Source organism: Lampris incognitus, chromosome 1 (assembly GCF_029633865.1).
Source record: "Lampris incognitus isolate fLamInc1 chromosome 1, fLamInc1.hap2, whole genome shotgun sequence".
NCBI lineage: Eukaryota > Metazoa > Chordata > Actinopteri > Lampriformes > Lampridae > Lampris > Lampris incognitus.
In genome coordinates, this window is record NC_079211.1 from 147012155 (window position 1) to 147084243 (window position 72089).

Genomic DNA, 72089 nt, shown 5'->3' on the forward strand with positions numbered 1-72089 from the left:
TAAAACGATTTAAAATGGCCGCTGTCCAACGTCTGTAAATCCTGCAGCGCCTCGGTGGTGGTCATGGTGCGTCTGAAACCAGACGTGTTGGAAATAACCACAAATCAAGTTTAGACCATTTCTCTGCACTGGGGGGCGCTAGTGTGCTTCTAGGGCAGAGCAACGAACTCCGCGAAGGAAATGACGTCACCAACACGCGTCATAAATAGTGACAGGACGCTCATGACGACGCGCAAATTACGAGCGGTCATTTTGACCGGTCATGGTCGTTTTAGGTAGATCTTATCGTAACTTTTTTTCGTTGCAATTGATCTAAAACTCACTTTAATGCAAATATGTGCAATTTTGTGAGCATTCAGGGGGCGGCAGGTCTGTATCTTTTTTCCCACAAAGTTATTAAACTTTGAAAGTCCAAACGGTCAAAATGACCGCCTTGGTCGTTCTAGTGAGGAAAGGAAAATACAAAACTGTGGGTAAATGTCGAGTTTTAACCAACATGCCAGGCCTTCACCAGACATCAGCAGCTCCATGGTAAGGGGTGTGTGTGTGTGTGTGTGTGTGTGAGAGAGAGAGGGAGAGAGAGAGGAGGGGGGGAGAGAGGGAGAGAGGGGGGGGAGGGAGAGAGGAGGGGGGAGAGAGGAGGGGGGGAGAGAGGGAGAAAGAGAGAGAGGGGGAGAGGGAGAGAGAGAGAGAGGAGGGGGGGAGAGAGAGAGAGAGAGAGAGAGAGAGAGAGAGGAGGAGGGGAGAGAGAGAGAGAGGAGGGGGGAGAGAGAGAGAGGAGGAGGGGAGAGAGAGAGAGAGGAGGGGGGGGGGAGAGAGAGAGGAGGGGGGGGGAGAGAGAGAGGAGGGGGGGAGAGAGAGAGAGGAGGGGGGAGAGAGAGAGAGGAGGAGGGGAGAGAGAGAGAGAGGAGGGGGGAGAGAGAGAGAGGAGGAGGGGAGAGAGAGAGAGAGGAGGGGGGGGGGAGAGAGAGAGGAGGGGGGGGAGAGAGAGAGAGGAGGGGGGAGAGCGAGAGAGAGGGGGGGGAGAGAGGGGGGGGGGAGGGAGAGAGAGCTGGTCCTCCTCTGCCCTGATGCTCATGTGCTGTGAACGAGCGGCCGGCCGTCTTTTCAGGGCCGCAGGAGGAGCCAGGCTGCAGATTATGGCCGTGAATGGAGGAAGGACGCGTTATTAATGCTTCGCTCATCAGGAAAGGGAAGGAGAAAAGGATTCCCAACCGGCCGGCCGGCGTTCTCCGAGAGGTCTGGCTTGGCTTACCCCATGCCAAACATGATGGCATCCTTTCTTTTTTAGTGTGTGTGTGTAACAAGAACAACACCCAGAAGAGTTGAGAATGTAACCCAACTAGATTTGTGGTGATTGATTTCTTTGACAAAAGCTGAGTTTGAATTAATCACGGACACACTGTGTGAGGGTGAGACGGTCTTCCCGGGCCTCACCTCGTCTCTCCTCTGATCGGACGGCAAACCAGACGGTGCGGCAGGTTTACAGGCCTGCTGTCCTGTAAACCAGATGCAGGAAGGCTCTCCACACACAGGCTCTCTTGACCGGTTTGTCATCCAACACAAGTTGGACAAAACGTGTTTCTGTTTGTCTTGACCAGTTCTCCCAGCTCATGGAGCCACATGCCAGTCCGGCGGGGTTGCCGGGAGCAGCACTGGGGCCTTAATCAGGTTTGCTGGTAACAGGGGGGTCTGTGGCTGACTGTGCACCAGTAAAACCAGACAGACTGGCCACAGCTAGCCAGCGTAGATGTGAGAGAATAAATCAATGGATCAGTTCTGCAGAAACTGGGAGGGTGTTAGTTTGAAGCCTCAGCGTCAAATAAGGAAAATAGAAGTAATGGAAAGTTGAAAGAATGTCTCAGATGTGATTTAGTTATGACAATGTTTTCCTATCTTTTAACCTCTCTCTCTCTCGTAGTCTACGCTTCTGGCAACAAGTGTTGTCAGCTTCATAATGTGTGTTGTTGTGAAGCTGTTATATATTGTAACAATGCAGTGTTGTTACAATATAACAGCTTCACAACAGCACACGTAATGAAGCTGTTATATTGTAACAACACTTGTCAGAAACGTAGAGGTTAACACACATGAAGCTGTTATATTGTATCAACACAGTGCTGTTACAATATAACAGCTTCGTTACACGTGTTGTTATGAAGCTGTTATATTGCAACAATGCAGTGTTGTTACAATATAACAGCTTCATAACAACACACGTAATGAAGCTGTTACATTGTAACAACACTTGTTGTCAGAAACGTAGAGGTTAACACACATGAAGCTGTTATATTGTATCAACACAGTGCTGTTACAATATAACAGCTTCGTTACACGTGTGGTTATGAAGCTGTTATATTGTAACAATGCAGTGTTGTTACAATATAACAGCTTCACAACAGCACACGTAATGAAGCTGTTATATTGTGACAACACTTCTCAGAAACGTAGAGGTTAACACACATGAAGCTGTTATATTGTATCAACACAGTGCTGTTACAATATAACAGCTTCGTTACACGTGTGGTTATGAAGCTGTTATATTGTAACAATGCAGTGTTGTTACAATATAACAGCTTCATAACAACACACGTAATGAAGCTGTTATATTGTAACAACGCCGTGTTGTTACAATATAACAGCTTCAGCAGTGTTACAATATAACAGCTTCATAACACACGTAATGAAGCTGTTATATTGTAACAACGTTATGAAGCTGTTATATTGTAACCTCTCTCTCGTAGTATATGTTACTGATAAGTGTTGTTACAATATAACAGCTTCTTCATTACTTGTGTTGTTATGAAGCTGTTATATTGTAACATGTTACAGTATAACAGCTTCATATGTTACAATATAACAGCGTCATAACAACGCAAGTAATGAAGAAGCTGTTATATTGTAACACTTGTCAGTAACATATACTACGAGAGAGAGGTTACAATATAACAGCTTCATAAGAACACACGTAATGAAGCTGTTATATTGTAACAACATGAAGCTGTTATATTGTAACACTGCTGAAGCTGTTATATTGTAACACTGCTGAAGCTGTTATATTGCAACATGTTACAATATAACAGCTTCATAACGTGTGTTCTTATGAAGCTGTTATATTGTAACACTGCTGAAGCTGTTATATTGTAACAACGCAGTGTCGTTACAATATAACAGTGTAATAACATTTGTGTTGACAAATTCTGCAGTGAAACTGCTCAGTGTGTTTGAAAAGTACCCGAATTATGTGCCGGCCAACACAAAGTGGAGCACAGACCAGTTGAAAAACGCCACATTCTCTGCAAACAGTGTTTCCACCAATCTCGGTATTGTAATTAGCCTGCCCAGTGGCAGCAGAGTCAGTGGGGTCTTTTTGTTCCTCTGCTGGAGTTAGCACATCTGTGGGCTTAGGGGGAAGACCCCCCACCGGCCTGTGTTAGCCATGCTACGCCGGCCATTGACACAGAGAGGGGGGTGGGGGGGGTGGGGCTACCCATTCCTGAATAATAATTTAGGGCCTCCTCTAAAAGGGATGGGGTGTCCAGCCCCGCTGCTGACCTTTGACCTCTCGCAGAGAAACGTTATTGAAGCCTCTGGTGAAGGCTGCTAAAGCTGACCAGCTGGGGTGGCTGGGAAAATGCCCCCGACGACGGAGAGAGTGGATGGAGGGGGTCAGAGCAGAGAAAGACAGAGGTTGTCTGGGGGGGTGTGTGTGTGTGTGTGTGCATTGAAGGGTGTGGAAGAGGTTGTCATAGTGGAGAACTTTCCTTTGAGTCTAAGTTACACCCATCTCACACACACACACACTCTCACTCTCACTCTGCCGGGTCTTCATGTCCACCAGTGTGTCCCTGACACTATTGTGGCTGTGAGCTACAGCGGCCAGAAGGCCTTCAGACAAACGCGGCCTTAACAATATTCGGCCCCTTTTGTTTGCCCTGTGCCATTCTTCAACCCCTCCACCGCCTCTCCCATCCTTTGTATTGGTCCCCTCTTCCTCTTTCCACAGATCCCTTTTTTCCCTCTTTTTTTCCCTGAGGCTTGGCGGGACGCGACTTCCCCAGGACACCTGATCCGATCAGCACAGGAAGCGGCAGACGGTCGGAGGGAGAGACGGATGTGGTTTTGGTGAAAAGATGACAGAAACAAAAAGGTAAACTGCACCTTGACTAAAAGTAGCTGTGGGTTTAAATGTGTCCAGCTGACCTTTGACCTCTGACACCTCAGGAGAGCTGCAGTGATTGGGAGTCATCTTTACTATGGTGATGACTTTCAATCAGGGACGCACCAGTACTGGTATGTGACATCGGGGGCAATAACCAGACTAAAATGGGGTATCGGGGTGGGAGATTTGACCAGGCAGTAAACTCTGATCAGGAACCACCACAGCATTTTCTGTTCTGTGGGGAACTGTAATCTACTACTACTACACTTCCAGCTGCTCCCGTTAGGGGGCGCCACAGCAGCTCATCTGTTTCCATCTCTGCCTGTCCTCTGCATCTTCCTCATGTCCTCCCTCAGCACATCCATACACCTCCTCTTTGGCCTTCGTCTTCTCCTCTTCCCTGGCAGCTCCATCTTCAGCATCCTCCTCCCAGTGTTTCTGTGGGGACCTGTGATGGTCTGTGACGACATGCACCGGTCTGTCTCATGGAAACCACCAGGATCAGGTTAACGTTTTCTGATGGAAACCATTTAAACCATTAAATCGGTGTCCAGAAACACTAAAACAGGCCCGTTTTGATGGTTTCCTCTAGTGGAAACCACCGGGATTCTTCTGCTAGTTTCAGATGAATTTTTATTGTTTTTTTTTTAGCAGGAATGTCATAAACAAAAGCAACGCGGTTTGATTTGCTGCCTTTTTGGCACGTGGAAGTCTGTATTTCTTTAACAGGGGGAAAAAAATAAAACTTGACTGTCTCTATTATTTTACCCGTTGACCCCAAACTAAACGAATGGTCTCGGATCTGCACTGTTCAGTGAAAGTAATGGATCGGATCGTTATCGGCCCAGGCTTCAAGGTCAATACTCGGGATCAGTAAACACACAAAAGAAACGCACACAGACAAAGTGTCCCATCACTGTTGTTTTATGACATTTTACTTCAGTATCAGCGGTCACGTGAGGGATGTGTGTTGAGATCGTAGGGAAAAACTGCGTCGTGACTGAGCCGTCGCCTGCAGTGCAGGACACATCACCTGGGGACACTCAGCATCACTCTGGAGCCGTCACCTGCAGCGCAGGAAACATCACCTGGAGACACTCAGCATCAATCTGGAGCCGTCGCCTGCAGCGCAGGAAACATCACCTGGAGACACCCAGCATCCCTCTGGAGCCGTCGCCTGCAGCACAGGACACATCACCTGGGGACACTCAGCATCACTCTGGAGCCGTCGCCTGCAGCACAGGACACATCACCTGGGGACACTCAGCATCCCTCTTGAGCCGTCGCCTGCAGCACAGGACACATCACCTGGGGACACTCAGCATCCCTCTGGAGCCGTCGCCTGCAGCACAGGACACATCACCTGGAGACACCCAGCATCCCTCTTGAGCCGTCGCTGCAGCACAGGACACATCACCTGGAGACACTCAGCATCACTCTGGAGCCGTCGCCTGCAGCACATGACACATCACCTGGAGACACCCGGCATCACTCTGGAGCCGTCGCCTGCAGCGCAGGACACATCACCTGGGGACACCCAGTATCACTCTGGAGCCGTCGCCTGCAGCGCAGGACACCTCACCTGGGGACACCCAGTATCACTCTGGAGCCGTCGCCTGCAGCACAGGACACATCACCTGGAGACACCCGGCATCACTCTGGAGCCGTCGCTGCAGCACAGGACACATCACCTGGGGACACTCAGCATCACTCTGGAGCCGTCGCCTGCAGCACAGGACACATCACCTGGGGACACTCAGCATCCCTCTTGAGCCGTCGCTGCAGCACAGGACACATCACCTGGGGACACTCAGCATCACTCTGGAGCCGTCGCCTGCAGCACAGGACACATCACCTGGGGACACTCAGCATCCCTCTTGAGCCGTCGCTGCAGCACAGGACACATCACCTGGGGACACTCAGCATCACTCTGGAGCCGTCGCCTGCAGCACAGGACACATCACCTGGAGACACCCAGCATCACTCTGGAGCCGTCGCCTGCAGCACAGGACACATCACCTGGGGACACTCAGCATCCCTCTGGAGCCGTCGCCTGCAGCACAGGACACATCACCTGGAGACACCCAGCATCCCTCTTGAGCCGTCGCTGCAGCACAGGACACATCACCTGGGGACACTCAGCATCACTCTGGAGCCGTCGCCTGCAGCACAGGACACATCACCTGGAGACACCCGGCATCACTCTGGAGCCGTCGCCTGCAGCGCAGGACACATCACCTGGAGACACCCGGCATCACTCTGGAGCCGTCGCCTGCAGCGCAGGACACATCACCTGGAGACACCCGGCATCACTCTGGAGCCGTCGCCTGCAGCGCAGGACACATCACCTGGGGACACCCGGCATCACTCTGGAGCCGTCGCCTGCAGCGCAGGACACATCACCTGGAGACACCCGGCATCACTCCGGAGCCGTCGCCTGCAGCGCAGGACACATCACCTGGGGACACTCAGCATCCCTCTGGAGCCGTCGCTGCAGCGCAGGACACATCAACTGGAGACACCCAGCATCCCTCTGGAGCCGTCGCTGCAGCGCAGGACACATCACCTGGGGACACTCAGCATCACTCTGGAGCCGTCACCTGCAGTGCAGGACACATCACCTGGAGACACCCAGCATCCCTCTGGAGCCGTCACCTGCAGCGCAGGACACATCACCTGGGGACACCCAGCATCACTCTGGAGCCGTCGCCTGCAGCACAGGACACATCACCTGGAGACACCCAGCATCCCTCTGGAGCCGTCACCTGCAGCACAGGACACATCACCTGGGGACACCCAGCATCACTCTGGAGCCGTCGCCTGCAGCACAGGACACATCACCTGGAGACACCCGGCATCACTCTGGAGCCGTCGCCTGCAGCGCAGGACACATCACCTGGAGACACCCAGCATCACTCTGGAGCCGTCACCTGCAGCACAGGACACATCACCTGGAGACACCCAGCATCACTCTGGAGCCGTCGCCTGCAGCACAGGACACATCACCTGGAGACACCCGGCATCACTCCGGAGCCGTCGCCTGCAGCGCAGGACACATCACCTGGGGACACTCAGCATCCCTCTGGAGCCGTCGCCTGCAGCACAGGACACATCACCTGGAGACACCCAGCATCCCTCTTGAGCCGTCGCTGCAGCACAGGACACATCCCCTGGGGACACCCGGCATCCCTCTTGAGCCGTCGCTGCAGCACAGGACACATCACCTGGGGACACTCGGCATCACTCTGGAGCCGTCGCCTGCAGCACAGGACACATCACCTGGAGACACCCGGCATCACTCTGGAGCCGTCGCCTGCAGCACAGGACACATCACCTGGAGACACCCAGCATCACTCTGGAGCCGTCACCTGCAGCGCAGGACACATCACCTGGGGACACCCAGTATCACTCTGGAGCCGTCGCCTGCAGCGCAGGACACCTCACCTGGGGACACCCAGCATCACTGGAGCCGTCGCCTGCAGCACAGGACACATCATCTGGGGACACTCAGCATCACTCTGGAGCCGTCGCCTGCAGCGCAGGACACATCACCTGGGGACACCCAGTATCACTCTGGAGCCGTCACCTGCAGCACAGGACACATCACCTGGAGACACCCAGCATCACTCTGGAGCCGTCGCCTGCAGCGCAGGAAACATCACTTGGGGACACCCAGCATCACTCTGGAGCCGTCGCCTGCAGCACAGGACACATCACCTGGGGACACTCAGCATCACTCTGGAGCCGTCGCCTGCAGCACAGGACACATCAACTGGGGACACCCAGCATCACTGGAGCCGTCGCCTGCAGCACAGGACACATCACCTGGGGACACCCTGCAGTGCAGGACACATCAACTGGAGACACTCAGCATCACTCTGGAGCCGTCGCCTGCAGCACAGGACACATCAACTGGGGACACCCGGCATCACTCTGGAGCCGTCGCCTGCAGCACAGGACACATCAACTGGGGACACTCAGCATCACTGGAGCCGTCGCCTGCAGCACAGGACACATCATCTGGGGACACTCAGCATCACTCTGGAGCCGTCGCCTGCAGCGCAGGACACATCACCTGGAGACACTCAGCATCCCTCTGGAGCCGTCGCCTGCAGCGCAGGACACATCACCTGGGGACACCCAGCATCACTCTGGAGCCGTCGCCTGCAGCACAGGACACATCACCTGGGGACACTCAGCATCACGTCTCCGCTGTTGAAACCACCTCCGGTTTCCTGTACCGCTGGCGACGAAGGCTTTTAACACGTCTCCGACCAGCATGGCTCCCTCGCTGGCGTTGAAGGCGTCCCGGCTCCACGGGGTAAACACCCCACGAGTTGCCCCTGCAGGCATCACACAGGATCTGAGCAGGCTGAAGACTCGGTGTCGCCACGCGGCTGATAGGAGGACGCCGAATCACGCGGTAAATCCCACCGACAACATGGAGCCGTCATCAGGTGTAAATGGAGAGCAGTCCAGTCCTCCCGGTGCATGATGGGAAATACTCCAACTCCCCCACAACCCTAAACAGGATGTAATCAAAGCAGTATAGAAACAAGATTTAAAACATTTGAATGGAGCTGAGCCAACTTAGTGACGTCCACCACCACCTTAGGACACACACCCGGTGAGACTCTAAAGGGTTCTGGTTCTGTCAAAGTTCTCCTGATTTCGGAACCCAGGACTGGAACCACATAAACTATCATGTGCAGAACAACCCACTGTCATTTCAGCAGAGATTAGCATGCCAGAAGGACTCAAACATCTCATTTCATCTCAGAAGCAACCTGTCATTCGAGAATTCTGCAGTGGAAAAGAAAGCTGCTCAAATCGTTTACTGATAACACTGGTCTACAAAAATATAGTTTTTTTTCTTGCATGGACTTTGGAAACGGTTTTTGGCTAATTTTGGGCTGCTGAATCCAAATCTGGGCTCAGATTGCTCTATCACATCAAGTTTTTGTGCTATCTGTATGCTCCTTCCTTATTCAGGATTTTACAAAAGTTGACCATCTAGTCTGGCAATCTTGGTGGGGATAAAAATGACCCCTATTCGTTTCCTGAGTAATTTCATGCTAGGCTGAGTGTTTATTTATTCATTGTAATCATTTTTGCATCTATCGATCTTCTAATGCAACAGTGTTTTTTTTAACTTCGAGTGTAAAATTGCTGTTTTCTCAAAAATAATGATTTTTCATAGTTCAAAAACTTGATGTGATCGGCAGAAACTAATGCCAGATTTGGATTCAGCACCCAAAAGTTAGCTGGAATCCGTTGAAAAACCCCTTGCAAGAAAAATTATGTTGACCAGTGTAATCATTATTCAGGATCTGGATTCGAATATCTTGCATGTCTGTGTCACAGTTTGTCATCTATAATATCCTGTATACACTTTACTATCAGCAACTCTTAACCTCCTCCCTTGCTCTCGTGAGGAGCAGACTGACTGCATCGGCAACAGATGAACTTTGACGAATATGAACCACGTGTTTCATACTGAGCTCTTTCAGATAATAATAATATCTATTACAGTGATGGTAATAATAATATAATATCACAGTGATAATAATATAATATCTATTACAGTGATAGTAATAAATAATATAACATCTATTCCAGTGATTATAATATATCTATTACAGTGATAATAATAACATAACATCTAATTCAGTGATAGTAATATATATATTACAGTGATAATAATAATAATAATAATATAACATTTAATTCAGTGATAGTAATATATATATTACAATGATAATAATAATAATATAACATCTATTACAGTGATAATATATCTATTACAGGGATAATAATAATATAATATAACATCTATTACAGTGATAATATAACATCTATTACAGTGATAATAATATAACATCTAATTCAGTGATAGTAATATATATATATTACAGTGATAATAATAATAATATAACATCTAATTCAGTGATAGTAATATATATATTTCAGTGATAATAATAATAATAACATAACATCTATTACAGTGATAATAATAATATATCTATCACGGTAGTAGGGATGACTGTGTCAGTCATATCATGAAGACCCTTTAGGGCCCGTGTGGACATGGTTCTAAGTGTATTCTCGGGTATAAAATGAAGATTTCAGACACACACCTCTGGAGACGTGACGCACCCCGGGCCAGCAGTCACACGCTGCCGCACGCGTTGCTGGTCTGTGCCGCCGGGCTGCCCCTCTCTTTCCTCTGCCGTGTTGCCGGCCTGCCCCCCGCTGGCGGGGGAGGGGACTGCGAGTGTTGCTGGGCGAGCTGGGAGAGGAGGAGGTCCACGCTGCGGTCCAGGACCGAGCTCAGGACCTCCCGCTCCTCCTCGGAGAAGCGACCGAGAACGTGTCGATCCACCGGCGTTTTCCCCGCTGGCCGGCCGATCCCAACTCGCAGTCTGGTCATCACCTGGCAAGAGAGAGAGAGAGAGAGAAAGACAGAAAGACAGAAAGAGAGAGAGAGAGACAGAAAGACAGAAAGAGAGAGAGAGACAGACAGAGAGAGAGACACACACACACACGTCGTGTCTCCTGTTGCGGTGAATTCTGAGTTGAAAGTAAAAGGGACGCGACTGTTTTTCTCTCGCCCTCCAGTTCTGGAATGGCTTTATTCTTATGAATTAGAAATCACATCACATGACCACAGAATAATTAATAAATAAAACTACAAAACATGAGTCATCACTCTACAGAGCCTGACGCTGCCCGCCAAAGGAAACGACAAGAAAAACAAACACATAAACACAACTTACGTCCGTCTGAAGACAGTCGATGCAGGAGCGCACGCCGTTATGACCCCTGTGTGGATGGATCATTGAGGGGGTCAGAGGTCATTTGGAGAATATCATGAAAAGGTTCCTGCACATCACATTCACCTGTCACATACAGCGCCGCTTATGTGGCCGCCGGGTAACGGCCTGGATGATTCATTTGAATGGCCGGCTACCACCATCACCTGAGACGACCGCAACGGCAAATATATAAGCCGGGGCGTCCAGGTGGCGTGGCGGTCTATTCCGTTGCCTACCAACACAGGCATCACCGGTTCAAACCCCCGTGTTACCTCCGACTTGGCCGGGCGGCCCTACAGACACAATTGGCCATGTCTGCGGGTGGGAAGCCAGATGTGGCTATGTGTCCTGGTCGCTGCACTAGCGCCTCCTCTGGTTGGTCGGGGCGCCTGGTCGGGAGGAGGGGGGGATCCTCCCACGCGCTACGTCCCCCTGGTGAAACTCCTCACTGTCAGGCGAAGAGAAGCGGCTGGCGACTCCACCTGTATGGGAGGAGGCATGTGGTAGTCTGCAGTCCTCCCCTGGATCGGCAGAGAGGGTGGAGCAGCGACCGGGACGGCTCGGAAGAGTGGGGTAATTGGCCAAATACAATTGGGGAGAAAAAGGGAGGGAGGGAGGGGGGATGTAATCGTATTTAAACTGCAGCACTCCTCCAGTCTCAGTAGATGCAATTCACAAATTACACAACTTTTCATTTTTTTCAGACTACCTTGCCATCATCATCATCATCATCATAACTTTTCCCAGGAATGTTCTACTACATTAAAATGAACGACAAAAAAAATCACTGATGATTTGCATATTTATGGGTTAGCTGTTGTCCAAAATGTTAAAGGTACAATCCGCAACTGATGCACACAGCGACAGTAAACATGAGACTAGAAAGACGGGGAGAGACAGAGGGGGTGACAGGCAACAAAGGTGGCCAGCTGGATTCCAGCCAGCGACCATGTGGCCGTGTGTTATGTGCTGTAACATTTCGGCTACCGAGGCAGCCCTGCCCGCCCCACTTCTGCTGTTTTGGTCAGACGCCGTACATTCATTCATCATCAGCCACTTCTCTGGGATCGGGTCGCGGTGGCAGCAAGCTAAGTAGGGCACTCCAGACGTCCCTCTCCCCAGCAACGCCCTCCAGCGCCCCCTGGGGGATCCCAAGGTGCTCCCAGGCCAGATTGGACATGTAGTCCCTCCAGCGAGTTCTGGGTCTACCCCGGGGTCTCCTCCAAGTTGGCTGTGCCCGGTAAACCTCCAAAGGAAGGCGCCCAGGAGGCATCCTAATCAGATGCCCGAACCACCTCAACTGGCTCCTTTCGACATGAAGGAGCAGCGGCTCTACTCCGAGCTCCTTCCGGATGTCCGAGCTCCTCACCCTATCTCTAAGGCTGAGCCCAGACACCCTACGGAGGAAACTCATCTCAGCCGCTTGTGTCCACGATCTCACCGTTTTGGTCACTCCCCAAAGCTCATGGCCATAGGTGAGGGTTGGAATGAAGATTGATTGGTAAACTGAGAGCTCTGCCTTCCTCTTCACCACAACGGTCCGGTACAACGTCCACATTACTGCTGATGCTGCACCAATCCACCTGTCTGTCTCCCGCTCCATCCTACCCTCACTCGTGAACAAGACCCCAAGATACTTGAACTCCTTCACTTGAGGCAACAACTCATCCCCAACCCGGAGGGAGCAATCCACCATTTTCCGGTAGAGAACTGTGGCCTCAGACTTGGAGGTGCTGACTCTGACATCGTACATGTTTGCTTTATTTCTTGTGAATAAGAAAACAGGCCAATGCCACAATGCTTTCAGTTCCTCCTGATGCTCTCAGTCATCCCCATTTCCATTCCACCCATCATCCAAACCGATTATCCTGCTCCCAGGGTCATGGGGATGCTGGAGCCTATCCCAGCAGTCATTGGATGGCAGGCGGGGAGACACCCTGGTCAGGCTGCCAGGCCACCAAACAGGGCCCACACACACACATTCATACCTAGGGACAATTCAGTATGGCCGATTCACCTGACCTACATGTCTTTGGACTGCGGGAGGAAACCCAAGCAGACATGGGGAAAACATGCAAACTCCACACAGAGGACGACCCGGGATGACCCCCACAGTTGGACTACCCCGGGGCTCGAATCCAGAACCTTCTTGCTGGGAGGTGACCGCGCTAACCACAGTGCCGCCTTGGATCGTCAAACAATGAAATATAATTCCAAAAATGATCCCAGATTAGTCCCCTAATATGGTTTCTATCAGTCATCCTGATCAACATGGATTCAGGCCAAATCATATTCATATTCAGTGGATATGTTTTTAATTCACCTTATTATAACACCAAACATTATAATCAGGTGAATTAAAACATATCCACTGAATATGAATAGGATTTCTCACACAAACTCACAACGTTGACCTCATGGAGATGCACGTTATGCTTCTTGTTGTCAGTCGAGTGCCAGTGTTGTCGCAGTGCTCATTTACATCCACGATGCCACTCTGGATTGCCCCTTCACACATGCAGTAAATATGCATGTACATCAACAGGAAGGTAGCTTTAAACACCGCGGGGCTAAATCCTATCCCAAAACCATTCCCTGTACTTCTGTTTCCGCGTCTGTAAAGAAACGGAAGAAAGTGTGTGAAACAAACTGACCGGGCGCTTCCTCCATGCTTGATGGCGATCTTCCCCAGCGGTTTGTCCAGTTCATCGTGAACCAGCAGGATGTCCTCAGGCTTGATATTGTACTTAGTCACTGCCATATTTAAAAAAACAAAAACAAACAAAGAAAGTATAAGGTTTAGAGGACAAATAATACAAATAATTTCACAGTCACTTTTCTTTTCCCGGACATACCAGTAGTTGTTAAGTGAAAACTCGATGGGCCTCACGTGTGAAATGTTAACACAAATTTGTTCTAAGACACTCATTAGCAGGGGTGTAAGAAAATATCGATACACTCGAGTATCGCGATGTTACCTTTTGTGATACTGTATCGACTCTCTGAACCACTGTATCGATGTTTAATTGTTTACATGTAAAGGTTCGTGATAAACACTTTATGTTGTGTGTAACCCCCACGACCGCTAGATAACAGTGTTGTCATCTATCTTCAGCCATCTGACTCTTCCACTCCAACCCAACAACGTAAACCGAGACAGGAAGTAGCATAAGCACAAAGAACACAGGCCTATGACATCACAATATATCACCTTTCTTACAGTATCGTGATATATCGAATCGTACTCCTGTATCGTGATACGTATCGTATCGGCAGATTCTTGCCAGCACACAGCCCTACCTTACAGAAAAGACGGATAGCCTGGGTAACCCCTGAATTTAGACACCAACTGGCCGATATCGATGTCTTCGCACGGCTGGTTGAATGCTTGTAGCAAGACGTAGACAACATATGTCAGGAGGAGGGAATTACAAATACCCATCAGCAGTGCTTGATTTGTAAAGCAGAAGGTGCCAGAATTTGAAGTGCATGAGAGCGGAGGGGTGATGAGGCGGGTGCAAGTCCTGGACCACGTACAGAACACGGTGCTGAAAACAACATGCTATGTATACAAATACCCAAGTGAGGAGAGTGTGTTGATAATGTGGAAGGAGTACTTTGAGGGGCTAATGAACAAAGAAGGCGGCATGGTGGCGCAGTGGTTAGCGCAGTCGCCTCACAGCGAGAAGGTCCTGGGTTCGAACCCCGGGGTTGTCTCACTTTGGGGGTCATCCCAGGTCATCTTCTGTGTGGAGTTTGCATGTTCTCCCCATATCTGCGTGGGTTTCCTCCGGGTGCTCCGGTTTCCTCCCACAGTCCAAAGACATGTAGGTCAGGTGACTCGGCCGTACTAAATTGTCCCTAGGCGTGAATGTGTGTGTGTACGTATGTCGGCCCTGTGATGGCCTGGCAGCCTGTCCAGGGTGTCTCCCCACCTGCCACCCAGTGACTGCTGGGATAGACTCCAGCATCCCCGTGACCCTGAGAGCAGGATAAGCGGTTTGGATAATGGGTGGATGGATGGATGGATGGATGGATGGACGGTCTGCACAACACATGCAAACGCCCACATCACCACATACTTGACTATGGGGCTTACAACACCTGCAGTCAGCAGTTAATTTCTCAACTGGTCTAAAATACACAGTAAGACAACAACACTTTGCAGTTCACAATAAAGAATCACACAAAGCCCTTATAAGACTTTTGCGTCCAAGTCGATGTAACGGGAAATATGACCCAAAAAAAAAAAAGTTAATATGCAGCGCTCTGGCTAAAAAGTTTACCTAATAAAAACTTTTTACCTGTCAGTCTGTGGATGTGCGGCCTCCTAGGCGGCCCCTCACATGAAAGCGACCAAGTATGACATGAAATGACAGTGATCAGGCTATCATAATTTGAAAGCCCTTATTAAAAGACTTCAAATGTGTTTAACCATCGTGGTTTTCAACATAAATGAATGAAGGCTGCTCTGCTGACTGACTTTCATTTATAAAACTGTAAGAAAACATAGCTCAGCCATGGGAAATGTGTTACTGTGGCTACCGGTGATTTCCAGCTGTGCCTGTCATTAATCCTACATTTGAAATTGTACTTTTATAGCAGCGTTTTAACACCGGAGACTATGGCACTTCGGCGTGGCGGTGAGGTGAATTGTTTTTGGTTCGTCTGGTGTTCCTCCAGTTCTCCTGTGCTGAGATCAGCAGGGAATGACTTGCTGGCTTGCGAAATACGGTCAACTTCTCGTTTTTTGGGGGAATTTTCCCTTTTTCTCCCCAGTTTAATTTTTGGCCAATTACCCCACTCTTCCGAGCCGTCCCGGTTGCTGCTCCGCCCCCTCTGTTGAGCCAGCAAGGGCTGCAGACTACCACATGCCTCCTCCGATACATGTGGAGTCGCCAGCCGCTGCTTTTCACCTGACAGTGAGGCATTTCGCCAGGGGGACGTGGCACGTGGGAGGTTCATGCTATTCCCCCCTCCCCCCCCTGAACAAGCGACCGAACGACCAGAGGAGGCGCTAGTGCAGCGACCAGGACACTTACCCACATCTGGCTTCCCACCCGCAGACACGGCCAATTGTGTCTGTCGGAATGCCCGACCAAGTCGGAGGCAACGCAGGGATTCGAACTGGCGATCCCCATGGTGATAGGCAACACAAGAGACTGCCACCCACCTGTTTTGGGTTTGACACCGTCGCTGCCTGATCTGACTCAACCACAGATGTGAGACGTGCATGTGCACGGTTGACTCAGAGCGGGAGCGACAGAAAGCAGCGCTGGTCAAGCGAGCAAGAGAGTGGATGGAGAGAGGGAGCGGCGACGGCCAAAACAAACGTTTCTCGAGGGGTTTGAATCACCGCAACCACGAGGTTCTTCATCGTACACTCATAACTGCACAACATTTATTTTAGGGGCTGACAGGTCCAGTAGTTTGCGAGATTAGATGCGGACAGTCAACCCCCCCCCCACACACACACACACACACACAGCCTGACGGAGTTAATGAGACGATACCAAGACACACCGATCACTCTGACACAGTACAGCACGACATACACCCAACTCTGTACACTCGCTGTGCTTGGCAAAAACAGAGCTTCTGTTTTCAGCTTGGACTCAAAATGATTCTCCACTGATTTAAAGGCAAACAACGTGTTTTAAAGGCATAAAACATACAGAGAGAGAGAGAGAGAGAGAGAGAGAGAGACTCAGTTCTATTCTGCAATAGATCCATACAAAGACCCTGAGTCCATGAGGCTTGCTGATTTAACAGTGCATTACTTTGTCTACCCCACACACACACACACACACCTGCTTTGGCTACTGACACGCCATTGATGTTCATCAGCAGCTTGGGACGTAGCAGCACCACGTGCACGTCGTGTATCTCGGAGACGACGACCTCACCAGACACGTGCTTGTCACCGCGCCAACGGTCGGTCGCGCCGAGGCGATGAGCGAGGGCACCGAGCACCGCCATGCCGACGCTGTGTCTGGAACCTTCCATCCCAGGGTTCCCCAAACCCACGACCTGCAGAAAGGAAAACCACACGGACAGCTGCAGTTTGCCAAGTGAACATGCGCACGTTTTCTATCACGAGCCCGGCTATTCACTGCGTCACTCTGCCACGCCGGAGCCACGTGCCGTGGGTGCAACAGGGGGTTATCAAATCGGTCTCGTGAACGAGTCTCATAAAATTATTAACCATTGATTTTGGTGTTCAGTATCTATAATTGAACCATTCAAGTTAATGGAATAATCAATGCTGCACCAACTGCAGTACTGTAGCTGGCAGAGGATGGTGCCGCTGAGTACTGTCACGAAACGGGCAGGACGACCACTAACTTATTACAACAATCAATCAAACATCGACTAATACTAATCGGTCATAATCAATAATCCAGCAGCAACGTGATGATCAACGCACAAAAGGTGATGTGAGGTAGCGAAGCTGTGCAAATATTCTGTGTATGTGTGTGGGTGTGAGTGTGTGGGTGTGAGTGTGTGGGTGTGTGTGTGTGTGTATGTGTGGGTGCGTGGGTGTGTGTATGTGTGTGTGGATGTGTGTATGTGTGTGTGTGTGTGGATGTGTGGGTGTGCGTGCTGCCACGCACTGGAGAGAGATGTGTGTGAGAAAGGCTGCGCGACGTCACACAGGCGAGATGGCACACACGATAGGCGTGTGATAAGGTTCAGACAAAGAGGGGGGCTAGAGAGAGAGAGAGAGAGAGACTACTACCAGCACTGGGCCCTGGCAATAAATCCAAAAAAGACAAAAGTAATGATCTTCCAGAAGAAGCCCAGATGTCAGGAAAATAGATACCAGTTGACTCTAGGTAGCATCACCTTAGAGCATACGATGCAGTATACTTACCTGGGTCTAATTATTACAGCATCAGGCAGTTTCAGTAGGGCAGTGAATAACCTAAAACAAAAAGCTCGCAGAAAAACAATTGGGCCATGCAACCCATCCTACATGAATCACAGTGTGTATCTGGATCACGGATGATTTCAACTCAACACTTTTCTCACGTGAGATCATTAGACCAACTTCCAGGTCACAACGCCAGTGAAGGTGGATGAAGGCTGCAACAGAGGGTGGTGCCCAATCGTCTTGGTTCTCCATGCCACTGGACTCTGGCCACCCCCTGCCGAGGACCGTGTGGTGGCTGCAGGCGCATCAGCCACTCCATGTAAAAATCTGTCACGTGCAGGCGTCCTCCCATTAAAAGGCTCCAGGACCGACCTCTACACCCAGCTGAGGACCCAGAGGGAGGACAGTCATACTCGACCCTGAGTGACCGCCGATGATAATGATGATGAATTAGACCAACTACTAAACTAACTCAGATACAAAGCCTTATTTGGGATTGCTCCTCCACGGCGAGCAGAGTCCTTGTTGTCCGATGAACAGCGGAGGGCGCAGGTTTGGGAAAACAACTTCCTAGTTGTCCAGTGTTGAAATGGGGCTTCACGGAAAAATAGAGTCTCTTCTCTTTTCTTTTACACAGCTCGTCAGCTGAAAGATCTTTGATGCTCCGTCGGTCGTCGGATGGTCTCAAAGGAGTCTACGTTGCAATTGCGTTGATGTTTAATAAATGAAAAGGGAGCCGGTCCTCTTCTCTTTCTGTGGAAACTGCGTGTCTTGTGGGAAAGGTTAACTGGTAATCACAGCCAGCAAGCGAGTGAATAAGACTAGGTTGTCTTCTAATAAAATCGTGGCCAGTGGTAATGCGAAGACCGTGGTCCTTTCTTCTTCTGCAGGAGAGGGTATCTCTAAATACTTGTGGGTGCACGGTCCGCAGCGAGAGAGAACCCATTCTTCTCCTTCTTGTTGGTTTTTATTGGCGGTTCAAAACCAAAATGTTGCATCACCGCCACCTATTGAAATGTAAGAACTTCATAGCACCGGTTATTTACATTGTACACCCAAAGTGATCCCATTCACGACGCTGTCCATTCTATAACCCAGACCCAGTCTGAGTTGATGCAAATCCTTCCCCCAGTGTAACATCTAGATCAGGGGTGTCAAACTCCAGGCCTCGAGGGCCGCAGTGTCTGCAGGTATTTGTTGCAACCGTGCACTACACCGCCCGATTTAACTAATTAGCTCACCTCCTGGATCAAGGAGGGAAAGGAACTAGTTTAATCAGGTGGTGTAGTGCATGGTTGCAACAAATACCTGCAGACGCCGCGGCCCTCGAGGCCTGGAGTTTGACACCCCTGATCTAGATCTTCTCCAGATATGTCAAAAACACTGAAATAGCTCCTGGCAGCGTCCAGCGCCATCTCGATTCTTTCCGACTTCCCCTTTATTTCAGCAGCGCAATTCATGACCACGGCAATGAATGCCAAAAACCTTTTCTTGTCCCTGCAGATATTCTGGTCAGCTCCACTCCTTTTCTGCTTCTTTTCTTTTTGCACTTCCACTATCTCGTCATTTCTCTCCTTGCAGTGCAGGCACTTTGTAGTTGTCCTCCCCACATCTCCCACATCTTCTGACTCCATTACATACTGCTGCAACATGCCCATATTCTTGCCAGCAAAAACATCTGAGGAGCCTCACCCTTTAGCACACAATCAAGGTAAACTCTTTCTGGCAAGTCCCCTTCAAAAATCCAACACACAGAATTACTGTCCTCCTTCTCCCCTTCACGGAGTCTAGTCATTCTTCTTGCCTCACACACACACCTGTGACCCCCCGAAATGACTCAGTCTCTACTGACAGTGGCACGCCACTTATCACTCCCTTCTTCTTTGCTTCTAATCCGAGGGAAGCGAGTTACACAGAGATACCTTCTAAATACCTTGGTTTTAAGGGCTCTATCGCTCTTGGAGACACAATCGATGATAACCATCCCACCGCTAGCTATCCTGGTCGATCGTACATCTCCAAGTCTTGCCGCTACAAACTTTCCGACATCATGTGGGTGCTTGAAAATCCCGTCTCTTGTCACGGCTTTCTTCCCAAAGAGCTACGTCTCATCTGTTCTCGATGACTGACTAGAATCGCTTGAGTGATCTGATGGATTATTTTTTTCCTTTTCTTACTTTCAAACCCTCTTGTGTCCTCACTTTTAACAAGAACAAACTTCAATTCCGCCGGTTTAACGGCAAAATTGCATCACCGGATACAGTAATCCAATAATTTCGCAGGAAAAGCTGAAGTGGTAGGTGGAAATCGCCTGTGAGATTGAGCAGGGGAGTTATGGGTATTGTAGTCCATGGACAGCGCCGAGCCCTACAATGGTATGGTACAGTATAGTAACGGAGCTAATGGGGAAAAAATGGAGATGCAGGATCTGCTTCCATATAAACGAAAGTTAGTGTACAGATGTCAGAGTGTTGAAGAAATCAAGCAGCCCTCACTTAGGGACCATTTTAATTGACTGCAAACAATTTCATTCACCGCAGCAGTTTTTATCATTTATTCTGGCCCCTGTTAGCGAGACGTTACAACAGTTGGCTGACCAGATTATAAACATGGGCCACAAATATCCAGCCTCCCTACTCATTATCCTTGGGGATTTTAACAGAGCAAACCTCAGCCACGAACCGCCAAAATACAGACAGCATGCTAAGTGTCCCACCAGGGACAAAAACACACTGGGCCACTGCTACACAATATTAAAAGGACGCCTATCGCTCTGTCCCCCATGCAGCCTTGGGACCCTCTGATCAATTTCTGGTTCATCTTCTCCCAACCTACAGGCACAAATTAAAATCTGCAAAGCCTGTGGTTAAAACAGTGAGATGGACCAAAGAGTCAAAACTGGGGCTTCAGGCCTGCCTTGACTGCACTGATGGAGTGTTTTTGAGGTTGCATCTACGGACCCGGACAAACTTACCGATACTGTGACATCTTACATCAGCTTTTGTGAAGATGTGTGTGCCCATCGAAACTTTTGGCACCATCAATAACAATAAGCCCTGGTTCACAGCAAAACTCAGGCAGCTTCGTCAGGCCAAGGAGGAGGCCTACAGGCGTGGAGATAGGATCCTGTACAATCAAGCCAGAAACTCACTAACATAGGAGATCAGAGTAGCCAAAAGGAGCTACTATGAAAAGCTGAAAAACAGGTTTTTCAGCTAACGATCCTGTGTCTGTGTGGAGAGGCCTGCAGGACATCACCAACTAAAGGAGACTATCCCCCCCACACAGAGAACCATTAACTAGTTGATGACCTGAAATGTGTTTTACTGCAGGTTTGATAAGCCCACTCTCACAACCCTCACCTTCTCCAGCCACATCACACAACCAACTGCACCCCCTGCTAGCGCCTCACCCCTCCCCACAACCCCCCCCCCACTTGCACCTGTTTGTGGACTTCAGCTCAGCATTCAAGACAATCGTACCAGACATCCTCCACTCCAAACTCACCCAGCTCACTGTACCAGCCCCCACTTGTCAGTGGATCAATAACTTCCTGACAGACAGGAGACAGCAGGTGAGGCTGGGGAACAGCACATCCAGTACCTGGACAATCAACACTGCCCCCCCCCCCAGGGATGTGTGCTCTCCCCCTTTGCTCTTCTACCTCTACACAAATTACTGCATCTCAGGAGACCCGTCTGTTAAAGTCCTGAAGATGGCAGATGACACAACGATCATCGGCCTCACACGGGATGGTGACGAGTCTGCATACAGACAGGAGGTTGAATAGTTGGCCCTCTGGTGCAGTCATAACAACCTGGAGGTAAACACCATTAAAACTGTGGCGATGACAGTGGACTTCAGGAGGATCCCCACAATCATCAAAAAAGCCCAACAGAGGATGTACTTTCACAGTCAGCTCAGGAAGCTCAACCTGCCTCAGGAACTGCTGATTCAGTTGTACTCTGCAATAATCCAGTCTGTTCTATGCACATCCATCACTGTCTGGTTTGGATCGGCCACCAAACAGGACAGAAACAGACTACAATGGACAGTCAGGACTGCAGAGAAAATCATTGGTGCCAACCTGCCCTCCATGCAGGACTTAAACAATTCCAGAGTCAGAAAACGGGTCAGGCAACATCACTGCAGACCCATCACACCCTGGTCACAACCTGTTGCAACTCCTCCCCTCTGGCAGGCGCTACAGAGCACTGTACGCCCAAACAACCAGAGACAAGAACAGTTTCTTTCAGCAGGCCATCACTGTGATTAACGCTCAAAACAGTCATACAACGTCAGTAACGATCCCTGTGCAATATACCTGTACCACTGAACATCCACTATACCGGGGGTCAGCAACCTGCAGCTCCAGAGCCACATGCGGCTCTTTTGTCCTTCTCCAGTGGCTCCCTGTGGCTTTGACAAAAATTATATGGAAATGAATAATGGCTTCTTTTTTTTACATTTTAAATTTCATTTATCATTGTTATAGGCCTAAAGTGATTCTTACATTTTTCACACTAAATTTGAAAAAAAAAGTTTCATAGCCCATGTCTACGGCTGGCGCCTTCCCCTAACATTTTGCTGAGCCTCAATAGCGCTGGCTAGTCTTGAGTCTCCCTACCTAAAGCGGGAACTACATAATCCAAGCGTTACTCCCGACTCACGGATGAGAGCCTGCAGTACAGCCCTGACACCGAGGTCTGCAGCGACGTTCAGAAACAAATCGCATTAAACAAGAGAGATCGCTGTCCTTTCATAGGCTATGATTTTGCAACAAAGTATCTGTTCCAGCAAGTTGTGGTTTTGTCATGAACTGAATGACCCTCAGCTGTTGCGTTGTCGTCTCAGGCCCGCAAGTTGATTGCTGTACGTGGCCAAGGAGGGGAAAAAAAAGAAGAGGATAAACTTGCACTGCACTGGACTTTTGTTCAGTTTTGTGTTTTGTTGGTAATAATAAAATAAAATAACAATAAAAATAACTAAAAAGTAACAGTTTTCTTAATTGTATTGCGACAATTTCATAAATGCAACAAAATGTGGTATTATTGTAATGGAAATGCAAAGTTAAAGTACCAAATAATCATAAATAGCCCACTGCAGAGTAGCCACGTGTGGTAAAACTTAATGAATGCTAATTTAGACCTAGGCTGTGTCACCTTCATTATGAGGCTTAAATATATGTTTTGTGGCTCCAGACAGATTTTTTTCGTTTAATAGTAAAGGTTGCCGACCCGTGCACAATACCTACATATACTAAAGTATATATCCTGTAGTATAACATGGTTTTAACATATCATCATGGTCAAAAATAAATCTAAGCATGCTGTATATACTGTATATTCCATACATACATATTCCATCATGTCCACCGACCTCATCTATATGAAGTAACCTGTTAACATATTTATTGCAGCATCTTTGCACTCTGCACCACTGTCCTATTGTCTTCCAGTTACATCATTGTTGTTTTTTTCTTTTTCACACTATACTTTGTTATATACATCTATATCTGTACAAAGTAGTCAAATATTTGTTTACCTTGTTGTCTGTTTTAGCTGTATGTCTATTCTGTATAAGTACGTGGAGAGCAATGGATGAACCGGAGTAAAATTCCTTGCATGTGTAGGCCTACACACACTTGGCCAAATAAAACTGATTCTGATCTTGATTCTACTTTGGCTAAAAACAAGCCGGTGCTAGTGTGTACATAATTTAAAATGTTCTATGTAATTACTTTTCTATATAACTGTTAGTGAATATCCAATGCTATTGATCATTTATGTTGGATTTGCTAACCTTAAAGATATTGATGCCTTGTTAGAATTTACCTAATTCTGTACACACCCACTTTCTTGACTGCAACTGTGTCAATTATCCAGGACTCTACTCTACTCTACTCTGATTGGCTGGCAGCTGGCACCAGCCTCGGTATATCTGGGGGCTGTCATTCATTTTTACATGCCCTGAAGAAGACTGTGAGTTGAAACACATAGGCGCTGACTCGAAGATACATCCTAGGATGCACTGGGACCCATCATCAGTGATGTTTCCTGAGGCCCTGGCTTGTGTCCCAGCAGCATTGGCCCACAGATCACTCCTTCTGATCCAAAGCCATCTGGAGGCCATCTCTGCAGACTCCATGGAAGACTTGATGGCTTTCCTTTTAGCAGCCCCAGTGATGCCAAGTAGAGTGTAGACCTTGCACAGTGAGCAGCCAGCAAAGCCTCTACACACCACTTCAATGGGCTCACAACACGCCTTCCAACCTCTCCTTCAGCACTGATCCACCAGCTCCTGGTACTTGGATCGCTTCTGCCCATTTGCGTCCTCCATCCGGTCCTCCCAGGGAACCGTCAGCTCTACACATGATAATTCTGGCCATGTCCTCATCAAACTGGCGCCATGCTCTGTGCTGGCTTGCTGGAGGCCACTTGATACGACTCTACTGAACTACTCTGCTGGGAGCCAGAGGGCTTAGCACATGGAGTTTCTGGGCTCTGTGGGGTGTCTCCGGGCCGGGCTCCTCCTGCATCTCGCCTGGAGTGGATCCTGTGCGCTGCGCTGGCGCTGCTCCCCTCTGTGCCAAGCATTTCATTCGGGCCTGATGGATTTTAAGGCTGTGCTCGTTCTTGGAGACCTTGTGGCAAATTCATCTTCAAGCTGTCGTTGTTGATAATCCATTTGCCAAGGTCATCGTCGTTAGGTCCATCCTATTGGGGTGCTCATTCTCCCCCCTCTCAGGCTCCCCTAGGGGTATATCCCCGTGTGATTCTAATTTTGATTCTACTTTGGCTAAAAACAAGCCGGTGCTAGTCTGTATATAATAAAAATGTTCTATGTAATTACTTCTTTATATTACTTTCATAATTCTATATAACTGTTAGTGTATATCCAATGCTACTGATCATTTGTAATAGATTTGCTAACCTTAAAGATATTGATGCCTTGTTGGAATTTACCTAACTGTATACACACCCACTTTCTTGACTGCACCTGTCTCAGTTATCCAGGGCTACTCTGATTGGCTGGAAGCTGGCACCAGCCTCGGTATATATGGGAGCTGTCACTCATTTTTACATGCTCTGAAGAAGACTGTGAGTTGAAACGTGTAGGCGCGAGTGCTTTGGTACTTTTTGGTCATGACTTATTGATCACAAAGCACAAGTCTAAACCCTCTCTCTTGTTTTTGGTCTCATGATATGTCATTGGATTGCTCCCTCTGGGTTGGGGATGAGTTGTTGCTTCAAGTGAAGGAGTTCAAGTATCTTGGGGTCTTGTTCATGAGTAAGGGTACGTTGGAGCGGGAGATTGACAGGTGGATTGGTGCAGCATCAGCAGTAATGCGGACACTGTACCGGACCGTTGTGGTGAAGAGGGAGCTGAGCCGGAAGGCAAAGCTCTCAATTTACCAGTCAATCTTTGTTCCAACCCTCACCTATGGTCATGAGCTTTGGGTAGTGACCGAAAGCGTGAGATCGTGGATACAAGTAGCTGAAATGAGTTTCCTCCGTAGGGTGTCTGGGCTCAGCCTTAGAGAAAGGTTGAGAAGCTCAGACATCCAGGCGAGCTCGGAGTAGAGCCGCTGCTCTTTTGTGTCGAAAAGAGCCAGCTGAGGTGGTTCGGGCATCTGATTAGGATGCCTCCTGGGCGCCTTCCTTTGGAGGTTTTGTGGGCACGGCCAACTGGGAGGAGACCCCGAGGTAGACCCAGAACCCGCTGGAGGGACTACATGTCCAATCTGGCCTGGGAACACCTTGGGATCCCTCAGGAGGAGCTGGAGGGTGTTGCTGGGGAGAGGGACGTCTGGAGTGCCCTACTCAGCTTGCTGCCAACGCGACCCAACCCCGGAGAAGCGGCTGAAGATGAATGAATGAATGAATGTTATGTCACTGGATCCAAGGAGCACCTGTTGGTTGATACCTGCATGCGTGAAGTAGCACTCCTTAGCCAATCTACTGGTGTTTGCTCACTCTATTAATTGATTATAATTTTGGTAAATGGTCAACTGTTTTAAGACATTTATCAAGAAATAACAAACATTTACTGGTTACAGCTTCACAAATGCGAATATTTGCTTGTCTTTCTGATTCATGTCATAATAAAATAAATACTTTAGGGTCTGTTGGTTGTTTTTTTTTTTTGCTGCTGCTGGTCAGACTAAGTAAACCATTATAAGACACCACTTTGGGCTCTGGAAACGTTATGGAAATCTGTCATTATTTTTGACATTATTTAAGACTAAGTTAATCGATTAATTGAAACAATGCTCAACAGCTTTGTTGAAAGCCTGATTCCATGCAGGTTTGCTACAGGTGTACTGGTGGTCTGGTGCTGGTAGAGACGCTGTTATCATGTAGGTGGTGCAACATTAATCTGTCTGTTAACAATAAATATTGTCAATATGATTAATAATTGAGATGAAGATAACTGATGAGATGACTGCTGGGATAAGCTCCAGTATCCCGCGACCCTGAGAGCAGGATAACCAGTTTGGATAATGGATGGATGGATGGCTGAAGATAACCTATATTGGATATTTTTTAAATATTTCTTACTATTGCTATAAAATTCAAAGAGTTCCATGTGACAGTACGTTCATTATTAATTTGTGAGTAGCACATCAAGATTGATGAGCACAACTACCGTCACTTACAATAGAAAACTGATTGGTACCGACACTGTGCTCAGGCTTTAGTAGGTCCAGCAAGCATGAAAATATTTTCTGTCTGAGGTCACTGTTTACTCTTGGTGCCTTTCCTCTAAGAGAAGTCGTCCAGTGGCCTAATTTTCATGTCCTTGAGAGAAACACACACACAGACACACACTGCACAACAAAGTCATACCAACAGTGTTAGTTTCGCTAATATGATGCTCTAGACAACAACATAGCTCAAGGTACAGCCTGCGGGTCTCCCCCCCTTTTCTCCCCAATAGTACCTGGCCAATTACCCCACTCTTCCGAGCCGTCCCGGTCGCTGCTCCACCCCCTCTGCCAATCCGGCGAGGGCTGCAGACTACTACATGCCTCCTCTGATACATGTGGAGTCGCCAGCCGCTTCTGTTCACCTGACAGTAAGGAGTTTCACCAGGGGTATGTAACGTGTGGGAGGATCACTCTATTCCCCACAGAACAGGTGCCCCAATTGACCAGAGGAGGCGCTAGTGCAGCGACCAGGACACATACCCACATCTGGCTTCCCACCCGCAGACACAGCAAACTGTGTCTGCAGGGACACCCGACCAAGCCGGAGGTAACACGGGGATTCAAACCTGCGATCCCTGTGTTGGTAGGCAACGGAATAGACCGCCACGCCCCCCGGATGCCCAGGCTGTGGGAAGCTACTCCTGCGATAACCAGACATCACAATGAACACTAACTTTCACAAAGCATTTCTGCTTTAACTACAGTTCATCCAGACAGGCTGAAAGGCACATTGTTATGTATAGCAGAGGCCAGTGAGCGCAATATTGGAGTGTGTGTGTTTGTGTGTGTGTGTGTGTGCGTGCGTGCGTGCGTGCACGGGTTATACACAGACCACATACAGTCAGTATTGTGTACCATTCAACTTGCAGTGACAACTGCTCTGTCAACACTAGGCTTCATTGTATTAGATGTTCTATACCCTGTACGACTGCTGACACGTACGCCTCCCTCGTTTTCCCTTCATCAGATACACAGCATCGATATCGTAACGACAAGTAAATTAAAGAAAACTTAAAAATATATCCATCCATCCATTATCTGAACCACTTATCCTGCTCTCAGGGTCGCGGGCATGCTGGAGCGTATCCCCAGCAGTCATTGGGCGGCAGGCGGGAAGACATCCTGGACAGGCCGCCAGGCCATCACACAGTGCCTACACACACACACACACACCCACACACACACACACATTCACACCTAGAGGCAATTTAGTACGGTCGAGTCACCTGACCTACGTCTTTAGACTGTGGGAAGAAACCGGAGCATCCGGAGGAAACCCACGCAGACACAGGGAGAACATGCAAACTCCACACAGAGGACGACCCGGGACGACCCCCCAAGGTTGGACTACCCCGGGGCTTGAACCCAGAACCTTTTTGCTGTGAGGTGACCGCGCTAACCACTGCGCCACCGTGCCGCAAAATATAAATAAAAATGTAAATGTATATAAAAACAAGATTGGGAATTCTTAAAAAAAAAAAGATCAGAAAAATATACCAGGATCATCTACATCACTCCACACATCGAAACATAACTGTAATGGTCCAAGGCCCAGTGCCTCGGATGTTTCAGAGTGGATATCAAATTAATTTTACTTGTATATAACGCTATGTACGATGTTAAGGTGGTGCAGTGGTTAGCATGGTTGCCTCACAGCAGAAGGTTCTGGGTTCGAGCCCCGGGGTAGTCCAACCTTGGGGGGTTGTCTCGGGTCGTCCTCTGTGTGGAGTTTGCATGTTCTCCCCGTGTTTGCGTGGGTTTCCTCCGGGGGCTCCGGTTTCCTCCCACAGTCCAAAGACATGTAGGTCAGGTGAGTGTGTGTGTGTGTGTGTGTGTGTGTTTGTGTGTGTGTGTGTGTGTGTGTGTGTGGGGTGGGGGGCTGTGTGATGGCCTGGTGGCTTGTCCAGGGTGTCTGCCCGCCTGCCGCCCAATGACTGCTGGGATAGGCTGCACTATCCCTGAGAACAGGCTGAGCAGTTCAGATAATGGATGGATGGATAAAGGTATTAATGGCACAGGACCGGCCTACATCACAGTTCCTCTGCTGTCTGTGTCTGCATGAGCCCTCAGGTCTGCACATGAGGGACCGCTTTGTCTCTCACAACTGCATCTAAATGAAAACAATCTTCTATCTCCCTAACTATGGAAAACACTACCCACAGATATCCTTTCAGTTCTTCTTTAAAACGGCCTTACTCTATCTTCTACATCAGTGTTTCTCAACCCAGTCCTCAAGGACCCCCTATCCTGCAGATTTTCATGGTAACCCTGCATAGGTAGCCCTGCTTGTACTTACTCGACCAATCATCTCGCAGCACTTAATTATGCAAGGTGTGCAACGTCTGACAAAATTCCTTGCTGATTGGTTGAATGACTACAAACAGGTACCTATTCAGGGTTGCAAAGGAAACCTGCAGGATAGGGGGGTCCTTGAGGACTGGGTTGAGAAACACTGTTCTACATTATCTTTTACTTGATCATCTTTATCAATGTTATTTCTAACATCCATCTCTTTGTTGTCATATTTCCCTATTACGATCCTATATGTCCTTACACTGCTTTTCATTTTCATCAACGATTCTGGAGGAGTTTAAACTGCATAATGTATAATATTTGTTTTCTGTCTGCCGGTTCTTCTTTCTTCCCGACTTAAAGCACTTTGAGCCTGCATTTCACACATGAACAGTGGTTTATTAATAAATCTATTATCATCGTTATTATTATCATTATTGCTGTTGTAGTTTACAGTCAGTTTGTCCAGTCGGAATATGACGTCACACAGGCAGGGTACTCACCAGCCTGCAGCCGCTCTGCGCGTGGATCTCGCCGCCGCCCACCGGAGGGGACGGGCCGCTCAGCAAGACTCGACTCGTCAGCCTGGACAAGGACCGACTCGTCAGCCCGGACAAGGACCGACTCGTCAGCCCGGACAAGGACCGCCACATGTCGACCAAGCTTAGCAGCCTCTTGAAAAAGTGCAACACACAACTGCGAACTGCGGCAATGAGCGAGTCCCTCTTCATCTGCCGCCGCACTCACAGCGTCTCTACGACGTCTCGGCTCCGGGGCAACGCTTCTCCTTGCTGGATAATTCGGTCACCTGAAATCAGAACAACACGTTCAGCTCGGATGGACGGCGACTAGACTGGTTCTCGGCAAAACCTTTATCTTCCGTCGGCTCGTTTGTAAGACCTCCGTGTCGTGGGAAAACAGAGAAAGGTGAGAGTCGTAGGAAGAAAGTATTCATTTAACTCCAATAACGCTTCTTCTTCTTCTTCTTCTTCTTCCGCGTCGTCTTCTTCCTCGGTGATGTTTCGTGGCAGTTGGCTTTCATAAATGTCGCATTACCGCTATCTGCTGGAAGGTAGGAACCTCACACCGTAACTACGGTCCACCCAGCGTGATCCCATTCGTTGCGTTGTCCTTTCTACACACACACACACACACACACACACACACACACACACACACACACACACACACACAGTTGTCTGAGTTTAAGCAAATCCTTCCCGCGGGGGAACATCTTCCCTGCGTTCCGTTACACCGTGTGCAGAAACGCTGCTCCCTGCTCCCTACTCCCTGCTCCCTGCTCCCTGCTCCCTATTCCCTACTCCCTGCTCCCTGCTCCCTACTCCCTGCTCCCTATTCCCTATTCCCTGCTCCCTATTCCCTGCTCCCTATTCCCTGCTCCCTACTCCCTGCTCCCTGTTCCCTATTCCTTACTCCCTGCTCCCTATTCCCTATTCCCTGCTCCCTGTTCCCTACTCCCTGCTCCCTATTCCCTATCCCCTGCTCCCTGCTCCCTACTCCCTGCTCCCTATTCCCTACTCCCTGCTCCCTACTCCCTGCTCCCTGTTCAGGGAATGTCGGGTAGAGGAAACCCCTCCAATGCCCTGCAACGTCACCAACGCGAGCGTCCTCCGTGCCACCCCGGTTACTGGAACACTGCGGACGCCTGTTGCTGCCAGTGGCGCCCCCAGAAATGTTTCATAGGGGGGGCAAATGGGGCCACTGAAAATCTTGGGGTGGCACACCAAAACCAAAAGCCATGACTGGATTTCGGGAATCCTATGCTGCTGTTGTAGTATACTGTATAGGCTAGTGGAAAACTGTCAATATGAGAGTTAAGAAAAATATACATTATTGATTTAAATGAACAGCACCTAATGTAAGATATCAGATAGAAGCATATTCTGCATAATCAGAAGCTTATTCTGCATATGCGACTCGTGGCTGGGGGGGCCAGCGGGGGGGGCAGGGATAGTATCAGGGTGGCCGTGGCCACCCCTGGCCACCCCTCGGGGTCGCCACTGGTTACTGCTACTGAGGAAATGTTACACTACTGAAAAAAAATACTGAAGATATACTGAAACAAAAACTGGGGCCATTATAAAACGTACCCCACTGAAATGTATGTAACTTGTGAATAAATGTGATTTCATTCATTTACAAGATGAACGGCGTCATTTCTAAAGAGATTAATATTGTACATATCATTTACAGATTTTATTCACAGATTATTATGTAATTTATGTCGATTATTTACAGATTATATATAATATATGTGTATATATATCTGTGTGTGTGTATGTAATCGTAAATAATTGACATATAATCGATTATTTACAGATTTTATATTGTAACGACCACGAATGACTAGACTCGCTAGCCCTTGGCTAGCGGGTCGGGCTCTTTAGTCGAGTGGTTAACGTAGTCGCCCGTGGTGCAGAAGACCCGAGTTCGCGTCCCGACTGCGGCGGTTCCCGGTATGTTTGGCCCTGTGATGGCCTGGCGGCCTGTCCAGGGTGTCTCACCGCCTGCCGCCCAATTACTGCTGGGATAGGCTCCAGCATCCCGCTACCTTAAGAGCGGAATAAGCGGTTTGGATAAAGGAATGTATATAATGGCGGATAAAATGGCTAATATATATATATATAATAGCGAATTAGGGCGGCAGCTCGCGAACCGCCACAGCCGGGACGCGAACCCATATCTCCTGCACCGCGGGGGACAACGTTAACCAGTCAACTAAAGGGTAGTGTGTACCAAGTGCCAAGTCTACTACTACTTTCGGCTTCTCCCGTTAGGGGGCGCCACAATGGATCATCCGTTTCCATCTCTTCCTGTCTTCTGCGTCTTCCTCTGTCACACCAGCCACCTGCATGTCCTCCCTCACCACATCCATAAACCTCCTCTTTGGCCTTCCTCTTCTCCTCTTCCCTGGCAGCTCCATATTCAGCATCCTTCTCCCAGTATACCCAGCATCTCTCCTCCACACATGTCCAAACCATCTCAATCTTGCCTCTCTTGCTTTGTCTCCAAACCGTCCAACCTGAGCTGTCCCTCTAATATAATCGCTCCTAATCCTGTCCTTCTTCATCACTCCCAGTGAAAATCTTATCATCTTCAACTCTGCCACCTCCAGCTCCACCTCCTGTCTTTTCATCAGTGCCACTGTCTCCAAACCATACAACATAGCTGGTCTCACAACCATCTTGTAAACCTTCCTTTTAACTCTTGCTGATACCCTTCTGTCGCAAATCACTCCTGACACTCTTCTCCACCCACTCCACCCTGCCTGCACTCTCTTCTTCACCTCTCTACTGCACTCTCCGTTACTTTGGACAGTTGACCCCAAGTATTTAAAGTTATCCACCTTCATCACCTCAACTCCTTGCATCCTGACCATTCCACTGTCCTCCCTCTCATTCACGCATATAGTATGTATTCCATCTTGCTCCTACGGACTTTCATTCCTCTCCTCTCCACCTCCTCTCTATACTCCACCTCTCCAGGCTCTCCTCAACCTGCACCCTACTCTCACTACAGATCACAATGTCATCCGCAAACATCATCGTCCATGGAGACTCCTGCCTGATCTTGTCCGTCAACCTGTCCATCACCACTGCAAACAAGAAAGGGCTCAGAGCCGATCCTTGATGTAATCCCACCTCCACCTTGAACCCATCTGTCATTCCAACCACACACCTCACCACTGTCACACTTCCCTCATACATATCCTGCACCACTCCTCCATACTTCTCTGCAACTCCCGACTTCCTCATACAATACCACACCTCCTCTCTCGGCACCCTGTCGTATGCTTTCTCTAAATCCACCAAGACACAGTGTAAGTCCTTCTGGCCTTCTCTATACTTCTCCATCAACATTCTCAAAGCAAACGTCACATCTGTGGTGCTCTTTCGTGGCATGAACCCATACTGGTGCTTGCTAATCATCAAGTGTTACCAGCGTCTATAGCCTTTCTTATTGTCAAATCACTGCTCTCTGCCGTGTTTTCCTGCTCGCCGCTGGATGGGACGGGAGCTGAGTAGATACCTGCATCATCCTCCCTGGACACTGAAGAAGAGTTGGCCCCCATCATCCCCTACTTCTGTTCCCGGGTCACTTGAGCATCACAGAACATATTTCTTTGATATCGAGCGCTATAATACTTTTTTTTTGGGGTACCCAGTTTTTGTTTTGTTTGTTGGGAGTGTTTTCACATGGATGGAGGACTATCAAATCAAGGATAAAGACATTCTTCCTTTCTGGGAGGTTTAACTGTTCACTTGTTTACAACAGTAAAATTTTGACTTTTGATTAAGACTGAAAGAAAAAAAGATATTGAGCAAGAATTTGATTTTTTTTCATTTTCTTAACAGCTAAACTATCTATTTAATGTCACTCATTCACGCTTGCTTTATTGTCATTCATTCATACCATTCATTCTCTTTCATTTATAAGTCATAATTTACAGATTACAGCAGATGATCATTGATTTTATTTTATGCAATTTTACTTAAACAAGGGGTTGACATTTTTTTTAGGAAGGATACGTTCCAGTCCATTAGTTAATTATTTGGACTTAGGTGGCATACTACTACCAGACCCTGGAATACGTTTCCTGTTACAGTGCAATCCAAATCTGGTCTCATCTTCATTTATTTCTATTTAAACAGGGACAAGTAGATACTTGGTTACAATAACATTTTAAGTCTTTTCTCAATAAAATCTTTGGTGGACTTCTACTGCCAAAAAACCTGAATAACCCTTTTTTATTTTCTAGCTAATTCTTTATCTATAAAGTCATACTAAAATCAACTGGAAGCTCAAGTTACAAAATAATAATGTATTTCCCTTCTTGGGAGAGAGACCCCTGCTCTGTTGCTCTCCCTCGGGTTTCTTCCTGTTTTTTGCTCCCCATTAAAGGGTTTTTTAGGGAGTTGTTCCTTATCCTATGCGAGGGTCTAAGGACAGGATGTTGTAATGTTGTAAAGCCCCCTGAGGAAAGTTTGTAATTTGTGATCTTGGGCTATACAAATAAAATGTACTTGACTTGACTTCAGCATCTCAAAACACTTTGAGAGAGATTTGAAAATAATGACACTCTGAAATATTGAATTGGTCAATTTTTATTTGCAAAATAGGCATTTCTTCTTGCTGTGGCAATATTTTACATTTGGAAATGAACTTGGTGATACGGAGTTCATAGCCAGTTGAACTCCACCTTTGTCTGTCAGTCTTTGCTGGGCAAGCAGGGAACAGCGTCAGGGACTGGCTGGCATCGCTCCACCACTGCATTGATCTCCCCAACCCTCGCACCGTCATAGGTTCCCGTAATGCTGGTCCAATGGGTGTCACCCTTGTGGTTTGTCCGGCTCATTCTGGCGGTGAAGGGGATGTCGGCCGTCATTTTTCGCCCGTCCATTCTCACAGCGCAGGAGTGGTTGGGTGGGACCAGCATCTCCACAGAAACAGAGTGACTGATGGATTCCACCATGGTGGTCCCCTCTGAGAAGGTCACTGTCTGCTCCTTGGTGAAGTCCACGTTCCCTGGGCCTAAGATGGGGATTTTGGCCTTCATGGTGGACACAGAGCCATTTCGCGTCTCCCTGCCAATGTCCCACGTCTTCTCCACCGTGCTGATCTTCTCCAGTCTAACCGTCTTCTCCACACTGCTGCACTCTAAGTTGGTGACCTTGGCTATCTGGAGGGTCTCCGGAGGATGGTGGAAGAGCTCGATCTGGTTGACGGCATACTCAACGTGAGAGATGTGCTGGCTGTAGGCATCTCTGTTGATAACCAGGACCTGGTAGTTCTTGTACCAGTATTCATCCCCCTCCCAGGGCAGGAAGAAGGCCTCATGTTCGGTCACAACCTTGCCAAGACCGTACTTGTTTTTGCCCACATAGATGTCCACGTCAGGGCAGGTTCTGATGGCGTGCTGGGGGACGGACCCGTAGGAGTCCTCAACCCACTCCAGGAACTCAAAGTGGTCCACGTTGACCAGCACGTCGAATTTGGAGGAGGTGTACTCGTGGTCAGCATAGGGATACTGGCAGGAACTCCCTTTGCTAGGAGTGTAGAATCCCGCCTCGCAGTTTACCTTGCACACGTAGTCTGTGCGGCCCGTGTAGCCATTAAAGATGGCGACGGCGTTGTTAGGAAGGGAGCCGTTCCACTTCACCCATTTCAGATTGACGTTCTCGCCGAACATGTGGCGAGAATCTGGGGTGGACTCACTCTCTGGGATATCTCTCAGTTTTGGTTGGTTGCTGGTTTCCAGAGAAGGCACAGCATCTTCCAGCTGAGGGTTAAGCCAACGCTCTACATGAAAAGGAAAAAGGGGGGAAAAACGGAAAACATATTTTATTCAGCTCTTCAGTTGCTTTCAACCCTTACTAATTTATTTCGGTTGGCTGGAATTTAAGGGGAAAAAAACCAAAACTCTTATTTTCAGAAGAAATAGCAACATACCACAGTACTCTGAGTTGGTGACCTTGGCCAGGAATGTTTGAAAGGCTAAACAGCAATTTAGAAGAAAGTCTCACAAGAAAAACTTTTATGACCTCCTCTTAAATAAATTCCCCAGTACATCTGTCATTCTTCTCAACAAAACAAATGCACCAGATACCAGAGGATGATTAGAGATTTTTGCGACAAGAGGCAATTCACTAGCAAGGACCATGTCACAGCAATATGAGTTTATGAGTTAATGGGGAGAGGATATATTAGATATTTGGGATGAATAATGGAAGTAAGGTTGAGGATAGTTGCAGAGGTCATCTGATTAGGCTAATCTGGGATGCCTTGACATTTGGTGGCTGGGCATAAGGAGACTTGGGGTGGGGGTTCAGTCTCAGGGGATGGTTTGCCCGAGCCGACTATATGGACCCCCACAAAGTCAGATTAGATGGAGCTGAGGTAGGCATGGGCTTGAGGTCGTTGAGATTATTGTGAATGTAAGGTTTGCTGACTGCAGCGCTCGCTGAATAGGGTGGCTGAAAACGGTGGGACTGGTGTGGGTCGGATGTCCAATTCTGGGGCCAAGAGTCGGAATTTATGGAAGGAGAAGTGAGACAATGAATCATCACTGCGGTTGTGGTAACCCGGGGACATGAGCTGCGCAAAGGAGGAACTGGTGCTGGGCGGAGATTAATGTGAGTCTATGTAGGAACTGCATAATTGCTGGAGAATGAATGAGCACGACCTTTGTTCATGATCTCTACTACTGCGGCGTTGTCTGAGTGAAGGAGGATGGATTTCCTAGAGCATTCGTGCCCCAAAAGAACGGCAGCTGTTATGATGAGGTACAGCTCGTAGAGCGCAGACGAGGGGGAATCAGAGCGTAGGTCAAGAGAACTGAACTCTAGGGGCCTCATGGAAGTGAACCATCTCCCGTCGTAGTTACCACCGGAGCCTATGAAGCAGGAGGGACAGGGGAAGGGTGATGGATTGATGAAGCTGGCTGCGGGGGTGGCACTGCTGTGGCTAGGGTGAAAAGATAATTACATGTTGAAAAAAAAAGGGTGTTTGGAAGGGGGGGGGGGTAGACCAGACCAGTAGGAAATGGAGGAGGAGGAGGCTGAAAAGATCAAGCTTGGCTCATCTGAGGTGGGGCCCCCTGGGACGCTGGGTGGGGCTCTTGGGTTGCTGTGTTGGCTGTCAGGGAAATATTAGAAGTAGCTGAAGCCGTGTTCCTATGTACGGCTGAAGGAAGGGTAGAGGAATGGATGATGGGATAAAAGGATGTATGTGCAGGGGGGTTTTGTGAAGCCTGTCAACACAGGGATGAAAAGAAGGATGTAATGGGCTGAGAAAGGTCTGACACATGAGAGGGAGCAGGCACAGGGGAAGAACAACCTGGCTGGCTGGCCCATGACTACCACCGAGGCGTTGCAGTATTTACAGGCGTTGGACGGCGGCCATTTTGAATTGTTTGAAAAATAGTCTTAAAGTTGTTAAAATGTTAATTTTGGTGTCAGTTAGTTTCATAACAGACAAACTAACATATGCAGTGCATTAATATCTCAACTGGGTGTTTAGCTTAACAGAATATAGAGTTTAAAAACCGGCCGTCATGTTGACCGCCCATGGTCGTTTTAGGTAGGAGTGGAATCCCGGTCGTTAACAAGTTAACTCATTACTGGAATTTTTCAGTTCTTGACTCAATATCTGTAAAATATAAAAATTAAAAAGTTACATCCTACTGACGTTTTGCCTTTTAACCACGGAAGCCAGCAATTCATCTGTCCTTGGTAACGAACCATAGCCTACCTGGATATAATTTCATACTTTCAATCATTTTGTAAATGTGGGTGTCTGATTCCCCCCCCCCCCCAAAAAACTTTGCAAATCTAAATTTTATATTTTTGGTGTTAAACTCGTTTCCATTTTCAATGACGTGCTCAAAATCCCAGTGTTGTTTTCTGTCTGTGACTTACTGGCGGGCCCCTCGGGTCCTCCTGGCGGCTGGGGGTCAGAGGGAAGTGGGTCGGAGAGGAAGACGGGGCTGCAGACAGACAACACTGCCAGGAGGACAGAAAGAAGCCACCTCATCTAAAGACACACCAACAAAACACACAGAACAGTTCAACACCATCTGACAAACGTGACATACCATGCTGATTACCCGAACCCGAACCACAGGGAAGAACTTCTGCCCACTGCTAATTATCACTCGTTCATTCATTCGTTCATTCATTCGTTCATTTTAACTTAAATGAAAGAGATCACCTTAATGGATTTAGTTAACTTTGTTTTTTAGATCAACATATGATACTTATACACATGGTACACAGACAACAGTACCTCTAACAGTACTAAAATAGTACTACCGTACACACTGATACACATGGTACACAGAGAACAGTACCTCTAGCAGTACTAACAGTAGCACAGTACACACTGATACACATGGTACACAGAGAACAGTACCTCTAACAGTACTAACATAGTACCACAGTACATACTGATACACAGGGTACACAGAGAACAGTACCTCTAACAGTACTAACATAGTACCACAGTACATACTGACACACAGGGTACACAGAGAACAGTACCTCTAACAGTACTAACATAGTACCACAGTACACACTGATACACAAGGTACACAGGGAACAGTACCTCTAACAGTACTAACATAGTACCACAGTACATACTGATACACAGGGTACACAGAGAACAGTACCTCTAACAGTACTAACATAGTACCACAGTACATACTGATACACAGGGTACACGGAGAACTGTACCTCTAACAGTACTAACATAGTATCACAGTACATACTGATACACAGGGTACACAGAGAACAGTACCTCTAACAGTACTAACATAGTACCACAGTACACACTGATACACAGGGTACACAGAGAACAGTACCTCTAACAGTACTAACATAGTACCACAGTACACACTGATACACAGGGTACACAGAGAACAGTACCTCTAGCAGTACTAACAGTACCACAGTACATACTGATACACAGGGTACAAGAGGTCAATTACAGATCAGAGAGACAAGACATTTTGTTGAAGACAGTAGATTATGAAAAATATAAATTTAATTACAAACATAAGTGTAATTATTGTAAATATAAATGGAATTATAAATATAATTATTATAAATATGAACGGAATCAAGAACAGAAAAGCGGTGGTTGAGCTTGCTGCCATGTTGTGTTCATAATGAAGACAGTGTGAGTGATGGTTTCATAATATTTCCTCTTTGAGACAGCCCACTGGGCTCCAAGTAGACTTGAAGCAAACAGAAAGTCTTTCACATCTCATTCTTGCCAGCTGCAGCAGTTAAGCTCAACTCAGTAATATCGCTAATACAAATATCCAGCAGCAAAAGACACGGAGGGGATCAAGTCCCAGACTCGCAGTGCTTCAGTGCCATGCAGATGGGAAAGGTCTGTGTTACCTTGACGGGTTCCTCCTCCAGGCGGGTTGGTTGCGGCTGTGTGCTGCGATATAAGAAGCTCCCTCTAGGATTATATTGCCCCCAATAAAGCGCAGCAACCTCCTGCCCGTTGACCCAAGTCTGACATCTGAACCCTTTCTGTTAGAGTTAATATACTCTTTATCATCATGCTTGGAAAGGTTTATAAAGGTTTATTCCAGAATGAGGTCATTCTCATTCAACTTAGAAATGAGATGCCAGCTCTACAAGAATAAAAAACGTCAGCGTCGTTCAATTCAACTAACAGTTTTCTGCTATGGGCCACTGCGAGCTGCCCAGTACAACCAGTACAACCAGTGCAGGGGAAAACAAAAGGAAAGCTTGGTGATGTATATTATTTCATCTGCCCAGCAGTGATTTATTGAAATCACTTGAGGCGCAACAAAAATAAGCCAATTTAATCACATATGTACACACAAGAAGACGTACATTAACACCCAAACATTACAGATATCTTAAAAAATATATTCGTTCTGTTCCTTACTGTCCTGGTTATAAAAAAAACATGATGACTATTAATTATGTTCTTTTCTGCTTCATAAAGCTCGCGGTAACGTATCTGCCACTTAAAGATATCTTGCACCATAGACAGGGCAGGGCTGTCCTGGTGTGCCAGTGAAGTTGATAGCAGAGATAGAGGTGTCTGTCGTCCGTCTACTGGTGATGGCGTAAGACTGCTGTTTGACATACGTGACAGATAAACACCGGACACGAACACGAACACGGCGATTACGTCTCTCTTATCATGATGGCAGAGTCATTGATCAGGACATCCTTTGTTACATAACTGATAATGACTGATGTCAAGGCCAGCTGAGACAGATATAGGTACTATCAATTAATTTAAGCCTGAATGAGGATGCTGTGTTGAAACAGGGCAGTGTCAAGGTCCTTCATTCAACCAGTTCGTCTGCTGAAAGTCTGTCTGTCTGTCCGTCTGTCTGTCTCTCTGTCCGTCTGTCCGCCTGTCTGTCTGTCTGTCTGTCCGTCTGTCTGTCTCTCTGTCTGTCTCTCTCTCTCTGCTGAGCATGGACGCCAGTACAACCACGTCATCTCCACATCACGATGAATTATCCACAATCAAAATTTATTTATACAGCAAATTTTCCTCTGAAAGCACCACAAACTTCATGCAAACCTCTGCCAAGGCTGAACAGCCACCTCTGTATCCTCACCAACGACTACTCCAAACTGCCCGCCATTCATTTATCTTGGATGCGTTTTTTTTTCACAAGAGAAGTATCTCATAAAGTAAACAGAATTTCACCACCAAAATCAAATCATTACTTCGCTGCCTGAGGCCAACCTGCTCGCAGCGTTCCTGTTTGAGTCAACACCTATCTGTCAGACACACAAACACAACCCGTTTGGTATATTTAATAACCAGATGGCAGATAAATCTGGCCTGACACTGTTGTGAGAGGAAGTGTTCTCGACCTGCTTTTAAAGAAGATAAGGCTGGAGGCCTTCTGAGGTCTTGGGGCTGGCTGCCTGGAGGAGCTTCACTTGCTCAAAAATGTGAGGAGCGATAGCATGACGTTCAGTCATTTTAGTTCAGTTTTATTTGGATATGAGTCTTCAGTGTTCTACACAGTTACCGGATGGTAGCAGGTCTCAACCGAGATGCATTTTACAGATAATCTGGTCCCACCCAAGTCTCATTTGTACAGACGCAGCGGTCATGCAGATATAGAATCACAACTTTGGGTTTCTGTCTCAGAGCCGTCGTTCCTCTAAGCTAAACGAGTTACCAGCTGGCTTACGGGAACACAAAGCAGCCCTTTCTGCTGCTTACGTCAGTGTTCTTACTCAAGTTCGTTTCTTAAAATGTCCAAATCAGTAAATGTTTATAAATCACACCTTAAAACTTGTTTGCCATTCTTGTTGTAATTGTATTCTTGTACCTCAATGAAATATTTTCTATTGCTTTTATATCATCTGTTATCATATCTTTTTTCTCTAAATTGAATTTTATATTTGATTGTATTTTTTCATTCCTACTCTTTAAAATACTTTGTAAAGGTTTTTTTTTGGGGGGGGGGGTTGTTCCTTATCTAACTGTGAGGGTCTAAGGACGACAAGGTGTTGTCTTGCTGTAAAGCCCCTCGAGACAAATTTGTAATTTGTGATATTAGGCCATACAAAGAAAACCGACTTGACTTGTCTTAAACTCTGGTTTTTGAAAAGTACCCTATGAATAAAGTGGATCATTATTATCTTTACTGTTGCATAATTTATCTGACTTTGAACAAAACATTGTGCTTTGAATGTGAGACATTACTGACAGTGTGTTTAAAGTTCTCCATCTGGTGTAAGAAACTCCGTTTCACGTGGACTAGTTAAGGCAGGGGTGTCAAACTCCAGGCCTCGAGGGCCGCAGTGTCTGCAGGTATTTGTTGCAACCGTGCACTACATCGCCCGATTTAACTAATTAGCTCACCTCCTGGATCAAGGAGGGAAAGGAACTAGTTTAATCAGGTGGTGTAGTGCACGGTTGCAACAAATACCTGCAGACACTGCGGCCCTCGAGGCCTGGAGTTTGACACCCCTGAGTTAAGGAGTTTTTTGGAGAGTGGTGAGTGCCAGTCCTTCAAACGTTTTCCGTGTGAAGTGGTAAAGGATGTGAAAGGACGAAAAGAAGGAAAAGTTTTAATGATGTAATATTTTATTATTGCACGTTTTTACATTTGGGGAAAACAAGATATCTTGCAGTTAATCTGTTGATCACGCGACAAACATGGTCACGCGTTTCCTTAACCGTCTTGCTATGTGAGGTGACGTCTAATGTCGCGGTACACCAAATTCGTGGCAAATGTCTTCTGCATCTTCTCCAATCAGTCTTTCAGGGGCAGGGCTTGGCGTCGGCCAAAGGCTCGCAGCGGTCGACCACAGCACGAATCTCGCCAATCTGGACGCCGTCGTAGGTGCCGGCGATGGAGGTCCACTGGGTTTCTCCATTGCGGTAGGTGCGGCTGAGGCGCGCGGTGTAGGGGATGTCGGCGGTGATCTTGCGGCCCTCCATGCGGACACTGCAGGAGTGGTTTGGTGGGACGGTGAGCTCCACAGAAACGGAGTGGCTGAGCGTCTCCACCAGGGTCGTCCCCTTGGAGAACTGCAGTGTCTTTTCGCCGCTGAGCTCGATGCCCCCGGAGCCGATGAGTGGGATCTTGGCGGTGATGCTGGCTGTGACACCCAGCATGGTGGAGCGGCCTATGTTCCATGTGCTCTCCACCGCTGTCGTCTTGGAGATGGTCACCGTCTGCACAATCGGCTGGCACTCATTGTTGGTGACCCCTGAGATGCGCATGGTCTCCGGCGGGTACTGGAATATCTTTACCTCGTCGATGAAGTACTTGACATCGGAGATATGCTGACTGTAGGCATCTCTGTTAATGGTAAGGACCTGGTACGTCTTGTACCAGTACTCATCGCCCTCCCAGGGCAGGAAGAAGGCCTTGAACTGAGGGACCACCTTCCCAAGTCCGTACTTGTTCTTGCCCACGTAGATGCCCACATGGGGACATGTCCTGACAGAGTATTTGGGCACGGAGCCATAGGAGTCTTCTATCCACTCCACGAACTCAAAATTGTCTTTGTTGGCCAGGATCTCAAATTCGGGGGCGTAGTATTCACGGTCTCCATAGGGGTAGCGGCAGTAAGTACCCAGGGAGGGGTTGTAGAAGCCGGACTCACACTGGTACTTGCAGACGTAGTCTGTGCGTTCGGTGTAGCCGTTGTAAATAGCCACGGCGCCGTTGGGGAGCGAGCCATTCCAGGTCAGCCACTGGAGATTGATGTTGTCACCAAACATGAAGGAGGAAGGCTGCTCCTGCTGCTCCTCCTCAAGACTAGATGGTCTCAGGGGTCCAGACACTGGTCTGCTGTCTGACAGTACGGGAACTCTGTCCTCGAGTTCTGGGTTCAGCAGGGAGACTGTGACCGAGACAGACAGACAGCGAGACAGTTACATTTCGAAACAAACAAGATTTTGATATAAGGTATTTTTACTTTATAGTAAATCGGCAACAAACATTATCTTAAATGATCATTTCTCTTTAGCCATTCGTTTCCATGGCAGCACTGTGTGTAAATGACCAATTAACTTGAAACTCAGAACGTTATCAAACATGGGTTTCTTTACATTTTTAATTTCACTCACCCTAATGTAGAGCATGTTGAGCCACCCAAAACTTATTACCTCCAGAAGTGTTGGGGAAAATCTTAATTTCTGATATTTAGAAGGCTAAAATGTTTACGTCCAGATTTCAGCACAGCAACTTGGAGAACGAGAAAGTTATTGTCTTTGTTATGGTGCGGGGATACACTTTGCTCAATAGCGCTACTAGTGGCCAAAAACTCCATAGGTAATCTTTAATATTTACGTATATTCAGATTACTGCACTATATAATAATAATAATAACAATAATATACAATATAATAATAATAGTAATAATAATAATACCAGCAGTATATAATAATAATAATATACTATTTAAAAATAATAATAATAATAGTAATAATAATAATACCAGCACTATATAATAATAATAATATAATATAATAATAATAAACTTTATTTATATTGCACCTTTCTAAACAACGCTACAAGGTGCCTTACACAACAGGGTAAAATAATTCACACAGTCAAGATAAGACGACAAAATACAATAAAAAAATATAGGACATACAACTTCGCAACTGTATAATTTTCATTATGGGTACTTCTACAGCTTTTTAATATCAACCTTGTACTGCATGTGTGTGTGTGTGTGTGTGTGTGTGTATGCGCTGTAGTGTAATATTTAATCTTCAGTCCATCCCTCTACAAGCTGTACATGCCAGTGTTTATTTATTGTGTTCCTCACTCCCTGCTGAGCGGTTTAACCTCTGTTGCCCCAGTGTTGATCCATGTGAGCCAAACGGAGGCAAATTCCTTGTGCATGGAAATTTATTTGGCCATTAAATCTGACAGTAATTATTCGTCTTTTAAAGAATGGTCACAGGGCTAAATAGTGTGAGAGAGACAGAGAGTGCAGCTGAGAACTGTGGCCTACACACCCGCCCTCGAGGCCGTGCAGGCCACAATTCATAATACACGGCCGTAATTCTCATAATTCTCAGCTGCACTACATAATTCTCAGTATTCTCAGTACATAATTCTCATTATTTAGCCCTGTGATGGCCTGGCGGCCTATCCAGGGTGTCTCCCCGCCTGCCGCCCAGTGACTGCTGGGATAGGCTCCAGCATCCCCGCGACCCCGAGAGCAGGATAAGTGGTTTGGATAATGGATGAATGAATGAATGAATGAATGGTCTACTGTACTTGGTCTGTGTTGTGAGCTCCTCTCCACGATGTCCTTGAGTCGGGCGGAGGAAAGGCCCAGCAGGACCAGCAGCAGCAAGCCGGACAGCTCCATCTGGACACCGGAGACAGAGCAGAGTCAGTGATAACCTGTTAATAACGCAGCCGTCAGACACTCTGAGGATAAGGTGCCGGTGTCCCGCCATCAGTGATGAAATGCCCTAATTCGCCTTAAACGGTCGACCCAGTCACTGCTATCTGTAGGAACTAGTGGAAGCCTCTCCTCACGACAGAGGACAGAGATGACAATACAGAATAAGAGAAGTTTTAAATAAGCAGCCGAGCTAACATAGCAACCAATAAAGGTAGCTGGTGGGTTTCGGATGGGGATTATCGGTATAGATATAAATATGTCTTTCTTTTTCAGTGTCTGTCTCCGTCCCTCTGTCTGTCGTTCAGTTAACTGTACAATCTGTCAAAATGCACAGGCATTTGCTCACAAGATGAGTTGCATAACATCACAACCATAAAAACATCACTGTGGAGTTGCGAGAGAATAACAGCATATTTTACATTTCATAATCAGTGATTTCCCATCCGGCACCAGGAAAACACGGGGAGAGCACTCACCTTCCCAGTCGTCCCCGCCGAGTCTCCGCTCACCTCCACCTTATATACCAGCACACCACACCCCCCCCCCCCAGCTCATAACTCACACCGCCACACATGTGACCAGCCCTGGGTGTATGTGTGTGTGTGTGCGTGTGTGTGTGTGTGTGTGTGTGTGTGTTTGTGTGCACACACTATTTTTGTCTGGCATCACTTTTTTTTTGTTGCTTTACCATAACATTTTTGCTCATTCGTCTCATTCATTATTAATTATATTATTATTATCATTATTAATGTTTTAATTATTTAACATTTTTAATGTTTAATTATAATATCATATAAACATAATATAAAAATATCATGTTTATTTAATAAATTAAATAATTGATTTATTAATGTTGATTGTTATATAGTATTAATTATTATATTGATAAACTAATATAATATAATATTATAATATGTTATATATTATATATTATGTAAAAAAGATAATATAATAATATTAATAAACTAATTATTATGTTATTATTCATTTTAATTTCGGTTTGTGCATTGCAATGCTTCATAAAAACATTACACGAGACTGATGTCTGCATTATGATCCGAGACTGTCCTCCACCAAAAAACGACCCCATGGGTCATTTGTACAAGCTGCTTATTACGACCTATAGTTACGTTTTAAGTTACTTCCTCGTGCGCCAATTTAGGAAACGCTCCTGCGGGTCGTGCTAGGGGACAAACGACCTATGTGGTCGTATGGGTTGGAGGACGTGTTGCATACAAACATTAAAGTCGTTCAACCTTTGGCCTCCACCAAACGGAGGCTTAAAAGAATCGCAAGTTTGAATCTTCAAACTGGTTTGTGACTGGACATCAATCGATCGATCGATCGATCAGTGTGAAATAGCTCAGATATGAACATGCTGCTAGACATGAACATAGGCAGCTCTGTGTCCCGGTGAACTTAGCAACAGACAGAACATCACCCTTGTCACATCGGACCACCTTTGATAAAGCGAGGTCAGAAATCTGAGATAAGACGACAGATCATTAACAGATCATAATTAAGAGAAAACACTGATAAGGCACCGATAGAGACCCGCTTTTACATCTGGTACACCAGCACAGGAGCATGTCTCTGATGGCCGAGACACTTGGCAATCCTCCATTCTAAGTAGGACAACGTGAATGACGTTGAACTTTTGATGAGTTTGACATTAGTGTCCCTGGCGCAGCTCTCGGATCCTCAGACACTCTTCTCCACACTGATCCAATGAGACCAACTAAGACTCAGAGAGGAGCAGCGTTCGGTATGTTTGGTCCTAAACTGTGGACCGGTGTCCTGGTGGTACCCAGAACAGACACATCACTGGCACCTTTACTCAAAACACTTTCTGCTTCCACATATTAGCTCCTGATCTGCTGCTGATCAATTATCATCCATCCATCCATCCATCCATCCCTCTATTATCCAAACCGCTTATCCTGCTCTCAGGGTCGCGGGGGACGAGCCTATCCCAGCAGTCATTGGGCGGCAGATGGGGAGACACCCTGGACAGGCTGCCAGTCCATCACAGGGTGCTCAATAATGCAGATAAGAACATCAAAGAAGGTTGAATCAGTTCATCTGGGCACGGCGTTTATTGAGAGATACGTTTCATCACTCATCTAAGTGACCTCTGCAGTCTGAACTGGCTGCAGGTAAGGTTTCAAGTTGTATATCAAGTTACGTCCCCTAGTACGAGGGTGAGTAATTAAGCCTATAGCCTAGCCTAGCCTATAGCCTAGCTTGGTGTCTGTAAACTTATTGTTTTTCTTCATAGAGTTCGGCTAGACTGACAGATGACAGACAACATGTGTATTTTCAATGACCCAACTGTTTTTTTTTTCAGTATCCAACAAAGACCAAGATGGCGACAGGCATGGGTGCAAGTCCCTGAATACTGGGATGGCATCCAGCGCTTTACCTGTGCCCCTGTCCGTAGGGTTAGTGGTTGTGTCAGGAAGGGCATCTGACATAAAATTTTGCCAAATCAGTACGTGGATTGACAAGACCATATAGGATCGGTCAAGGCCCGAGTTAACAACGGCTGCCATTGGTGCTGTGCCCTCACAGGGTACCGATGGAAACTGTAAAATCCACTGCGGTGACCCCTGAGAAACAGGGAACAAGCCGAAAGAAGAAGATCCAAGAAAGAGCAAGACACAGGTGTAGTGTGTGTGAGGGCCTTGTGGGGGTCAGCCCTATGTTCCCTCAGCCCTGTGGGTTAGCTATCGAATAGGTTAGCTATCGGTTAAGGTTAGGTTAAGGTAAGTGTTGGGTTAAGTTTAGGGTTAGGTGGAGGTTGAGGTTGAGTCAGGTTAAGGTAGGTTAGGTTAAGTTTAGTTAGGTTCAATAAAATAGGGCTGAGGGAACATCGATACGCTCCCGGCATTATGCTAGGTCCACGAGGAAGTTGGACAAGCCCCACAGCCTGAGTGTAGGATGAAGCTAAGGTGCGGCTGGATCAGTGTTGTGCAACCACTGTGTTCCTCCCCTGTTCCAGTTGGCACATTAGTCCCAGCTCAGAATCCCAGTGCTTCCCCCAGTAGTACTCAGCTGTACAGAGCACGAGCAGCAGTGGCACAAACCAGGAAATATAGCAAGTCTAAGAATAATGTAGTTGTAATTCAAATACTACAACTATACACATCATGTTACGTACACTCATCAGCTCATCATTCGCTATAGCGTTCATATATATAAATTGTCCCTAGGTGTGAATGTGTCGGCCCTGTGATGGACTGGTGGCCTGTCCAGGGTGTCTCCCCACCTGCCGCCCAATGACTGCTGGGGTAAATGGATGTGATGTTCGTAAAAACAAAGCAGAGACAATGGCAGCGGGAGTGAGGTGAGAGATGAGTAATTATGTGAAAGTAAGCAATGTACACAGAATAGCTTATGTGTTGACGTCTATGAATTTGCTTCAAATAGGAGCACACTATACAAATGGATCAGTGGAGAGTTGCCGGATCTGTCTGTCCTTGAAGTGCCATAGATCTACAAGGACTGTTTCTGCACCAACGATCTGCACCATGGGTGTCACCTACGAGGTGCCACTAGTGAACTCTGCTCTTGGTAAAGTTCCAGCTGTCAGTCTGCTGTCATATCAATAGCCCATGAGGGCTAGAAGTGAGCAACAGGACATCATGTGTGGCAGACCAATTTCTGGTGCAGCATATTTTGGAGCTTTCAAATCCCAGAAACTGGTCCGCCCTAAGCATCGGGTCCCCTGGCACAAACAGAGCAATATAGTGTACGCTGTCAACTGCCATGAATTGTACATCAGGGAAACCAAACAGACCCTGGTGAAGCAGATGGCACAACACAGGAGAGCTAACAGGTCAGGCCAGGACTCCACAGTCTGCACCATCTACAGGCCAGTGGCCACTCTCTCAAGGATGAGGACGTGCACATCCTTGATAGGGAGGAACGCTGGTTTAAACGGGGAGTCAAAGCTGTAAGGACTGTAAAGCGAGCAAAGAAGATCATCTCCGACCCTTCACATCCTGCTCATCACCTCCTGTAGCCCCTTCCCTCAGGGAGGCGCTACAGGTCACTGTCCCCTAGCCATCTGGACTCTGAATTCCTCCCTATAGTCCCCTCCTCACACACCACTGGCATAAATACCACCATTCACCTAATTGTTATGCATGATATGTTTATTTCTGTTATTGTGTAACTGTAATGTTCGTGATAATATGTGGCGTGTCTGTTGTCCGTGTATGTATTGTGCTGTAGAGTTTAATCGACTCGACTTTTTCGTTTTCCATTACTGGAAAGTACCGGCATTTTGGTAACTGTTACCACTTTTCTGGCACCACCTTTGTTGAGGTTCCAAAAAAACTGGAGCGGGTACCAAACTCAATGCAGACCAGCTACACCGAGGGGGTACTGTTACGGTAATGGAAAACGACACTCTGCGAGTCAAGTCAAGTTGAGCCGGTACCATGTAGTGGAAAAGGGGCGTGAGATGAGTGATGAAACGTTTTTCTCAGTAAACGGTGTGTCCACATGCAGTGATTCAAGTTTCTGGGATTTCCTTACCTGGATTACGGAGCATGCATCAAGACAAAATGAAAGATTATGGCTATGTAGAAGCAAACATACTGGTAAGGGAGTAACAGAAGTGTGTCTTTCCAGTATGATGTGTCAAACTATATTTTCTAATGGCTAACCCACGCTATGTATTAAATAAAGTAAAATAACCAGACAGAACTAAAGGTTGATGGCTTTTGGTAAAGAAAAAAAACAAAAAGCTAGTAGTTAGGCTGTAAAACTATTCCGATTCAGACAGCTTTATTTGTCCCAGAAGGGCAGTTCAGCTCCACAATCTACCCAGACCATACACAAACTCACAGACAAGTGGCAATCAGCACCCAGATAGCAAAATTGCTGTGGCCCGGACCCGTTCCACACCCAACATTTTCATCCGGCCCACATACCGTGTGGAATAATGGCACTTGGGCGGTCCGCTCCTGTTTGCCAGATCTGGGCCAGAACCAAGCCATAGCAATGCCGCATGTGCCACATATCTGCCAAAGGTGGGCCATATTTGTTTTGTGATATTTGGGCCATATTCACCATTTACCACACGGGTCACTTCAGGGTCACATCCAGATTACATTTTGCCCAGAGCACCGCACCTTTGCTAAAAAAGGCCCACATTTGATTTGGCATATTTGGGCCACATTTGCTATTATACATGTGGGCCACTTCAGGCTCACAGCCATTTTGTCAGGGCCAGAAGAAGACCACCAGTGCCGCATCACTGCCTGAAGTGGCCCACATCCGGATGCTACCTGGGCAGTATGTCGAAGACAACAGGCAGATCAGTACATGGGCAAGAGATGTACACTACCGCCATCATGTGGCCATATGTGCAGACTCACACGAGGACCAGGTGAAGGATAAAAATTCACACGTTAAACGAATAGAATAAATAAATAAATGAAGCATCCCAAGATGCATTGCACGTTACATTCCACCACGTGAAAAACAGACAGGGTATAAACCAACTATTGTGTTTTAAAACAAAATAAAGCATTTATTTAAAACTACAGCGACCAGCCTCACAACAGGGTTTTCACAGTGCCCTTCAGTCTGACAGGGCCCAGTGTAATAGGGCCGGTAAGGCCAGAATTTATGATACATGGAGTCGAGCTGTACCAGGCTCTAGGGCCACAAATTATTAGCCTAATCCATCCATCCATCCATCCATTATCCAACCCGCTTATCCTGCTCTCAGGGTCACGGGGATGCTGGAGCCTATCCCAGCAGTCATTGGGCGGCAGGTGGGGAGACACCCTGGACAGGCCGCCAGGCCATCACAGCCCCCCCACACACACACACCTAGGGACAATTTAGTCTGGCCGATTCACCTGACCTACGTCTTTGGCCTGTGGGAGGAAACCAGAGCACCCGGAGGAAACCCACACAGACACGGGGAGAACATGCAGACTCCACACAGAGGACGATCCGGGACGACCCTCAAGGTTATAGCCGAATCTAATTTTTTATTTTTTTTAATCAATTTTACCTTTCCCCCCTCCCCCATCCCCACTCTCATACTGGTGGCTCCCTCTAGTATGTCTCATTCCTGAATCTGTCCTGTCGGTTGTGCATTCAGCAACTCTGTCACACAAGCTCTTTCTCTCCTCCTTCCCACCAGACGCACAATCAAATAACAAGCAAGCAAGCGGGGAAGGCCCTACCAGGGGCCAGAAGGGGGGGGGCTCGGGAAGCCTGGAATTAAAAGTTTGTTTTGGTTTGCAAATTTGTATTTCTAACTAATTAGTGTCATAACGTCAGTTCAACTTGGCTCAGTAGATCGGTTGAGGAACTTAAAGAAAATTGCGGAGGCTCTCTGAGGCCCCTCTCACCCCTCTCTGAGGCCCCTCTCACCCCTCTCTGAGGCCCCTCTCACCCCTTACAAAAGGTGCAAACTGGTTTCGTCCGCCCCTCACGAGCGTCTCTCAATGCCGCTCATCTAGTCCTGTCGTGAGTGACTGCTGATACAAGCACAGAGCTCAGAGCCATGTCTTTCCCAAAGAAAGCAAAACCTGGGTTCCGGAAAAGAAAAGAAAAATGGAAAGGGAGAGAAGGCAAAACGGGGGGGGGGGGGGCAAGAAGTCCCGTTAGTGGGCATCTACTGTGAAGTAAACATCATGGGTGTCAGCATCAGCACCCTAAGATGCATGACAGTGTGAAGTGATACTATACATTTGTTCAGTCACTGCAAGATAGTTAAGTCAGGTTGAGGTTAGGTTAAGTTAAGTGGTTAGGTTAAGTTAAGTGGTTAGGTTAAGTTAAGTCAGGTTAAAACAGGTGAATGTACTGTGACTGTAAATAACATACAGCATGCCAGAACTCAAACAAGTGGCGTGTGAGAGACAGAAGAGGCAAGGGGCCCACAGAGACTGCTCACGTATAGGGCCCAGAATTTTGTGCTACGCCCCTGATGGGAACCATTTCCGATGTTACTGGTGCTAGGAGAGAAATCTATTACAATTCGTACTTTGCATTTGCAATAAACTGACAGCAGGGGGCAGAAAAAGCTCAGCAGAGAAACGCAAAGGAATGAGAAACGTCAGGACGTCCAATGCGAGATGAGTACAGTGTGGTCAGTTGTGCAGCTGGGTCAGTTATTCACCCCTACTACATCTCCAATAAAATAAAATAAGAGGAAAAACAGCGGTTTCACTCATCTTTTCCAACAACGGACTCAATACAGACTCACAGCATCTTGTTTTTTACTGGCTAAACCAGTAGGGGGTGATTAAACAACCCTGCCTTGTTCTGCAACCACGTGATATTCACATGAAAAATAATCACGTGCATATTTTGGCTGTGTTTTCTTTTACTTTAGCTGATCTATTTGTTTTGGCCACGGAGGGGTAAACTTATAAAGTTGCTGTTGTTAACTGCCCCTTTAAAAAGAGGCCTCCCTCCCTTCCTTCATTTACACCCGTCCTGCTTTCAGGAGCGGGGTGGTATTTACAGGTTAGCAGGCTGTATTGTCACACACACACACACAGACACAAATCCAGTGTCTCTCAAGCTGCAAATGACCTGCTCGTTGTGAACGATGAAAAAAAGAGAGATGACGAAACTAGACCCAAGGCCCCCCCCACCCCACCCCACCCCCCCAAAGACTTTTTCTCGGGGAGGGAGGTGAAGCACAGCAGGTCGAAGCGCTGCTGCAGCAAACGAGCGGAACCGGTCTCACGGTTCTGTTCAAAGAGGACACACGGATTTGGGTTTTTCTTTAGAAAATCAAACTTGTGACGCGCCGGTTACGGGACGCTCTGATGGAAGCTGCAGAATGGAGGTCACACAAAGCCCCAGCTACGTCTGATGGACACCTAACCACCAAATAAATAAAAGATAGAGCTTCTTGGCTCCCTCGTCTCTGTCTGTCTCTCTCTCCTTTCTCAGGGTCGATCTGCGTCTCTGTCTCTCGCTCTCTCTACCCCCTCCTTTCCCTTAAAGGCTGTATTCTTCATATTACGTCATAATGGCACTAATACCCCCCTCCCCCCCGCCTCTCGGTGTCTCTCTGTCTTTCAGATATTTGTCGTCCTACACAAAATGTAACAGCAATGCCGCCTCTCCTTTTCTCTTCTTCTCTGTCATTTCCCCCCCTGCATTTTGCTCTCTCACTCTCTCTGTCTGTCTCACTCTCTCTCTCCCCCGCTCTGTCTGTCTCTCTGTCTCACTCTCTCTGTCTGTCTCACTCTCTCTCTCCCCCGCTCTGTCTGTCTCTCTGTCTCACTCTCTCTGTCTGTCTCTGTCTCACTCTCTCTCTCTGTCTGTCTCTCTGTCTCACTCTCTCTCTCGCTCTGTCTCTCTCTCACTCTCTCTCTCGCTCTGTCTGTCTCTCTCTCGCTCTGTCTCTCTCTCACTCTCTCTGTCTCACTCTCTCCCCCGCTCTGTCTGTCTGTCTCTCTCTCTCTCTCTGTCTCACTCTCTCCCCCGCTCTGTCTGTCTGTCTCTCTCTCTCACTCTCTGTCTCTCTCCCGCTCTGTCTCACTCTCTCTCCCACTCTGTCTCTCTCTCTCTCTCTGTCTGTCTCTCTCTCTCTCCCGCTCTCTCTGTCTGTCTGTCTCTCTCTCTCTCTGCCTGTCTGCCTGTCTGTCTCTCACCTCTCTGCTCTAATAACTCTTCATCCTGTCAGCCTGTCTTCATCTATATCGTCCTCTCTTTCTCTCTCTCCATCAGCCCAATGAAAGCGTCACAGCCTCACCCCATCCAGGGACAGGGACTCCGCAGCCTGCACAGGACAGGGACATGGACAGGCTAATGTGATATAATCCATATTACATGACTCACACACACACACACACACACACACACACACACACACACACACACACACACACACAGTGGTTTGACCAAACATTTTTCAGTTGCATTCTTAAGGAGTCGTATCTGCGGCATATCTCCTGCCGCCGGTAGGGGGCGCTAAGTTAGGAAACGCTCCTGTGGGTCGTATTAGAGGACAAACGACCTGTGTAGTCGTATGGGTTGGAGGACTTGTGCACATCATATGGTTTTATCAAAATAGCTATGTTTTCTATTCATTGAGTCTCTCGACCCAGCGATGATGGCTGGAAAGATGTTCTCATCTTGTTGCCGCTGACAACAGCATGTCTGCAGCGCCTGCATCTGTGGCCGGATGTCGGTTATATGAAACGTATTATTCATCCTATATGACTACATTAGGCCTGGTTGCAGTCTTGATTCATGCTGTCTCTCTGACTAAGACAGAATGATAAACTAATAATCACACTGAAATATGACGACTTACCAACCTTCCACCACAACAGCATGTATTGTTAAGGGCGGTGGCCAGACTCCGATTCCGCTTCCGGGTGTGGGAAGATGGCGGCGCGAATTCACGTTTGCGACGGCCTCACCCAGCACCGTCCATGCAGTGTCTTTGTCCACGTCTGCGTCTAAGTTGGTCTTCGTTCGATGGCTGGGAGAGCTGGCGCTGGATCGGCTGGGAGATCTGGTCTGCTGGTCTGCAGCGTCCTGTGGGCCCAGGGACCGCAGCCCTGCCCGGAGCTGTGCCCGAAGAGGAAACACCGAGGGCGGTCTGACAGGACGCGGAACGGGTCAGGCTAAGCTAACTGCTAGCCCATGCAGACCGGCAGTTCCGACAACACCGAGGGCGGTCTGGCGGCGGCCTCGCCTGGTGTTGATGTGTTTTTGGTGTCGTTGTGTGGGTTGCAGGGGGTGTGTCGGGGGTGTCTAGCTGGGAGAGCTAGGGTTGGATTGGCTGGGAGAGGTTGGTTTGCCGTGCCCTGTGGGGCCGGGGACCGCGGCCCTGACCGGAGCTAGGCCCGAGGAGGAAACACCGAGGGCGGTCCGACAGGACGTGGAAGCAGGGCAGGCTAAGCTAACTGCTAGCCCATGCAGACCGGCAGTTCCGACAACACCGAGGAGGGTCTGACAGGACGTGGAAGCGGGGCAGGCTAAGCTAACTGCTAGCCCATGCAGACCGGCAGTTCCGACAACACCGAGGATGGTCTGACAGGACGCGGAAGCGGGGCAGGCTAAGCTAACTGCTAGCCCATGCAGACCGGCAGTTCCAACAACACCGAGGATGGTCTGACAGGACGTGGAAGCGGGGCAGGCTAAGCTAACTGCTAGCCCATGCAGACCAGCAGTTCCGACAACACCGAGGGTGGTCTGGCGGCGGCCTCGCCTGGGGTTGATGTGTTTTTGGTGTCGTCGTGTGGAGTGCGGGGAGGTGTGTCGGGGGTGTCTAGCTGGGAGAGCTGGGGTTGGATCGGCTGGGAGAGGTTGGTTTGCCGCGCCCTGTGGGCCCGGGGACCGCGGCCCTGACCGGAGGTAGGCCCGAGGAGGAAACACCGAGGCCGGTCTGACAGGACGCGGAAGCGGGTCAGGCTAAGCTAACTGCTAGCCCATGCAGACCGGCAGTTCCGACAGTCATCCTGGCGTTCGCTCTTTGACAGTGAATTTTATATATATGTATATACAAATGTGTATATGTATATACGTCGGTTATGTGTTTTGTAGTTCTTGTAGTTTGGATGTGGTCTTGTCTTTGTGCTGCACTGCTGTGGGCTGGGGGAAACGACATTTCGTTTCATTTCATGTGCGCAGGTGCATGGAATGAAATGACAAATATTCCCGATTCCTGAAATATTCCTGATTCCTGAATGCTGTGTGAGATTCACTCACAGGGAAGCAGACTCGCCAGTGGTGTTGGGTCAGGCTGTGGTGAGGTTCTCATGCAGAGGAAAGGAAAACTTGCTGGTGAGCACAGCAAACACCAGCTTTAGGTGTTGGGGTTTCACGCAGCAGGGCGGCACGGTGGCGCAGTGGTTAGCGCGGTCGCCTCACAGCAAGAAGGTCCTGGGTTCGAGTCCCGGGGTGGTCCAACCTTGGGGGTCGTCCTCTGTGAGGTGTTTGCATGTTCTGTGTAGGTTTCCTCCGGGGGCTCCGGTTTCCTTCCACAGTCCAGAGACATGTAGGTCAGGTGACTCGGCTGTACTAAACTGTCCCTAGGTGTGTGTGTGTGTGTGTGTGTGTGTGTGTGTGTGTGTGTGTGTGTGATGGCCTGGCGGTCTGTCCAGGGTGTCTCCCCCACGACCCTGAGAGCAGGATAAGCGGTTCAGATAATGGATGGATGAATGAATGAATGGATGGATGGATGGATGGATGGATGGATGGATGGATGGATGGATGGATGGATGGATAATGGATGGTGGATGGATGGATGGATGGATAATGGATGGTGGATGGATGGAGAATGGATGGTGGATGGATGGATGGATGGATAATGGATGGATGGATAATGGATGGTGGATGGATGGATAATGGATGGTGGATGGATGGAGAATGGATGGATGGATAATGGATGGTGGATGGATGGAGAATGGATGGATGGATAATGGATGGTGGATGGATGGATGGATAATGGATGGATGGATAATGGATGGATGGATGAATGGATGGTGGATGGATGGATGGATGGATGGATGGATGGATGGATGGATGGATGGTGGATGGATGGATAATGGATGGTGGATGGATGGTGGATGGATGGATAATGGATGGTGGATGGATGGTGGATGGATGGATGGATAATGGATGGATGGATGGATGGATGAATGGATGGATGGATAATGGATGGATAATGGATGGTTGGTTTTTGGGGGCGGGGTAGTTGTTTTTGGGGGGCGGGATAGTTGTTTTTATGGGGCGGGGTAGTTGTTTTTATGGGTGGGGTAGTTGTTTTTATGGGGCGGGGTAGTTGTTTTTATGGAGCGGGGTAGTTGTTTTTTGGGGGCGGGGTAGTTGTTTTTTGGGGGCGGGGTTATGGGTTCTGTCCGCGGCTCTTGGGAAAAAGCGTTCTGTTGGTACGTGTGTGTATGATTCTGGGCCCTTCTGGGGGGGGGGGCAGGGGGTGTCCGGGGTGTCCGGGGTCTCTCTTGATGGCGGAAGCCCGTTTGTGGAGACAGCTTGAGTGGACGTCTCTCAGGTTCGGGAGCGGGGTGCCGATCTGAGCCGTTTCCCAGATAGCAAAACTGCTGTGGCCCGGACCCGTCCCACACCCGACACTTCATCCGGCCCACATACCATGTGGAATGACGGCACTTGGGCGGTCCGCTCCTGTTTGCCAGATCTGGGTCAGAACCAAGCCATAGCAATGCCGCATGTGCCACATATTTGCCAAAGGTGGCCCATATTTGTTCTGTGATATTTGGGCCATATTCACCATTTACCACACGGGTCACTTCAGGGTCACATCCAGATCACATGTTGCCCAGAGCACCGCGTCTTTGCCAAAAAAGGCCACATTTGATTTGGGTCACATTTGGGCCATATTTGCTATTATACATGTGGGCCACTTCAGGCTCACATCCATTTTGTCAGAACCAGAAGAAGGCCACCAGTGCCGCATCACTGCCTGAAGTGGCCCACATCCGGATTCTGTCTGGGTTTTTTTTCCCCCAGAATATTTTCCCCCGTTTTCTCCCCAATTGTACTTGGTCAATTACCCCACTCCTCCGAGCCGTCCCGGTCGCTGCTCCACCCCGTCTGCCGATCCGGGGAGGGCTGCCGACTACCACATGCCTCCTCCAATACATGTGGAGTCGCCAGCCGCTTCTTTTCACCTGACAGTGAAGAGTTTCACCAGGGGGACATAGTGTGTGGGAGGATCACACTATTCCCACCAGTCCCTGTCCCCCCCCCGAACTGACCAGAGGAGGCGCTAGAGCAGTGACACGGACACATACCCATATCCCGCTCCCCACCCGCAGACACGGTCAATTGTGTCTGTAGGGACGCCCGACCAAGCCGAGGGTAACGCGGGGATTCGACCCGGCGATCCCCGTGTTGGTAGGCAACGGAATCGACCGCTACCCGGACGCCCCTCACTGAGCCATTCTAACCCTCCGCTGCAGGGCCTTCCCATCTGCTGCTGCAGGGCCTTCCCATCCGCCGCTGCAGGGCCTTCCCATCCGCTGCTGCAGGGCCTTCCCATCTGCTGCAGGGCCTTCCCATCTGCTGCAGGGCCTTCCCATCTGCTGCTGCAGGGCCTTCCCATCTGCTGCAGGGCCTTCCCATCCGCCGCTGCAGGGCCTTCCCATCCGCTGCTGCAGGGCCTTCCCATCTGCTGCAGGGCCTTCCCATCTGCTGCTGCAGGGCCTTCCCATCCGCCGCTGCAGGGCCTTCCCATCCGCTGCAGGGCCTTCTCATCCGCTGCAGGGCCTTCCCATCTGCTGCTGCAGGGCCTTCCCATCTGCTGCTGCAGGGCCTTCCCATCCGCCGCTGCAGGGCCTTCCCATCCGCTGCAGGGCCTTCCCATCTGCTGCTGCAGGGCCTTCCCATCCGCCGCTGCAGGGCCTTCCCATCCGCTGCTGCAGGGCCTTCCCATCTGCTGCAGGGCCTTCCCATCTGCTGCTGCAGGGCCTTCCCATCTGCTGCAGGGCCTTCCCATCCGCCGCTGCAGGGCCTTCCCATCCGCTGCTGCAGGGCCTTCCCATCCGCTGCAGGGCCTTCCCATCCGCCGCTGCAGGGCCTTCCCATCCGCCGCTGCAGGGCCTTCCCATCCGCTGCAGGGCCTTCCCATCCGCTGCTGCAGGGCCTTCCCATCCGCTGCTGCAGGGCCTTCCCATCCGCTGCTGCAGGGCCTTCCCATCCGCTGCTGCAGGGCCTTCCCATCCGCCGCTGCAGGGCCTTCCCATCCGCTGCAGGGCCTTCCCATCCGCCGCTGCAGGGCCTTCCCATCCGCTGCTGCAGGGCCTTCCCATCCGCCGCTGCAGGGCCTTCCCATCCGCCGCTGCAGGGCCTTCCCATCCGCTGCAGGGCCTTCCCATCCGCTGCAGGGCCTTCCCATCCGCCGCTGCAGGGCCTTCCCATCCGCCGCTGCAGGGCCTTCCCATCCGCTGCAGGGCAACTAGAGTACCAGACTGTACGGCAGTACATCAGGGTGCTCTCAACAGAAGCGGTAGAAGTTGATCAGCCATTTTTGCGGGAGTCTGTGGTGGGTCTGTCAGGGTCCTCAGAGACAAGGGGCTCTGCCGTGCCCTCTCGACCCGCTGGGGGATCATGCTGAACATTCATTTCTGTCTTATTTCAGACATGTGACCTGAACTACACTGAGCCTATAGCCATAGGCGGAAATCCCGGGGGGGGGGGACACGACCCCCCCATCCTGGGAAAAATACGATATAGCCCCCCCAATATTTCGCCCCTGGTGTACAGCACTACTTTTGGTGCCCCCACCCCCCTCAGGAACTGTGTTTGAGAAAATTCCATGTAATAGTCCCCTCCCAAGTTGATATCAGATTTTCGCCCCCGCCTACAGTGAAGATAAAGTTTGTCGTTTTCCACAGTGCGCAGCTGGATGTGCTGCAGTGAGCGAGGACTGGCGTCATCCGTTCCTCTGCTCCCGCGGCCCACCGGGCCCGCGGCCCACCGAGCCCGCGGCCCACCGAGCCCGCCGAGCCCACCGAGCCCGCCGGCCACCGGAGCTCATTGTCATATCAGTGGGCTGAAGCTGCTTTACTGAACATTAAAGATGCATGGACCTTATCCTGCACATCTCCACCAGCATGACACCTCCACTCCTCTTTCTGCTGTGTGTGTGTGTGTGTGTGTGTGTGTGTGTGTGTGTGTCTGTGTGTGTGTACATTTGCTCTCGTGGTTATGAGTGTGTATGTGTGAGTTTGTGGGCATGCATAAATATGTTTGATGTTTGTGGGTGTGTGTGTATTTGCATATTTATGTGTATATTTGATTTAGTGGTTACGAGTGTGTGTGTGTGTGTGTGTGTGTGTGTGTGTGTGTGTGTTTGGGGGGGGTGTCAGTGTAGATGTGCATGCATAAGTGTGTGTGTGTGTGTGTGTGTCTTTATCTTTATCTTGGTGGCGGGATATTGTCCTCGTCAGAAAACAGGAAAAAAAACCCACACAGACGGGACTTTGTGAGCGCGCATGTGGCCAGCTGATTATTCACCTCCACCTTTTCCTGTCAACACTTCCTGTCACCTGACCTGTTGCGCTCAGACGGGTAATGAATTCTGCCCCGCGGTCCGCTCGGGACCCAATCTGCTCCTGATTCACCTGCCCCCCCCCCCATCACGCTTCTGTTTAAGTAGCAGGCTATGCTAATTCCTCGGAGGACATGCTAATGAGCTGTATGAATATTCATGAACTGGAATGTGTTCCGGTCAACAGTTGGGGGGCCAGGATTTGAGATGTGGGGGGAAAGGTGGTGTCGAAACCTTCAGAGCGGAGTAGATAGTGGGTGGATAAACATGAGGGAAATGAAGGTGCGACCTGTGTGTCCGCGGCGTTTCGTCCTCCTCCGGAAGCTTGGGGGACCGGGCTCATGACTGACAGGGCCATCGTTTGATTTCCTGGATTGACTGTTAAAACCATGGTGGGCAGAGTGGTTGAGTGACACTTCTGGAAAACTACCATGGTGCTCATGATCAAGACAACTGGCATTCAACTGCCCCAGTGTGGTTGTACTGGGTCTGTCCCAGAGGCCAACACTTCCTGCTGCAACTGTATGGGGCTTTATGTAACTAGGTACCCATATGTAACTAAATGGAACTATCACAGAAAGTTGAATCAGTTCATACAGTAAATGCAACTATGTGTACATATGTAACTATATGTGACTATGTAACTAAGTAACTACATATGTAACTGTATCTATGTAACTACATGTGACTACATGTGACTATGTAACTGTACATATGTAACTGTATCTATGTAACTATATGTGACCATGTAACTGTACACATGTAACTGTATCTGTGTAACTACATGTGACTATGTAACTGTACATATGTAACTGTATCTATGTAACTATATGTGACTATGTAACTGTACATATGTAACTGTATCTGTGTAACTATATGTGACTGTACATATGTAACTGTATCAGTGTAACTATATGTGACCATGTAGCTGTACATATGTAACTGTATCTATGTAACTATATGTGACTATGTAACTGTACATATGTAACTGTATCAGTGTAACTATATGTGACTATGTAACTGTACATATGTAACTGTATCAGTGTAACTATATGTGACCATGTAGCTGTACATATGTAACTGTATCTATGTAACTATATGTGACTATGTAACTGTACATATGTAACTGTATCTATGTAACTATATGTGACTATGTAACTGTACATATGTAACTGTATCTATGTAACTATATGTGACTATGTAACTGTACATATGTAACTGTATCAGTGTAACTATATGTGACCATGTAGCTGTACATATGTAACTGTATCTATGTAACTATATGTGACTATGTAACTGTACATATGTAACTGTATCTATGTAACTATATGTGACTATGTAACTGTACATATGTAACTGTATCAGTGTAACTATATGTGACCATGTAGCTGTACATATGTAACTGTATCTATGTAACTATATGTGACTATGTAACTGTACATATGTAACTGTATCAGTGTAACTATATGTGACGATGTAACTGTACATATGTAACTGTATCTGTGTAACTATATGTGACTATGTAACTGCATCTGCAGTCTGTGTTGACAAAGCTCATCCTCAGCCCATAATGCATACTGCTGGTGACAGGAGCTGGTTTAATCCAAAAAATGCACAATGCTTCCTGCAGTTGGGTCGGATTTACGTCAGACCACATTCATGCCACTAATGAACTGCACTACGCTAGGTTTGTAATAATATTAATAAATAAATAAATAAATAACATTTATATAGCGCCTTTCTAGACACCCAAAGCGCTTCACATTGAAGGGGGTAACTCGCTTCAACCACCACCAATGTGTAGCACCACCTGGGTGACGCATGGCAGCCATTTTGCACCAGAACGCTCACCGCACATCAGCTTGGGGTGGAGAGGGAGGAACCATTGAGCCGGTTACATGGGGGGATGATTAGGTGGCCAGATGGAGGGAGTCAGGTTGTGACCGGACCGAGACCTTGTTGAAGAGGTGGTCTCGGTCTGGTTGTTTTGGTTCGCATCCGAGTGTGGTAGCTGTATTCACACCTGCCTAAATGACCCGCACCAAGAGGGTAAACGCTCCGGGGTCCAATCAAAACGATGTCACCAGTCAATCACAGCACACACACACACACACATCACTCAAACCTATGGAGGATGTCGGGCCTCAAATTCACCTGACCTTTGAACTCTGGGAGGAAAATCATGTGAACACGGAGGAAAAACATGCAAACTCCACAGAAAGAGGACTGGGGCTGAACCCAGAACCCTTTTGCTGTGCTTGCTGTCAATTAAGGCCCCATATAAAGGATACTGGCGTTTTGTTCAACGACATCAGCGTTGTGAAACGTCACAGCTTCACAGACTCGGCACACTTGGAGGTGGTTGCTTACATCACATGTAAGACTGCAAAGCCACACTCTGTCATGAACAACGAGTCCACCTTCGACCCACACCGGCCCACAGCAGCACCAACCTCCCCGGAGGTTTGGCTGAGTTCGGGTTCTCTGTCAGCCGTGCTATCTCACACACACAAGTGACTTAGTGGGATTCTCAACTCCAGTGAACACAAAGGACAAACGCGGCTCTCTGAAACAGAGACACGAGGCACTAATATGAATATTTCAACGAGTCCGTCCGTCCGCTATCCAAACCGCTTATCCTACTCAGGGTGGCGGGGATGCTGGAGCCTATCCCAGCAGTCACTGGGCGGCAGGCGGGGAGACACCCTAGTACGGCCTATCCACCTGACCTACAGGTCTTTGGACTGTGGGGGGAAACCCATGCGGACACGGGGAGAACATGCAAACTCCACACAGAGGACGACCCGGGACGCCCCCAAGGTTGGACTACCCCGGGGCTCGAACCCAGGACCTTCTTGCTGTGAGGCGAGCGCGCTAACCACTGCGCCACCGTGCCGCCTATTTCAACAAGTCCCCCGACCCATACGACCACATAGGTCGTTTGTTCCTACCCCGCAGCGCTGCTGATTACGAAGGAGTCGTGGGAGGCCGTTGGGGCGTTATGACTGTTCACGCAAAGCGAAGGTGGGAAAGTAAGCAAACACAGCTCGGCGAGGTTCGTGAAGAAACCAACAGTTTACAAGAGTATAAATAGCCCCTGCACTCCCCCATCTCTTGGCTCGTCGTATTTTGATTGGTAGCAAAGGTCAAAGGTCAAACGATGACGAGGCACCCGAGACACCAGATTGGCCTTATTTACACGGCCGTAAGAGGTCGCTTAACTTTCAAACGTAACTATAGGTGGTAATGAGCTGCTTGTACAAACGACCTGCGGGGTGGTGTTTTTTGGTGGAGGACGGCCTCCTTATGTCATCAGGGTGTCTGTAACCGAGTACCTACGTACCTCAGAATACCTCCGCCAAGCAGAAATCTGCGTCTAGCAGGCCTTTATCTGGATTTTACTCACTTTGTATAGTAAGTGGATATAAGTGGAAATTGATTTTTTTATTTATAGCTTAATCTGTAATGTCTGTAATCGGTAATCAGTGAGTCTCCAACTGTCCTGCTGCAGGGAAGGCCCTGTTGTCCCGATGCCACTTTTTGGTAAGTCTGTGTGTGTCTTATTCAAGTCCAACAGAATCCACTCCCACGGCGGCGGATCGAGAAAAAAAAATGCCGAAATGGCGTACAGTTCGATGAGGGATAAATGGACGAGCGCTCCCGGCCTCTCCATCCCATAATAGCTTCCCTGCTTCTCTCCTCAAAGAGAGAGATGCTTTCCCATGCGCTCCAATGGAGACGAGCCGGGTTTTCTTTGAAAAGCCTTTTTCTAAAAGCGGGGTCGCAGATTCACAGAGAGGGCCAAACCATCAAATAGAAATCATTTTGTTTTATTATTTATCATCTGCTGGTTCCTTCACCCTGTTCTGTTCGTCCCTGAGTGGGTCAGGATGGAGGAGGGGGGGAAAGAACGGCATGATGTGGGGTTTAAGATGGTGACCAGTTAGGACTCAGTGGATTAACTAAACCATCCAACCTAAATCTATTTCTTTCTAACCTGTCCCATGGCTCGTTCCGGGACGTTAGCATGCTGGCATGTTTGTAGAGAATAGCATGAAATTGTTTTCATGCAAAGGATTTTCCTTTTCTTTCTCTCTCTCTCGCTCTCCTCATATTTAAATATATATGCACATATTTGTGTGTATGTGTGTGTGTGCAATCATGGTTGCCGTTCAATATATTTAAATATTTCCACAACTTGTTTTATCACCGGAAGCTTGTTTTCTTTGAGCATATGCTTTTGTTTCTGTTTTGTCAGAAAATGAACCAATCTCCAACCTGCCTTTCATTTCCAATATGTTGGAAAGCACTGTGGCTGATCAACTTTCAGCCTATCCTTCCAAGAATAGTCTCTTTGAACCATTTCAATCTGCATTTAGAGCCTGTCATTCCACTGACACTGCATTCATAAAAGTGGTGAACGACCTTTTGCTTGCTATGGATTCCATGTCAGTGCTACTGTTGTTTGACCTTAGCACAGCTTTTAACACCACGATCAATGGTGTTAAAAGCTACTTTTGGACCGCCTTGAGAATTACCCATGTAGCACAGCGTCTTCCATGATAATGTGATTTCTCTGCAGGGAAATATGGCGTACCCCAGGGCTCAGTTCTTGGTCCTTTGCTATTCTCCCTTTACATCTCTCCTCTTGGCCACATTATACAGAGCTATGGAATAAATTTCCACTGCTACAGTGATGATACTCCGCTGTATGTACCCGTCAAGTCAGACAATCATTCTTATATCAGAAATCTAGAGGCATGCTTGTCTGCAGTAAAAAAATTGATGTCATCTAACTTCTTACTACTTAATTGTGAAAAAAAAAACTGAGATGCTGGTTATTGGCCCTGCAAGACAAAGTCACTTTATGACCAAACACGGGATCTCTTGACAACTGTGTGATATCTCAAAGCTCCACAGCCAAAAACCTTGGGTATTATTTTTGATTAATCTTTTGAATGTCACACTGGAGAAATCACTAAGAACTCTTTTTTTCCACCTATGAAACACTGCCAAATTTTGGTCTTTTTGGGGGGGGGGCGATTTCCCCCCTCTTTTTCTCCCCAATTGTACTTGGCCAATTATCTCACTCTTGCGAGCTGTTCCCGTTGCTGCTCCACCCCCTCTAGTGATCCGGGGAGGGCTGCAGACTACCACGTCTCCTCCAATACATGTGGAGTCGCCAGCCGCTTCCTTTCACCTGACAGTGAGGAGTTTCACCAGGGGGACGTAGCATGTGGGAGGATCACGCTATTCCCCACAGTTTCCCCTCCCTCCTGAACAGACGCCCCGATCGACCAGAGGAGGCGCCAGTGCAGCGACCAGGATACATACCCACATCCGGCTTCCCACCCGCAGACACGGGCAATTGTGTCTGTAGGGACCCCCGACCAAGCTGGGGGTAACACGGGGATTCGATCTGGCTACCCCCGTGTTGGTAGACAACAGAATAGACCGCCACGCCACCCGGACGCCCCAAAATTCGGTCTTTTCTGTTCATGGCTGATGCCAAGATCCTGATCCGTGCTTCTGCTTCATCCAGATTAGATTACTGCAGTGTCCGTTTTTGGGGTTTTTGTTTGGGTCTGCCATGCACTAGCACTAAAACCTCCAGCTGGTTCAAAACAAAAGGTTTTTAATTCTTTATTTTTCACAACAATATATACTACAAAATTTAGATCAAAACAAAAAGTTTAATTTGCCTCTGCCGTTCAGTTTAAAAAAAACATACAAGAGAAAGTAAAAAAAAAAATTAATTAATAATAAAAAAAGCAAACTCCAAGAACTTTATACAATTTGGGAGAGGTAAAGTGTGCACATAAGACTCTATACAGGAGAGAGGTGATATGAGGGTTCCCAGCTTGTGGTGGGGAGAGTGTGAAGTTGTTTTTTCTGAAGACGGAGGGAAAAGGTCATCTTCTCCATAACATAAATGTCATTTACTATATCTAGCCGCTCCTGTATTGTGGGGGGGGGGGGGGGGGTCAGGAAGTAACCAACGCCTTGCGAGTGCTTTTTTACCAGCACGTCAAACCACCAAATAGATATCCATCCGGCCGTCCTGCCTGGAAATCGACATTTCCTAAGAATATTGTGGAAAACTGCCAGGGCAGATCGTTGTTAAGTATGCTTTTCAATGCTCTTTGAGGCTCTGCCCAGAAAGGTGGGCACCCCCAGAATATGTGCCAGTGGTTGGCTTCCTGAAGTCCACACTGTCTCCAACATTTGGTGCCCCCCCCCCCCATCAATACGTGCTTTCTGTTTTGGTGTAATAAAAAAGTCGAATAAAACACGTCCACGGTGCATTTCCGCTGGAATTTACATCAAGCCCATCCTCATCTGTCGGATACTGTAAACTCACCTCCTTTTCCCCAAGCAGCGGCTGGTGACTCCACATGTACTGGGAGGAGGCATGTGGTCGTCTGCAGCCCTCGCCGGATTAACAGAGGGGGTGGAGCAGCCACCGCGGTGGCTCGGAAGAGTGGGGTAATTGTCCAGGTAAAATTGGGGGGGGAAAGAAGAAAATTAGATTGGAAAGTTTAGCTTGAAATGGAAAGAACATGCATATCGCTGTTGGACTATTTTAAATTGAAAGAACTTTTGCACCTCAGTAAATACTGCTGAAAAATAACAGATTCTCAAGGAGGCTGCCAGAGAGGACTCATCGTGTCTGAGCATCTTCACTGATATTTCCCGTTTCAGGGCGTAACAGGAGCACACCCCCTGTCTGTCTCTGTCTCTCTCACTCACTTTCCAGGACAAAACTGTCTTCCTTTACGGCCTGTCTGGTGACCACGGGTCATCTCTCGCTCCCTTCCGGCCGCCTGATGACTTCGCAGCCTGTATGTGACGTGTCCCGTCTCCTCTTGGTCACAACCCCACGCTTCTGGGGATTAATGCCATCGTTTCCGCTGTTCTCATTTAACTTTGCTTTCGCATGATTTGTTTCAGCGATGACAGCTTCTGCATCACTCCCCTCGTCTTCTTTCTCTCTCTGTGTGGAAGTCTGCCTCGCCTCTTGTCTGCATGTCAAGTCTATTCTCTCTGCAGGGCCCCGCTGAGCAGAGCTGGTTTTGGGGGGGGGGGGTCCCCACCGGCTCTTGACTGCACCTGCGAGGTTCCTGACGTTGTCTGGGGTGGCCAGATTCACTAAATTTGCCTTGTACCCTCTTTACAATCTTATCGCCCAGTACGTTTACATTTGCTAAATGTTATGCGTTAACTATTTACTCTACGTTACCTTGCTCTGTGTAATCTATGATGTTACATTACAATTCTGTTATTTCTGTGCATTCAATACCTACTGCACGTCTGTCCGTCCTGGAGGAGGGATCCCTCCTCTGTTGCCCATTCTGAGGTTTCCTCCACAGTTTTCTTTTTTTACTGAGAAGGTTTTCCTTGTGGAGTTTTTCCTCATTCGGGTCTAGGGTCCACGGATAGTCCACTGACTGTAAAGCCCTTTGGGACTACCTTGTGTAACAGTCATTTATACCGTCGTAATATGTGGTCTTATAATTACACAAAATCTGTGCATTACTACATTGTGTACTACTCATGTGTATCATATGTGTTACTAAACTGTTGTTAACCTGACATGCTTTGCCTCCAGAGTCAATGTGTGGAACGCTTTTTCAGTTCCGGTTCCCCCACGGTCACTTCCGTGGGTCCCCCTCTGTAAATTATGCCGCCCGAGGATACTGGCCTGATGGGAAGGATATCCATTAAGGACCACTGATATGTATACGTTCAGGACTCTTTAATGTAACAGTAGGTGGTGATAATGCTCCAACTGGTTGTAATTCGCCAATAAAATAGAAGACGAAGAAGAAGAATCACGCGCTTTCTGTGTTATACGTGTGAGAGGTAAGCAACACTGCTTTCCTGAGTTATTTGCTAGCTTAAACTTACTGTGTGGCATGCTAACATGTTGTACATGTCACTACTGACCGGAGGGTTTTGACTCTTGTTATTTGAACCCTGTCAGAATAAACGGCGATTGCCTCCAAAGACATCCTGGCCTGGGCCAGTTCTCCAAACACGACTGCGAGCACCACCGGGTGCCGTATGTTGCACCGACTGTAAAGCCCTCTGGGACTACCGTGTGAATTTGGGCTCTAAACTCATGTCGCTACCCCCTTGGAGTTTTTAACTCATTTTTGAGGGACTTTGAGAGACATAACTTACGTTGGCTTTTTTTCTAGCTCTAAATTATTGATGTACATAGTGTATCGCTATATTTTTGGGATTGTGTGACTAGAATGCTTGTCCTGATTCCTGTGTGACTCGCCATTTGTTTTATTTTATCTTTTATGTTTGAACCTTCATGTGCTGCTGCTTGTCTTGGGCCGGGCTCTTTTGAAAAAGAGATTTTTAAACTCAGTGGGTCTATCCTGGTAAAATAAAGGTTCAATAAGTTGAAAAAAATCCATCCATCCATCGCTTATCCTACTCAGGGTCGCAGGGATGCTGGATCCTACCCTGCAGGCATCGGGTGGCAGGCGGGGAGACACCCTGGACAGGCCACCGGGCCATCGCAAGGCAAGTTGAATAAAAATGAAAAATTAAACCAAAAAAAAAATTAAATTAAAAAAACCTCAGACAGGGGCAGGGAAGACTATCCTGTAACTGGGTTTTGATATCTAAATCTCCGTGTCATGGCCAGTGTGCCCGTCACAACCGACTCCGTCGAAGTTTCCTGGAACAAACATTCACATTCGTTTGCGTGGCAGCATCAGCTAAAACAGCTAATGACATTATAAACCCCAAAATTGCTGAAAGCTAGCAAGTGCAGTTGTGGGGAGACCAGCGGTTGAAGGCGGTTTTCCTCTGTTTCGTCTGCAGGTGAGTGTTATTTTTCCAGCCTTAGAGAACAGAAAGAGGCTTGAATGAATCCAGACCCCAAATGCTGCTTCCCAGGTTCAGCTATGACGCAGGGCAAGCTTGCTGAACGACAGCCGCCCACAACTACTGGCATCACGGGCCGTAACGTGAGGATAACCATATATGTTTTATAAACACTGAGGTTTGGGTTTTGAATAGGGTGGGGGTGGGGGCTGAGCCAGGGAGCAGATCCAGGGCTAATGCCCTGGCTCATGCTAACATCAAATTTCCTCGCCTGCAGCACCTAAAGGGAATTCAGCTAAGCCCTCTGACCTCACCACACATGTAGAGCTTACCCACCGCGGCGGCTCAGCACCCAGAAACATTCTCAGACAGCTGGGATTGTCCTCGGAGAAGAAATGATAGCAAAGCCGCTTCATGGCAGAACTTCTTCCCTTCACACCAGTCACATGGACCTCTGACGTTAGAATCCTTAGACCAAATATTGGACAAAATAACCAACACCTGTGGGCTTGCTGGCTGGAACGAAGGAGGAAATATTTCACGTCAAACATGATGTCCTGAACTAACATGGGTGGACAAGATGTCCATCCATCCATCCCTCCATTATCCGAACCGCTTATCCTGCTTTCAGGGCCGTGGGGATGCTGCAGCCTATCCCAGCAGTCGTTGGGCGGCAGGCGGGGAGACACCCTGCACAGGCCACCAGTCCATCGCAGGGCCCACACACACACAGACACACAGACACACAGACACACACACACACACACACACACACACACACACACACACACACACACACACACACACACACACACACACACACACACACACACACACACACACACACACACATACACACTCATACCTAGGGGCAATTTGGTACAGGTGATTTACTTGACCTACGTCTTTGGACTGTGGGAGGAAACCGGAGCACCCGGAGGAAACCCATGCAGACATGGGGAGAACATGCAAACTCCCCACAGAGGACGACCCGGGATGACCCCCAAGGTTGGACTACCCTGGGGCTCGAACCCAGGACCTTCTTATATATCCATCCATGTATCCATCCATTATCCGAACCACTTATCCTGCTCTCAGGGTCACGGGGAGGCTGGAGCCTATCCCAGCAGTCATTGGGTGGCACGCGGGGAGACACCCTGGACAGGCCGTCACGCCATCACAGAGGGCCGACATACACACACACACATGCACACATTCACACTCAGCCAATTTAGTATGGCCGATTCACCTGATCTACATGTCTTTGGACTGTGGGAGGAAACCGGAGCTTCCATAGAAAACCCATGCAAACACGGGGAGAACATGCAACTCCACACAGAGGACGACTCCCAAGGTTGGACTACCCCAGGGCTCGAACCCAGAACCTTCTTGCTGTAAGGCAACCGCGATCACCATTGCGCCACCATGCCGCTTACTTGAGTTTAATAATCATAATTTGTATTAGTACTCTTTCTCTTACTATGTACTACCATGAGGAGGGATTGGGCCCTGCATTCAGAGATAAGGTATGGGAATAAACACATGGTAGTCTGTTAACACGGTGAGCCCTGGCGAGGAGAGATGATAAGCTCTGAACTTCTGCCTGGGACATGGAAGACTGAGCCACGCTGAGCTACATTGCTCGTTGTACCAAGATATGTTTGCCGTATAGAGACTACGCCAGATGTTCTCATGAAGAGAGTATCAAAACCCTATGCATGTCTTCACAACTAGGCTATGAACTTGTTATTGTAAGTTGTCTGTCTGGAAGCTTTCAAGAAGCAATGTACCATTACATCTGCTCAACCCTGACATAAGTAGCTATTCTTAGAATAGATTGAAAAGGGGGTTTCTATGACAGAATTAGGCCCTGTGATGGACCAGTCCAGGGTGTCTCCCCACCTGCCGCCCAATCACTGCTGGGATAGGCTCCAGCATCCCCGCAACCCTGAGAGTACTATAAGCGGTTTGGATAATGAATGGATGACAGAATGAACCCCTGCTAGTAAACTGCAGGGTGGTGGTGGTGGGGAGGGGGTCAACCTTTGGAGTCATTTGAGTTACAACAAACCCTTAGAATAGATTGAAAAGGGTTTTCTATGACAGAATTAGGCCCTGTGATGGCCTGGCAGCCTGTCCAGGGTGTCTCCCCACCTGCCGCCCAGTGACTGCTGGGACAGGCTCCAGGATCCCCGCAACCCTGAGAGCAGGATAAGCGGTTTGGATAATGGATGGATGGATGGATGACAGAATGAACCCCTGCTAGTAAACTGCAGGATGGTGGTGGAAGTTGGGGGGAGGGGGTCAACCTTTGGAGTCATTTGAGTTACAACCTTTTCAAGCAGTTTGTCAAATCCAAGTACCACCCGAATCAAACTGCCTACAGCCACAAGATTCATCCTGCTCCTTGACATGAATGAGTGGACAGGGTTTAATCAGCAGTGAGGATCTGTCAGGAAAGATAACCATGTCAGAGACTTGTCCACGTGAACACTCACCTCATGGCATGCTGGCTGCACATAGCAACTGAACACACATTCATTTGTACATACAGTTCATGGTTAATATTCTCCTCTGTCTTACACTTCCTGTTAGCAGTGTTTGTGTGCTTGTGTATTATTTGGTTGACAGTTTTATGATTCTAATTTTGATTCTGTGTCTCAGTGTGTTGTTTTTTTAAAAATAAAAATATAAAATCCAGCTTAAATCAAATCAATCACCGCTGTTAAGATAGGTTGCTACATTATTTTTTGTACCTCTTGAGGAAATCTGTTGCCACAGCCTGTACATGGAAATATAGGTTAACCTCCATACATATTTACTATATGTACATTTAAACATCCATACAGTCACACATGAGTACACAGGTACAACTACATACGTACTGCTACTGCTACTACTACTACTACTAATACTGCTTCTACTACTACTTTTGGCTGCTCCCGTTAGGGGGCGCCACAGCGGATCATCCGTTTCCATCTCTTCCTGTCCTCTTCATCTCCCTCTGTCACACCAGCCACCTGCATGTCCTCCCTCACCACATCCATAAACCTCCTCTTTGGCCTTCCTCGTCTCCTCTTCCCTGGCAGCTCCATATTCAGCTTCCTTCTCCCAATATACCCAGCCAGCAATGCCTGTCACGCTGAAATAATGTGCATTTGCCAAAGTAAAACAACTTGAACTTGGGTCACACATAAACGGTTATTACAATAATTATTGCAGAAAACCACATTAATCCCCTCCCCGCAGCCCCCGACCCCTTCAGACGCCGAGAACGCATACTTGAGAGACCTGAGAGAGGACGCATACTTCTCAGGTCAGGGGCGCCAGACTGTGAAAATAGTCTCATCAAATCCCCATTTTTTAAAATAACACTTCATAAAATCAGATTTGAACTGCACCAGACAACTCCTAAACTCCTTGTGTTTTTCCTCCATTGACTCTTTCGACCAACACTGGTACGATGGAAGAGCTGGACGACGCCATTGCTGACGCTGTTAAGACCGCGTTGGTAGAACAGCAAGGTGACCTCGACACGTTCATCCGGTCCCACAGTTAACAGAACCAACGCGTCAAATTCAACACAGCCAAGATTATACGTGTGAACTGGCCAAAGACCTCGAGTGCTCTCACAAAGCTATCCGGGGCAACACGGCTAAGTGTGACGCGCTGCAAGCTACCATGAGAGCTAGCAAGCAACAAGCCAATGATCTTCAGCATCAAGTGGGGGGGGGGGGACTCACCTCAAAGATCACTCAGATGGAGGACCGGTAGCCGGAGGTCCAACGTGAGACTGGCCGGGCTGAAGGAAGGCGAGGAAGGGCCAGACGCCATTGGTTTTGTGAGCAAAAACTTGCCGAAGTGGATAGCCTACCTTCCTTCGTTGGGAGAACGGGTTGTCCGCATAGAGAGGGCCCGCCGACTTTGCAGCAGAGTTAGCACTGA

The 72089-nt window shown here is 48.2% G+C and overlaps 3 protein-coding genes across 4 annotated transcripts; all 3 read right to left on the reverse strand.

Annotated features, from left to right (window-relative positions):
• Window positions 1–8218: 8218 nt before the first annotated feature.
• ptrh1 (peptidyl-tRNA hydrolase 1 homolog) lies at window positions 8219–29867 on the reverse strand. Of its 2 annotated transcripts, XM_056292377.1 has the most exons (7): window positions 29814–29867; window positions 29357–29661; window positions 16788–17007; window positions 13632–13731; window positions 10939–10984; window positions 10300–10595; window positions 8219–8685 (listed from the first exon to the last, which is right to left on the reverse strand). In XM_056292377.1, the coding sequence occupies exons 2-6, from the start codon at window positions 29582–29584 to the stop codon at window positions 10332–10334; spliced, it is 858 nt and encodes a 285-aa protein (XP_056148352.1). In that variant the 5' UTR covers window positions 29585–29661; window positions 29814–29867; the 3' UTR covers window positions 8219–8685; window positions 10300–10331. The 2 variants fall into 2 exon arrangements, with proteins under 2 accessions (XP_056148352.1, XP_056148344.1); XM_056292369.1 differs by having other exon boundaries at window positions 29357–29842.
• A 4101-nt stretch (window positions 29868–33968) lies between these two features.
• On the reverse strand, window positions 33969–38821 carry LOC130123416 (natterin-3-like). Its single transcript, XM_056292571.1, has 3 exons — window positions 38777–38821; window positions 37292–37406; window positions 33969–35174 (listed from the first exon to the last, which is right to left on the reverse strand). Exons 2-3 carry the CDS (start codon window positions 37404–37406, stop codon window positions 34084–34086), a joined length of 1206 nt encoding a protein of 401 aa, XP_056148546.1. The 5' UTR covers window positions 38777–38821; the 3' UTR covers window positions 33969–34083.
• A 2641-nt stretch (window positions 38822–41462) lies between these two features.
• LOC130123262 (natterin-3-like) lies at window positions 41463–44764 on the reverse strand. The gene is made up of 3 exons (XM_056292408.1): window positions 44749–44764; window positions 44140–44268; window positions 41463–42748 (listed from the first exon to the last, which is right to left on the reverse strand). The coding sequence occupies exons 2-3, from the start codon at window positions 44231–44233 to the stop codon at window positions 41658–41660; spliced, it is 1185 nt and encodes a 394-aa protein (XP_056148383.1). The 5' UTR covers window positions 44234–44268; window positions 44749–44764; the 3' UTR covers window positions 41463–41657.
• Window positions 44765–72089: the final 27325 nt, after the last annotated feature.

Bases quoted from the DNA above. Each gene is read 5' to 3' on its own strand.
- ptrh1 (XM_056292377.1), bottom strand. From the start codon at position 29,584: ATGAAGAGGGACTCGCTCATTGCCGCAGTTCGCAGTTGTGTGTTGCAC. The intron at 13,732-16,787 runs GTGTGTGTGTGT...TAAATATGGCAG, and splicing joins CGTGTCAGTAGCCAAAGCAG to TGACTAAGTACAATATCAAG. The intron at 10,985-13,631 runs GTCAGTTTGTTT...CCATCCACACAG, and splicing joins AAGCATGGAGGAAGCGCCCG to GGGTCATAACGGCGTGCGCT.
- LOC130123416 (XM_056292571.1), bottom strand. From the start codon at position 37,406: ATGAGGTGGCTTCTTTCTGTCCTCCTGGCAGTGTTGTCTGTCTGCAGC. The intron at 35,175-37,291 runs GTAAGTCACAGA...CTTTTCATGTAG, and splicing joins AGGACCCGAGGGGCCCGCCA to AGCGTTGGCTTAACCCTCAG.
- LOC130123262 (XM_056292408.1), bottom strand. From the start codon at position 44,233: ATGGAGCTGTCCGGCTTGCTGCTGCTGGTCCTGCTGGGCCTTTCCTCC. The intron at 42,749-44,139 runs GTACAGTAGACC...TCTCGGTCACAG, and splicing joins GAGCTCACAACACAGACCAA to TCTCCCTGCTGAACCCAGAA.